At 39.8% G+C, this 54,820-nt stretch overlaps 1 protein-coding gene across 2 annotated transcripts; it reads left to right on the forward strand.

Moving 5' to 3' along the window:
- The first annotated feature begins 19,120 nt into the window (after window positions 1-19,120).
- MMP12 (matrix metallopeptidase 12) lies at window positions 19,121-39,448 on the forward strand. 2 transcript variants are annotated; one of them, XM_041772080.1, is made up of 12 exons: window positions 19,121-19,254; window positions 24,315-24,386; window positions 24,658-24,729; window positions 25,862-26,109; window positions 26,704-26,852; window positions 26,936-27,061; window positions 30,305-30,466; window positions 31,015-31,138; window positions 36,385-36,518; window positions 36,885-37,044; window positions 37,770-37,873; window positions 38,795-39,448. In XM_041772080.1, the coding sequence occupies exons 4-12, from the start codon at window positions 25,892-25,894 to the stop codon at window positions 38,893-38,895; spliced, it is 1,278 nt and encodes a 425-aa protein (XP_041628014.1). In that variant the 5' UTR covers window positions 19,121-19,254; window positions 24,315-24,386; window positions 24,658-24,729; window positions 25,862-25,891; the 3' UTR covers window positions 38,896-39,448. The 2 variants fall into 2 exon arrangements, with proteins under 2 accessions (XP_041628014.1, XP_041628013.1); XM_041772079.1 differs by lacking the exon at window positions 19,121-19,254 and having other exon boundaries at window positions 24,249-24,386.
- Window positions 39,449-54,820: the final 15,372 nt, after the last annotated feature.

Genomic DNA, 54,820 nt, shown 5'->3' on the forward strand with positions numbered 1-54,820 from the left:
CTCCCTAGGGAGAGGCTGAGAGCTGGGCATTTTCTCCGTACCCATCGCGCTGATCCAGAAGGAGGTGCTATGGTGAGTACATGTCACAATTTTGCTACTGGCTTTGATTAGGCTAATTTTGCACTCACCTGGGATGCAGGAGCCACTTACCTGGTTTCTGGATTTCTCACAAATGGAATAGGTCCATGCATTATTGAATCAGTGTGTTCAGATGGGGAAGGATCCCCATTCTGCCATCCTGCTGACATTACTAACAAATGATTTATATCCTGCTTGTGGTGGTTGCTTGTATACATTTGCCAAAACTCACCAAAATATATATCTTATTTTATGTAAGTTATACATCAGTAAAGCTGACTAAAAATAAATTCATTAAAAATTAATGTAACAAAGTTTTTTAAATCAACAGTATGGCCTAAACTGCTCCTACATATTTTTTCAGTACTCAACAGTTTATATATCTATCATTAAATTCCATTTAGAAAATAACATTGCCTGGATAAAATTTTATTGACATATGGGCTATGCTTACTTTTACTGTATTTTCTCTCTCTTCTCAAGATTGATTCCAGCCAGACTCTGTATTTTTCAGGACAGTGAGGAAGCCATCATATAGCGATGGAAATTTCTAAATAAAAAGTAAGTTGCATCCTATATAAATATCACTGCATTCTCAGTGCCTGAAAAAATGTCTGATATGTAGTAGACATTTGTTAACATTTTTTTGAATAGATGAGTAAAATTTTCTTCTTTGATAGGTCACTGTCAAAATAGTGAAGAAAACTAGGCCTTCAAGTCAGATCCTGTTTTTGAACCTTGGTTTTGCCAGCTAGTAGTTGTATGTTTTTCATCTGAGCCTCATTACTCCCACCTGTACAAGGGATAATAATAATCCAGCACACGTGAAGTGAGCTTCCCATGAGCTAAATAAATGGCAACTTTCCATCGTCTGAGTGTCATTACCCAAAATATTCTCATTGGTTCTTTTCACCCAATAATCTTGACTGATTAATGATAGTTTGTGTTAGTTCTAATCAACATTTGAGACACTTGAAATGCTAAGGAGAGTGGTTTTTTTGAAACTTTATGTTTCTCCCCCCAATCCAATTACATTACTCATTTCTGTTGTTCATGGTTAATAGAGCCTAGAAGTGCCTAACATGAACTAGACTTTATAAATGTTGACTTATTTAATCACATGTTACAGCCATTTTCATGCTCTCAAACTCTCTCCTTGGCCAACTGAGAGCTCAAGAACTACCTGAGAGTGGAATTTGGGTGGAAGGAATCTCATCTCAGCTGTTCGTACCTTAGTTTATCTGCTTTCCTCTACAGCCTGAGACTTGTAGTCCTGCAGTTCATTTTCCTCTTGCTTCTCGAGTTCTTGTATTTCTTGGAGGTAGCTTCTGGTTTCAGCCTCGGCTCTGCAGTCTTGACCTCCTCATCTTGGGACCCCTTACCCAGTCACGGGACCTTTCCCTCCCTCCACCACCCATGACCCACTGTCATAAAAGGCAAACTTCAATTGATGTTCTGCAAACCCAGGTGGTGAGTGTGCTGCTCCATACCCTGGGTTTGTGGTATTTGCTTCAAGCTGTTTGTTTGTTTGTTTGTTTTCTAAAAAATAATTTATTATGTACTTACATATAACATGTATTATGGTGTATATCTCTAATGTATATTGTAATAATTTGTTACATTTGTTATATGATTTTATTTTTATAATAGATATTGTGTCTATTATAGAAAGAAAATGTTACAGATATCACTGATATTCTCCATGTCCCATGGATCCAAAAGTTTTCTGTTTGAACTAGAAGTTGACTCATTGCTCAAGGGTAATACATACTTGATTGAAAATTACTCAAAAGTTTTTTTCTAATTTTGATTTTTTAAGTTAATTAATTGTGCTATCTTTGTTTAAAATTTTTATTTAAATTCAATTTAGGTAACATATAGTGTATCGTTAGTTTCAGGGGTAGGGTTCAGTGATTCATCAGTTGCATATAACACCCAATGGTCATTACATTATGTGCCTTCCCTCCTGCCCATCCCCCAGTAACCCTCTCCCCCACCTCCCTCCTTTCCAGTGACCCTCGGTTTGTTTCCCAGAGTTGAGTCTCATATGGTTTGTCTCCCTTTCTGTTTTTATTCTATTTTTCCTTCCCTTCCTCTATATTGATCTGTGTGTTTCTTAAATTCCACATATTACTGAAATCATATGATAACTGCCTTTCCCTGGCTAACTTATTTCCCTTAGCATAATATCCTCTAGTTCCATCCACGTCATTGCAAATGGCAAGATTTCATCCTTTCTAATGGCTGAGTAATATTCCATTGTATATGTAGACCACATCTTCTTTATCCATTCATCTGTCAATGGACATCTGGGCTCTTTCCGTAGTTTGGCTATTGTGGACATTGCTACTGTGAACATTGGGGTGCAGGTGCCTTTTCGAATCACTATGTTTGTACCTTTTGGGTAAATACCTAGTAGTACAATTGCTGGGTCATAGTATAGTTCTATTTTTAACTTTTTGAGGAAACTCCACACTGTTTTCCAGAGTGGTTGTGCCACTTTGCATCCCCATCAACAGTGTAAGGAGTTCCCTTTTTCCACATCCTTGCCAACACCTGTTATTTCCTGACTTGTTAATTTTAGCCATTTTAAGAGGTGTAAAGTGATTTCTCATTGTGATTTTGATTTGTGTTTCCCTAATTACAAGTGATGTGGAGCATGTTTTCATGTTTCTATTGACCATGTGCATGTCTCTTTGGAGAAATGTCTGTTCATGTCTTCTGCCCATTTCTTGACTGAGTTTTTTATTTTTTGGATGTTGAGTTTGATAAGTTCTTTATAAATTTTGGATACTAACCCTTTATACACATGTCATTTGCAAATATCTTTTCCCATTCCATAGGTTGCCTTGTAGTTTTGTTCATTGTTTCCTTCACTCTGCAGAAACTTTTTATCTTGATGAAGTCCCAATAGTTCATTTTTGCTTTTATTTCCTTTGCCTCAGGAGACAGATCTGGAAAAATATCACTAAAGATAATATCAGAGAATTTGCTGCTGGTACTCTCTTCTAGGATTTTTATGGTTTAAGGTCTCACATCTAGGTGTTTAATCCATTCTGAGTTTATTTTTGTGTATGGTGTAAGTGATCCAGTTTCATTTTTTTTGCATGTCACTGTCCAGTTTTCCCAACACCATTGATTGAAGAAACTGTTTTTTTATCATTGTGTTTTCTTTCCTGCTTCATCAAAAATAATTGACCATATAAATATGGTTTTATTTCTGTGTTTCTGTTCTATTCTATTGATCTATGTGTTTATTTTTATGCCAATACCATATTGTTTTGATTGCTACAACTTTGTAATATAACTTGAAATCTGGAATTGTGATGCCTTCAGTTTTGTTTTTCTTTTTCAAGATTGCTGTGGTTATCCAAGGCCTTTTGTGGCTCCAAACAAATTTTACAATAGTTTGTTCCAGCTCTGTTAAAAATTCCATTGGTGTTATGATAAGGATTGCATTAAATCTGTAGATTGCTTTGGGAAATATGTTGGGTCATTTTAATCTTAGCCATTCTGGTAGCTTGGAGTGCTGGTATTTCACCGTGATTTTATTTTATTTTTTTCATGAGAGACACAGAGAGAAAGAGAGGCAGAGACACAGGCAGAGGGAGAAGCAGGGTCCATACAGAGAGTCTGATGTAGGATTCGATCCCAGGACTCCAGGATCATGCCCTGGGCCAAAGGCAGGCACTAAACCGCTGAGCCATCCAGGGATCTTTCACTTAATTTTAATGTACCTTTCCCAATTAGTGTGTTTTCATGTGCTTATTGACTACTGGAATAGTCTCTATTTTGTGAAGTGTCCTAGTTTTTAGCCTATTTTTTAAAAAATTGAAATGTCTATCATTTTCTTATTGATCAGTAGTTTTAAAATATACTCTGTATATGAATTCTTTGATACATAAATATATGTATATTCTATATAAACATACATAGATTTATGAACAACACAGGAAATCTAAAAGCTAAGAGAAAAGATGGACAGATACCATCACACACACAAAATTTTTGAGGCTTAGAATGATGAAAGACACCAAGACAGCATATTATATATAACAGACACGATATATACACATACATGATATATATCATATATATTATATATATAATTTACTATATATAAATATACTGTGTGTGCAATTGAACCAGCCAAATCCATTATAAGAACGTTATAAGAATGTTCATACCAACTTTATTCCCAATTTCCCCAAAATGGAAATAATGAAATATCCAGAATGGATAAAAAATGGTGACATTTTCATAATATGGGATACCACACAACATAAAGAATAAATTTCAGTTGGATGCAACAACAGGAGTGAAGGAAGCCAGACACAAGATAGTACACATTATGATTCTATTTATATAAAGCTCAGGAACTGGCAAAACAAATATTTATTGATACTCATTAGATAGTAGTTACATTTGAAGTGTTCTTACCATTGGAGGGAAGGAGAACAAGGAAGCCTGGGGAGCTGGACATATTCTCTCCTGATGTGGGTGGCAGTTACACAGATAGATACATGTGTAAATGTTAACTGTGCTGTATGCTTATGATTTGCATACTTTACCACATGTTACCCATCTCTTCCATCTCACCCCACAAGGGTAAAGATTTTTGTCTATTTTGTTTACTGTTATATACCTTCAGTGTCTGGAATGTAGCTGTCACATAGCGGGTGCTCAGTATTGAATGAAAAGTGTTTGAATGAATGTGTCCTGGCACAGTTTTCGCATTGAAAGAGCACCCCCTGGTAGCTGTAGCTGTAAACCAGATTTTGGTGTTTGATATCCTTTCCTTAACACGTTGCTTGTTAATTGAATCATGCTTAGAAAGGATTAGTCTGTAGAAGGAGCCCACTTGAAGATGTATGTGCAAAGGAAAACCACAGTGGCATTGTCTGGACAGGCATCTGCACAGCTGTGTCGCGGTTCCCAGAGCTCCAGGAACAGCGCCACTTGTTTTCAGCAAACACGTCTAGACAGCTGTGAACAGCTGAATCATATGCAGTTATAGGAACCTGGAGAAACTTTGGCCTGTATTCAAAAAGAGGATTTTGACAAGAGTTTAGGAATTAATCTATAACAAGAAAGTTAAGAAGAGAGAGTTTACAAGAAAACGATGTAGGACAAAGGTAGCATTTTAATTCTATTGGGGGCATGATGGTGCATTTGGAAAGTAGTTCTGGGACAGCTGGCTATGAGAAGAAAAACACAAGCTTCCTATTCACACATGTAGAATTAAATTAGGGATCGATTAAAGACTTATGTGTAAGAAAAAAGATAAGATATAAGAAGACAGTTTATGAGAATATCTTGATTACTTTAAGAGTATGGGAGATACACTTAAGCAATACAGGAGATCTAAAAGCCTAAAGAAAAAGATGGGCAGATATTATCACTTAGGAAACTTTTCCTCAAATGTCTGGAATGTTAAAAGGCACCGTAAACTGAGTCAAAATGACAGCCTGGAGAAAATATTTGCTATGAATATAGTAGATAGAGTCATTTCCTTTATAAATATGAAAGAGCTGTTACAGATATGGAAGATGAAAGAAAGTAACTCAATAAAAATTGAAATATTAAAGCTAAAATTATAAGAAGGAAATTCACAGAAAAGTGTATATGTAAAGATACTGAGTCTCTCTAGTAGCCAGCAAAATGCAAATCAAAACAGTAATAACATGCCATTATTTTTTGATAAGATGGACAAAAATGAATTCATGTTGTCATTTCTTTGGTGCTTTAGGGTTGTTTTTGGACATTCGGTCTTTAAATGCTTTTCAAAGGGACACCTAGATGGCTCAGCGGTTAAGCTCTGCTTTCGGCTCAGGGTATGATCCTGGAGTTCAGGGATCAAGTCCCACATCGGTCTCCCTAAGGGAGCCTGCTTCTCCCTCTGCCTGTATCTCTGCCTCGCTCTCTCTCTGTGTCTCTCATGAATAAATAAAAATTCTTAAATAAATGCTTTTCAAAGGGTAAAAGGAAACTTAATATTTATTTCCCTTGGAAATTGGGGCAATCCTGGTTGAGAAGGTCAAATATACAGCATAGGTTGGAAGCATGATCAAGGAGAGGGCAGCTGCTTCTACACAGGAATGTAGGGCTGGAGCCTCACCAGCTCCTGGGGAGGGGCCAGCTTCCAAAACGGGCCCAGAACCCATGTACGTTCTCACCTCTCAACATTTTCTGGGAACAAGGCCTTAAAGGGATACTTTTCTCTACCCTTTGTCCTTCGGGCAAGGAGAGGACAACATGTCCTTTCAATGTGCTGTAGAGCACCATGTGACTGGCCCACCCAAGGAGTATCTAATCATGTAGGGGAATGTGCTGTTATTTGTTTGACTCCTTTTTCACTATTGATTGAAACTCTAGACTTAGTGAAGCCCCATGTTAATTTGTAATTTTTGCCTATTAGCAATATCAGTGATTTCTGTCCCCAATGGTTGTGGTTTTATCATCTTGTAGGACATTAACTAGCCTTTTGTAGCCTCAAATTACTCAAATGCTTGTGCACACTCAGTTTCTCAAATATTCTTTGGACTAGTTTCACCATCCTGCTCATTCTCTCATCAATTAGTTGAATAGATCCTTATACAAGTCATGTTTTTAACTTTTCGGAAACTACACTTTGATACTCTTTCTAAACATTACCGGTTTTCAAAGCCCAGCTCAATGCTCTTTTTTTTTTTTTCTAGGGATCTCTAGATGCCCCAGGCGATCTTCCTCTGCTCAGAGCGACCATAGTGGCAACACTTTCCAACCAAAGCCATAGGGTTTCTTGAAAGTGCTGGGGAGCCAAGAAAAGGAGAAAGCTGATGAGTGGGAGGGTCGTGTTACTGCTGGTTGAGCACACTGGGCCTGCTGCCCTGTTTTAGGGATTGTTTCTCTTGCACACAAGGAAGTGTGTTAGACTCTTCAGGCTGTATGGTGTTTCTCCTGATTCCTTGGCTCTGCTTGGCTGCAAGAAATCAGCCGTTGACAAGATATAGCAGAACAAATGTGAGTATGCTCCAATAAATTTTTCTTTATAAACACTGAAACTCCAATTTCTTATAATTTTCAGATGTCTTGATGTATTATTTTTCTTTCTATTTTTTGACTATTTTAAAATGAGAAAACATATCTAGCCTTAGGCTGTACCAGGGCAGCAGGTGTACCTGATGCGACCCACAGCCTGCTGGCCCCTGGTCAGCTATGGCCTTTCAGGATCCCACAATTCTTCCATAGATCATATGCAGTCTATGTTGTTATTATGTTTATTTTTGGTTGGGGCCTTATGTTCATGACCAGGTTGGAATCTTGTGAGAACAGATATCTCATACTTCTTTGGAAACCTCCTAAGGAACACGTTCATTGTTTGGAACAAAGCAAGCATGAAAATGTTGAGTAGGAGAAAGCAGTCTTTCCGGGATCAGCCTGGCCTGGGGAAAGTGTGGGTAGTGGCAGACTGTCCCGTGAGCGGCTGGGAGTTTGGGAAGAAGCAAACGGTATAATCCCTATGGGGAAGTCCTTGGAGGACACCCAGGAAATGAAGTTGGGTGCCATGTAGCACTTTGATTAAGATGGAGAGTAACCAGGAGGCAGATGCCTCTTTCCCATACAGGTTGTGAAATCACAATGGAGCCACCAGAAAAAAAGCCAACTCCTGCCTCCTTGGGTTCCTGCAATGCCTTCCTGTATCTCTAAGCCTCCGGCACTGACGCAGGAAGGCATGTGTCTTTCTCGAGGCTGCTCCCTCAACAAGGGTGCCCCTTCCCGCTGCTGTCTGACGGTCTCCAGCTCATTGCTCATTGCCAAAAAGTCTTCCTTACTTTCCATCCTCTCTCATTCCCAATGCTTACACATGCCCACGTGCTCATGCACATGCACAGGTGTGCACAGGCTCCTCCGCGGCAGGCTGGCACTCATCTTTGTATTTCTTGTGCCTCAAAAGTAGCTGGGACATCATAGGGACTCGGCAGCCTTTTCTTTTCTTTTTAAATGGGCTTTTATTTATTTTTTTAGTAAAGTATTATTTATTCTTAAATGACTTATTGCTAATTCCTAACATCACTATAGTCTTTATTGCTTATTGAGATATGGTTTACATATTATAAAATTCACCCTTTTAAAGTGTACTATCTGGTAGCTTTTAGTATATTTACAGAGTTGTGCAAGCCCCAGAATCTAATTTCAGAACATTTTCATCACCCAGAGGAAATTCAGTACCAATTAGCAGTCACTCCCCATTTCCTCTTAAACCCTCATTTACTTTGTATTTCTGCAGATTTGCCTATTCTGAACATTTTGTATAAATAGAACCATTTAATAGTTTGTCTTCTATGATTGTATTCTGTTACTTGGCATAATTTTTTCAATGCTCATCCAAGTTGTAGCATGTGTCATTACTTCATTTGGTTTTATTATTAAATGGGCTTTTAAATAGGACCTCCTTGAATGCAGCCATTTGAAGTTCTCTGAAACCTGATTCTTATCTGGTTTCATCTTTGTGGCTGTGGAGCATGAAGGGAAAAGAGGGAGAAGAAACTAGACTCAGGTCTTCACATGAATCCTCCATCCTCCCCTGTAAACTCCGGAGTGGTGGTCCCCAGAGCACCATTGCTGGACCCTACCCTAGGGTTTCTCATCGAGGCGGTCTGGGGAAGGAGCCAGAATCTTGCACATCTAGCAAATTCCAAAGTCAAGCTGCTGCCGCTGGTCTGAACCACACTTCGAGAGGCAGCATTCCAGATTTGCCCCACAACTCCCCTATACCTCTAGGAAGTTCTGGAAGCTCATCTTTTGACTTGGGAGCTTCTGGCCTTATGGTTAGCCTTCATTTTCCAATCCCAGACCTCTGATTTCCACCCCAGTCCACATCACTGCTGTCCTCTGACTAAGGCAAAAGAGGATTAAAGCAGCAAAAAGGGATCTGAGATTGTTTCAAATTGAAGTACAAAAAACTGACAAAAGCTTAGGTGTACACGAAGGAATTAGCCTTTGAAGAGAAAGTATAATTTTTGAGCTAATACAGTGATCGTCCAAGAAGAATATGGGGCCTCACCAGGGTGGAAAATCAGCTTTTCGCCCAGGAAATCACAAGATGCTGGCCACACCCACATCACCCAGATGGAGATCGTCCATCTACAGTGTTTGATACCCTGCGTGGGTCACTGGTTGGGGGGGTGGGCTGCAAAAGGAGGGAGGACCAGATCCTGGAGATAGATGTCTTTGTCATACTTTGACCAAGAAACCTGCCCTTGGTAAACTGGACTACAACTTTGCCTTTCTCTCATGCATTCTCTGTGTAGCTGCCAGAAAGACATTCTAAATAAAATTCAACCCTGTCTTGCCCCAGCTTAAATTCTTCAGATCCTCCTAGAGCCCTCAGGATTGAACTAGAACTATAGCATAATCCAGGCCCCTGCTTTCCTCCGCAGCCCCACGCACATGCACACATGCACATAGACACACACATGCATACACATGCACACCTGTACACACATTCATGGACACCTGCATGCATGATGCACATGCGCAGTGCACACATGCACACAGACGCACACACTTGTATGCACAAACAGGCACATGCATACATAACACACATGTAACACATTCATGCATATGCACACGTGTGCACACATATGCACACTCACAAACATGTACATGCACACACGTGCACACACACACACACACACCTCTGCTCCATTCTTTTGGGCTTTGCAGTTCTCTTCCCTATTCACCTTCCACACCCCCTGTTTTCTCTATATTCTCACCCCATTTAAGACTCCGTTAAGCTCTGGGAAGCCTTTCCTGACTCAGAGAGAAGGGTGTGTGTCTCTCCTGTGTGCTTCCCCTTCTCAGGCTCCAAGACTACAGAGTCACATCTTGATCTCTGTAGGGCCCCCAGGGTTAGCTGCCCCAGGACACATCTTTCTCAGTTGATTAGGATGTTCTACTGTCTCCCCAGTTACACTGTGAGCTCCCTAACAGCAAGAACTGTGTCCCTAGAACCTAAAACCGTACCTTGCACACAGTCAGTAAATACTTGAGGAATTATTGGTTGAAAGAATATTATCTTTTAAAAAACAATATACATCGGAATTTCTAATTAAAATTTTTATCTAGAAAATTTGGAAAATGTGGCAGTGTACATAGAAGGAAGTTAAAATCATTTGCAATCCTCTTATTCTGAGGTAGCCCCTTTTAGTTTATGTATTAATTTTTGAGAAAGGGGATGGTCAAAAGGAGAATGTAGGAGCTTTCCAGCAACAATGTGTCTTGCATAGAGGAATGGAATTAGAAGACCAATTAGATGAACAAACTCTAGGTACAAAGTGACAAGCATATGGACCAAATGGGATAGGAAAAAGAAGCCCCAAGATGCACATGATGACTAGGAAGTGCAGCAGCAGGACCTGGGAATTGATTCCAGGTGGCGGCAAGTGGGGAGCAGAGCAGAGGGTGACTATCTGCTGACCTAAAGGTTAATGAACTGTTAAATAAATGGAAGATGTTCAGATTGGATGAATAGTGTCCTGCTCTCATCTATTCCTTCATCAAATATTTACCAAGCACCCGTTCTGCGCCAGGCACTCGTCTGCTTGCAGGGGTGAAGGGTGGGGTGGAGGGGGTGAGGAACTGACCCACCACAGCCTCAGAACTAGAGCCCGAGCAGCCACGGCAGAGGAGCCCCCTCACCCACCCTGGTTTGAGCTGTGTCCTAACCTCCAGGCTGGCAAATTGGCAACTGTTCTGAGCAATTTCCTGAGAAGTCAGGGAGAGAACAGATGTTCTGATCACAGGATGGACTTCCTGCAGGTAGAATCAGTAGTCGATCAATATGGAACATAGTAGCATAGCTTGTTAGCGCCCATAGAACACTTTCTTTTCCTCCAACTCATGTAGTTGCTTCCTTTTTTTCCTCGTAAAACCCCTTGCTTTCACCTTGCAGTGGGACACTACTGGGTTTCTATGTGAATCCATGCTCCTCAAATTGCAGCTCTTTATTTTCAGGGGAACAGGTCAATCAGTGAACACAGCCCTGGCCCTCCTGAAGCTTTGGCTTTGGTGGTGGCATGTGGGACAGTGGAGAGAACAGGCAGATTTCAGCTGGGATAGCAATTGGGAGAGTTAAGGGGTCCTCTACAGGATTTTCTAAGAGCAGAGGTCTTCCCATAATTCTCTGAACACATGCATGTATGTTTAGGGCTGCCACACAAGTTGTAGGCCAGCGTCTTTTTGGCCAGGGAAGAAAGAAGACAGTTGCTCCAGACAGAGGTATAAAAAACCCTACTTATGCAATGGCTAGTTTTTGGTTGGTGCCAGATGTGAGCAGGCCAAATTCCTTCATGATGAAAATTGGGAATTAATCTCCCTCTGAAGAGACATTCTCTAATAAAAATTTCCATTAATAGTCAATAGCTAGAAAAACCACAGAAAACTTAAGAAACTCTTGAAGAAGAAATAAAAAACACTAAATAAATAAAATGGCCCAGTTATGGTTACACAAGTGTTCACTTTGTGAAAACACTTTGAGATCAATAATTTGAGATTTATAATTTGGATACTTTTCTGTGCATATATTATATAGCAATACAAATTTGTTATTTAAAAGCAGAAGGGCTCCAAATACAGTGTCTTCTAAAAAGACAAGAACAAAACAAACCAGGAAAATCCTTCTGTTTCTCTAACAAGGAGAATGATTGTTGCCTTTGATAGGACATTGAGTTGGCTGTGAGGAGCGCTTTCCCAGCTTCTGACGCTGGAATCAGTGAAAGTGGATATACCACATTTTGGTTCCACCTCCTTCGCTAGCTGGTTGGCCACTGGCAGATTACTCAAACTCTCTGAGCTTCATGGAACTCATCTGCAAAGTGGGCATACCATCAAAGTCTCAGAGCCATTATGTGCTTGAACAAGGTAATGTGTTAACGGCATCTGGTCCAGTGCTTGACATACAGAGCGCCCACACCAATGTTTGGTCCTTACTTTCTCCCTTTTTAACACCTTCAAGACTTTCCCAGGTCTGAGCTCCCAGTGAAGTCAAAGGGAGATGCTACTAGGACAAATAATGCTAAAGGCTGGAAAGCAGGAGAGGCACCAGGAGGAACAGGGCCAACCAGGCACTGGCATCATGAGTAACAAGGAAAATGTGAAGGGATCCCTGTCATAACTGAAATCCAGCCAGACACGGCAGCTGGAGTGCCAACGACAACAAGGAAAGCTGAAATTACAGTATTTGCTCACTGTGCAGATTATCCCCACAGAAAAATAGGAGGCGTAGGTAAAAAAACAGCAATAGGATGTATCAAAACAGTGGATTTTCCCATGGTATGAGTATAGCAGGGAATTTGGGGTCCCTTTTTGGTACTAGTTTTACAGGAATACTTGGTTGACTCATTAAAATTCAATCAATGACTATTTTCAAGTTTGTCATCTTCTGACATGGGGTTTTGGGGAATTGGGATATTCTGCTGTCAGCAGCCTGTGACGTTAACTTGCTTTTCTTAAAATGGTTTTCCCTGAATTTTCCATTCTCCTACACTTGGTGCCTGAGGTAACCTGATCAAGGTTCACCTAGCAATAGAATTTGCATAATCATTAGCTCTAAAACTTTCCTTGGTTATTCCCTTCCTTCCTTGGGGTCCCATCCTGGGCCTTCATCCTCTCTGCTCTGTGGTGGCTTCTTGACATCACATATAGCCCTGGCCTGAGGCTGCAGATTGATGAGTGACACTTGCTCATCATGCATAATGGGTTCAGTGTTCCCCCACTGATACCTCATCTCTTTGGGATGAGGAGGTTGTGGTTTCCATAAATATTCTGCCACCTTAGACTCATGCAGCTTCTATTTTCCTTTATATATTTATATATTTCCTTTATATATTTCCTTTATATATTTCTTATGGCCCAAAATGTGCCACTGAGGCATATCAATTATTTAAAATAAAAGTTACTCAAGAGACAGCCTGGGCAGGAAGGCCACTGAGACTGTCCTCTGTCCCCCTGAAAGCAAGAGAAAAACATCCAGGTGAAAGGTGCCCTACCTGTGCCAGGAGGTAAAGACATGTCCCTGTCACCACACGTGGGAAATTCAGAGCCAAGAAGGCCATGTCAACCACCCTCGTACTCTTTGCTGATGTGCTATGCCAGCCCAAAGTCTGTTCACAACTTCTTAGTATCTGAAGCTGCCAAAGCTATGTTCTCTTTGTCCTGTCAATGCCCCACAGATTTCCCGGCTCTCTGCCTCCAAAGTATAACAATTGCCTGCCTTGGTCATATCTTCAGGTCTCAATATCTTAACACGGTCTCTGTGGGCACATAGTAAACCATGGGGGTTTTTCTCCTGTTAATTTGTCTCATGTAAATTTATTTCTTTAGTCCAGCTGGAAGAGCTCGAAAGTCAGAGGAAGACTTTCCCATCCCTTCCCATCACTTCAATGTAAAGTAATGATTGATCCCATCAACCTGTGACTTAAACAGAGAGATTTGTTTTAAATATTTTATTTATTTATATGAGAGATGGAGAGATAGGGATAGGGAGCACAGGCAGAATGGAGAGGGAGAAGCAGAGTCCCTGCTGAGCAGGGAGCCTGACATAGGACTCAATCCCAGGACCTTGGGATCATGACCTGAGCCAAAGGCAGATGCTTAACCGACAGAGCCACCCAGGCACCCCAGAAGTTGTTATTTAAAATTATGTATTTCTAAAATGCAAAAGATACTCCAAAGGTGATACCATATGTATCATTGAGTGGTAAGGTTTCAGCCTTGGCCTAGAACACCTAACCTTGCCTATCCCCAGTGCCTTACAGTCTTCGGCTGTGGCCTCAATCTCTTTAAGGACACATGAGGAAGGGGAAACAGACACAGGAGAGGTGACACATGGAGTCCAATTCCCTAACCACAGCATCTCCAGCCTATTTGTTAATATTGTCACTACAGAAACAGGGGCTGGCACTCAGGAAGGCTCTCCTGGTCTCTCACCCATCAGTCTGAGCATATGATACAACTGTTCCTCCTGTCTTGTGTAGGTGGGGACAGGGGAGTGGAGGCAGCTCTTGGCTGGAGTTTGGGCCTGATTTTTGCCACTAGAACTCTGGTCAACAGGCAAGAATAAATGGTGTAGGGAATTCAGTTTGCATGCATCTGTCGGGGAGGAAAAATTTACTTTGCCCTTTCAGGTTCTTCTAATTAGAATAAGAATCAGATTGACATGAGACAGATTAATAGGAAAAAATAAAATTTAATTTCATAAGTGTGGGGAATCCCCATAGACATGAGATTCTAGAGGCAGTCAGGAGCAATGAAATGTAAATGTCATCCTGGAAAGGCAGAAGCAAGTAGGGGGCAGGGTCTTCAAAGGGGAGGAATGAAAATCACAAGAAGGCGACAAAAAGTACATGTTTAGTAACAGATGTTTGCTGGACACTCAGAAACAATGGGACAAAGAGAGGACTTTGAACAAACAGGCATTGCTGGGTTCCTCCCTGTCCATTGTAACCTGTTCATATCATAATGCAGTTCTCTCTCTTCCTGGAGCAGGCCCTCTAAATTCTTTTAGACAGTTAGGGGAAGGTCAAAGTTTCTTTCCAAGTAAGTCTTTTGGGCCCTGATTATTTTCAACTGAAAAAAATCTCCATGCCAAAGTGGCCAACCTCAGGGTGGCCTGTCATCATCCCCTACATGTCATTCAAAAATTTGGTTCTAAGGAATCATTACACACATTCACTCTATAAGAATGAGAACTGAGACAACATGAGCAATGACAAGTGGCAAATTTATGAGACTAAATGGACTTACATGTAAGTGATAAGGTTGCATGGAAGGCAGCAATCACCTGCTAGAAGTCTCCAAGCTCCCACAAGTCAGGATGTGCAGGGACATTTATCTAGTGGCCTGTAAAGTACTTTGCACTTCTACAGAGAAGGGTGTGGGTGCTCCCTTCTCCACTGCCTGCCCTCCCATTCTGTGCTGAGTCTATCATCTGTTACCAGTCACCATCACAAGGGAAGAGGTCTGGAGATTTAGGGGATGATTATGACCATGACAGGAGCATCTTTGCTGTGCATGGTTTTTCTCAATTTCAAGAATTCTTGAAATTGGGTCTAAGACCACTAAAACTATAAGCAATTTTTTAAAAATATAAACACATTTTTCAAGAGAGATTTATCACCTTCATGACATCTTCAAAGACATTCATAATCTCCAAAAAGTTCTGAGCCACCATTCCACAAGTCACTAAACGGTGGTACAGAGTAGAACATAAAATCTCTTTAATGAATCTGCAAAGATGAGGGAAAAAAGTACTATAGTAGAGTGGACTTAAGATTCCCTTCCATTGTCACAGAGGTGAAATCTGGAAACAGAGCGCATACCCATCCTTACTAGGAAAGCCTTGAAAATTTTGCTCTAGCTAAACTCTGGAATAATGAGATTTTTAAATGAGAAAAGGTTGAATCCATATTGGATGACTTGGGGGTTTTTCTATGTGGCTATCATTAGTGAGAAAAGAAGGAATCAGAGAAATATATGTAATATAATTCCATTTCATGGACGAAATCATGACAAACTTCTTTCCCCCTTACATGAGTGAGTATGTGTGTGAACTGCTTAAAAGAAAACCAGAGGCCCACAGTAGCCTCTACATTAAGGCGTCACTTAGTAAACCAAGACTTAATATCTAACTTAATTACAGTTTCACCTCCCCCAGGAATGTAACCTCTAACCAGCCAACCTGGAATGTTCTGGTCAATACTAGTAGGTAATCTGCTCAGAGACCCTTCCTGTCCCCTCAGGAGGGCAGCCTTGCCTAAAACAATGCATTCTTTGCTAATAATTTCCTTTTTCCTACTCCTCCGCCGTAAAAAAAACTTTCCTGTTCTTCAATTTGACAGAGCTCCCCTCTACATGCTAGATGGGATGCTGCCTGATTCACGAATCGTTTAATAAAACCAATTAGATCTTCAAATTAGTCGATTGAATTTTGTTTTTTAACAATACAATATGAGCAAGAAAGAAAAATGTAGAAGACTATCTAGATTTTTGTAAAAAATTTATTCATGAGAGACACAGGCAGAGGGATAAGCAGGCTCCCTGAGAGGAGCCCGATGAGGGACTCGACCCCAGGACCCCAAAAATCATTCCCTGAGCAGTGATCAGTGGTTCCCAGGACCCAGGATCACTCCCTGAGCAGGTACTGAACCACTGAGCCACCCAGGTTCCCCTATATCTAGATTGTTAATGAAGAGGAACCAGAGAGCAGGATAGGGGGAGTTATTCATTGGAGGAAGAAGACAAGAGGGGGCTGCATGTCAGACAAATGGACTAACAAACAGCAACGAGACCCCTGTGTTGAAAAAGGAAGGTGTCCATGACATAAATTGCATGCATGATAAGAACTCATTTCTGTAAAATTAGTTGAATGTGTATTTATGGATGAAGAGAGGCAGAGAGGAATAATGACCATGGTGGTCATCTGATGAATGAAATATTCACTGATACTCTGTTCTTCAACTTTTACAAAGTTGATCCCTTACTCTTTTCCCTATAGTTATTGTAGTTCAAATACATTATGACTGATATGCATTATTATATAATCAGAGAAAAAGATTAAACTTTTATTGTGATAAAGAGAAAAACATTTGCTTATTTTTATCAGGTGCCCATTCTCATTCTCGATGTATAATTCCAGTAGCCACTAAATTAATTATGTTCAGAAATAGGACATAGAAAGCCCATAAATCAAGGTCTCTGTGTCAAGCACCTTATTTGTGCAGATTCAACATGGATCTGGCATCAATGAAGGGGCTTAGAAGTTGGAAGGAAACAAACTTAGTAAATGCACGTTAGTGGTGTAAGGGAGGCAAAACTGTACCTCCACCCACCCTGGGTTTTCAGACGGAGCTCTTTAACAAAAAGACAGTTTAACGAGAGAAAGACCGTGAGCTGCATGCAGCCCACATCATGCAGAAAAACCCTAAAAAAAAAAAAAAGTAACTCAGAATGGCGGCTCAGAATTCCAGTTCATAGTCCATCTTGCACAAAAAGCAGTATGTTTGCAGAGACCTAACAAGACAAAGGAAAGCAGATTCAGGCTTCCAGGGGCAGCAAACACAGAGAAGGTAAACCATGGTGGAAATTAGTGGAGTGAGGTGTGTTCCTGGAGTCCTCCAGTCTGACTCTGGTAACAGGAGAATTTGTATCTTGCCTCTGGCAGAAAGGGGGAAGGGAGCTTTCTCTGCTTTTACTGTTTCTCAATTGTCTTCAGCTCAAAACAATTTTTGGGCCAAAGAGACATATTTGGGAGTGTTTTTTAACAATACAATATGAGCAAGGAAAACAGCTTCCTTCTGTGTATGAGAGAAAGAAGTCAGAATGAGAACAATCCGCTCAGTCCCAAGTGCAGAAGCAAGGAACACAGAGCCTGCGAGACGCTTGCGGCAGGGGAGGTGGGGGGTGGGGTGGGGGTGAGGCTTGAAGCAAAGATGCAGATGCGGGTGTCATGGGAACTGTGTTGCCACAAAACACCTGTGCAGGAGCCCTGGAAGACCAGCTGCCCCAGGACTGATTAAAAGCAGGATCAAAGTCTTTCTAAAAGCTGTCAAGAATGTGACTAGACACACAGGGAGTTCTCTGAACTTCCTCGATTTATGCCTAAAACACAGTTATTTAGATATTATTGTCACTCACTATGAGATATTTTCCATTTGTAAAATGAATTCTAAGCATGATTCATGCTTCCTTGAAGGGCTTATTAATCATCTGATGGAGTTGGTGGTAGAAAGGAGGAAGTCCCTTGCTGTCTCCACAGAGTGGATCTTTCTAGGGCCACCTTAGGCAGGAAATCCCAAGAGCTTGTTATTCATAGTGAAACTGAGATGTGAAACTTGAGTTCATGAATGTTCTTGGTTCTAAGGAAGAGCCTCTCTCCTTTATCTGTATTTGTCTGGGAATGTTAGGTAGCCATCCTGCACTGAGTATTCCACTTCCAATTTGGTAAAGCCATGCCCAGGTGGCTTCATTCGGTTCCCACTCGTGTGTGGGTGCCCGTGTGTGTTTATGTGTGTACTTCCTTCTTCTTGCTTTCCCTTCCCTAGATGTCCTACTTGTCCTCCTCTCTACGGGCCCATGTGATTCTCCAGCTGGGCCCCATACAGTTTACTTTGGTCAAGAGCCTGGCATATCCCAGTGGAAGAGCACTAGCTCAAAAATGATCTCCCTCGCAAACTAGTAGTGGTGATTGCATGTCTTCCAGTAAAGACTAGTTATGACTGCACATTTTTCTGGTGGAGAGTCTTAGGTCAATATTTTGAAGTTCTTTATGTCTTTTAGAGTGCTCTATGGCAATGAAAATGTCCATGAGATTAGTAGCTCTTTAAGGAGTCGTTAAACAATACCTGATTGAAAAATTTGTGGAAAGGCAGCTGAGAGTGAGAAAGGCTTCTGAGGAGTCTAATGTTTTTGGTTGGAAATGGCTCAGGAATTGGGATGGGCAGGCATTTCAATATTTCATAAGTATTTTGCTGATTTAAGGACAGGCATAGAAAAGAAACTGCTTGCTGCAGAAATGTGAGCACATGCCTATGCTAGGTCCAGGGAGGTCCCCTCTATATTTTTGTTTCAATTCCTTTAAAATCAAACACCTATTTATTGACTGCTTCATCATACTCCCCTTGTGTTCTCTGAGGCTGAAAAAGGGTCCATGACCATTGGTAGTTTATAAAATGTATGCACTTCCTGGAAAAGTTAGATAAAACATTGAGAAAATTATATTTAAATGTATGAATAGTAACAATGATGACGAGGAGGAGGGTAGAGCGCACCCACGATGCAGAAAGGACCATGTTAAATAGCCTGTATAGGTAACGAGTATGAACCTCAGTTCAGCTGCGCTAGATATGATGCATTTTTAAAACATTTAACCTCAAATCTGAGGTTCCATCGGGCTGGCAGAAGGTTCAACTTCAGCCACTCTTGCATTCTATGTCCTCCATTTCAGTTTGCCCAGCCTGTGAGTTCTTCTCTTCTGCTGAGTCGCTTGTGTGGCAGCCCCCTTCGGGGAGCTAGACGCACCAAGCCCAGATCCCATCGCCCTGCTGCACCACACCTGGACAGCACAGCCACGGACTGTCTCCCGGACAGTGGCTCCTGGAGCCACAGACTCCTTCAGTACTTCCAGCATTGGCTCAGGTAGAAAATATCCCTCTTTTCTCAAACTGTAGCCATTTCAGTGGATTAAGCTTCTTGGAAAGAAGGCCGAGTGAGAATAATATGATCAGCGTCATAAACGTTGAGGCAAAACCACAGAGTTGGCTCACTGCTTGAGTAGAGCTTGAAGGAAAGGAGAGAAATATAGGGAAAAAATGTCCTGGTTTAAAAACTACCTAATCTCACTCTTGAAGAGAACTATGTAGGTTCTGTCTGATCCATTGATTTGTTCTCTGAGTTGATCTAACTCACAAATATAGCTGGTCAATCCTTTGTAAGAATGTCACAGCTTCTTACTGACACAAAGTTCAACAGATTTGCCTTCTGTGGTCTAAATAGTGCCTCTGAAATCCAGTTCCCTTGGCTTTACAGACGTCTCCCAGAGGCTGTGCCTCACTCATATCAGCCTCTGGGAGATGCCATGTGGGGCCAGCAGATGTGGTGTCGTTGTCAGCTACTGACTAGCAGCAGGGGGTCTACGCTACTACAGGTCATATGTTCTCAATGGAGGCAATATCCCCCCCGCCCCCAAGTGGGTAAAATTGGTCACTGGGGGCAAAAAAAAAAATCATCTTTTTCTTTAATGTATAAAGGACAGATAACCATAGAACATATAAACAGAAACATAGTATATCTCTGGTATTAAAATTTCATGAGAGAAGGTCTAAAACCTCTGTTTATGGGGGGAAGTGATGAAAGAAATGTTGAGAGACATGCTGTAGGTGTTACAAAAGGAGAACCAACATCTAAGGTCAGGCTGTTAAGGTGCCAGGCGTAGCACCAAGCAGTTTCATGCACCATCTTATTTAATCCTCCAAACAGTTGTTTATGGATGAGGAAGCTGAACTTACATGACTTGCCCAAAGCCACACAGTTTGTAGGTAGCATAGCTGAGGTTTGAGGCCAAGACTCTTTCCAAAGCCTTGCTCTTCTCGTTAAACCAGACTGTAAAATCAAAGTCGGTGTGGACATATCTGCGTCATTATCTCCACCCTTAGGCATTCACCTTGTTGTTGGGGAGCAAGAACAAGAAAATAAACAGTTGACTAACAACACATATGTGTCTGCTACCACGTTGTGTCTGCTTTGTGATATGCGCATAGGACGTCAGCTTCCTGCTGCAGTTCACGTTTCACACTTAGTTTATTGTTTGAAGGGGAGCCACTGGCTGGCGGGAAGAAAAGGGACCACAGAAAGAAACCACAGTGACTTTTACCTTCATTGTTTTCCTCCCTCCATTTCCTCTCTGTGGGCTGCACCCCATGGGACCAATCTCACTCCTGAACTGCGCTCTCTGGTTTTCTTGCCAGTACTCGGCAACTCCCCATTTGGGGGTTGGTGAACCTGGTGATACAGCTTGAGATTGAGCCCTGGTTTGAAAGGCAACATATATCTAACCAGTTAGTCTGATGTTCTCTGCCTTATGGACAGTTGAGTAGCAGCCCCATGTAGGGTCATATTCTAGGTCATTCTGGAAGAAGATGGGGAGGGGACTCTAAGAAGTGTCTCCACCATCAACATTCGCTCTTCTCTGGGCTGTTTGTGATTCTATGCTGGGTGTATGTGGATGCACTTGTGGTTAAAAACCGTTATTTAGGTTGACTTTTCTCCTATGTGGAAAAAGTTAGCTGGTCTAACCCAACCATGGCATGACCAATATTCAAGGACAGAGGTAAAAGGAGAAGGCAGAGAATGAACTTTTATTAAAGTCTGTCATATGAAGGTAGGTGCTTTCATGCATGATGTCACTTATTTTTTACAAAACCTTAATATTATCCTCATTTTACATACAAAAAAATGAAGCATGGAAAAGTTAGTCTAAGTGCACACAACTGGCTAGGGTGACTTTTAATGTCCATGTTCTTCAGGGGTGCTCTTTAGGGTCAATTCCTGGGGAACTCTGGCAGCAAAGTCACTTAGCAGTAGGGCATTCCTCAGGCCAGGGCAGGGAGGAAGCACACAGAGGTGATTCTCCAGAGAGCAGACCAGGAGCTACCTCCCTGGGCATCCGTTTCACCTAGAGCTTCCTCCTGGCCCCCACAACAGCCAAGGGGACAGCCTGCTTTAACTGAAAAGATTGAGAGTATCACAGTGTCACTGTGTAGTGTTTGCAATAGTAAGATACCCAGAGGAAGACAGAAATCTGAAGAAAAATCAAAGTCATATGTTCCAAAATGATATGTGCTGTAGCAACAAGGCAGGGAAGAGTCAGAACACCTCCCAGATGGCTCCTTAGGCAATTCACTTCCTTCTTCTGGACTCCCCAGTCTTCATCCATAAAAGGAGAAGGTTAACTAGCTGAAATTTTCTTCCTACATGAACAGGCTATTGGTGAAAGGGTTAGTTATGGAATTTCTTTGTATATTTGGGCAACATTTCTCTTCCCTGGTCCTTGCTGATGACCATGTTCTCATTTTCCTCTAGATCCTCAGGGATGACACCCCAAATAGTTGAAGGTGATTATATCAGGGATATGCCTTAGAATGACCTGGTGTCTGCCTCAGGAAGGAAACAGTGTAATAGAGAATCATTGTGCTATAGACTTTGCTTTTTACTAAAGAAGATCTTGAAAAAAAAAAAAAAAAAGAAGAAGATCTTATCAACAAGTGGTCCCTGTTATGAGGGCCTCTGACCTCGGCCACTTTCTGCTCTCCTTCACATGGGCCACTGCCAGTGACCCCCTGATTCTAACTTCCCTCAGTGTGTCCCCTAGAAGCAGTCTGGGCCTGGATCATAATCTTGTAGCTCCTTCGGACACAGGAGAGGGGTCTGGGCACAAGGCGATCGCCCTTCTCATCCCCATTGCCAACTCTTCTAAACGTCTTCCCTGAGAGAGAGCAGTAAAGGAAGAAGGTTAGCAAGTTGCTAAACCTGTAAGGTGTGTCAAGCAGTAGGCTAAGTACTCTTCCCTAAAATTTAACATAATCCTGGTAACAACTCTTGAGGTAACTGCTATTTTTATTCCAATTTCACAAACGGAGAGATTAAGTTTTATACAGATTAATGACTGTGAAAGATTGTAAAATGAGCTAAGATTCTCAGGCTGGGTAGACTTGACCCCAGAACCTAAGCTCATAGCCCCTGCAATGTTCTATGACTGCCCAAATGGCCCTTTCCCTCATACTCAACCCCTGTGGGGCATTTGGTAAGCCAAGACCAGAGACCATTAAAATTTGGGTATAGTTTTGTTTTTGTTATTGTTTTTGTGAGGACATTTTTTCCCCTTCCTTTGTATCTTGGGCATTTTTGCCTTGTATCTTACATCCTACACTTTCTAGACTTCCTGAAATTCTTCCCCAAACCAGACCCCTTCCTGCTATGATGAGTAAGACCAATTCTTGTATGTTCTCAGGGTGGTTTAGGAACACATCCTCTGTGTAACGATCGCTCCCACAAAGAAAGTTTATTCTTGATATTCTATAGGCCCTATTCTCCAACAAAATTCATCCATGCCTATTTTCTTGAGCATCTACTAACCTCAAGGCAGTCTTAGGCACAGAAATACAGTGGTGAGCAAGGCAGACAGACTCCACTCTAATGGAGCAACATTCTGCTGGTAGAGAACCAGCCCAACCCATATTTTCTGACAAATCCCACTTTTTCCTGCTTTCTAGCCAAACCACTATGCTTCTTTTATGATTCTTGAATTAAATTCAGTATCTGACAGAATTACTACACAATACTTCTACATGATCTTCCCCTTCATGGATCCTAGAGCCATACTTGGTTGCAACCATAAGCTGCATGACACTCCTTTTGGGCCAAGAAATGAAATGAATATTTGTGAGCATGTATGGTACGTGGCTCACATTTATAATACATGTCTCGTTTCATCATCTCAAAAGCCTAAGGAGGCAAAGATCATTATCCTCATTTTCAAATGGAATATCTGAAGATCCTAGAGGTCAAGTCACAGAGCTTGAAAAGGGCAGAGCCAGAGGGAGGATGCCAACCAGCTACAATACTCCTACAAGTGCCTCCTTGATTTTCTGGAATGCCAGCCTCAGGGAAAGGCTGGGAGCAGCTGGCAGTTCCCAGGGGGTTGGGGGAGAGGTGGGTCACAGCAGTGACTGAATCCTAACCCACCACCGGTGGCCCCTCTATGAGATGACCCGCACAGATTTGAGAGACAGCCCCCCCAGCTCCCACGTCTACCTGTGTGATTTATGCTGGATTTTCAGATGTTTTTGTCTCTAAACATTCTCTGTGACTGACAAGCAGATCCTGTGTGAACAGAGCAACCAGACCAAGGGAAAGGAAGCTGAGCAGACAGGGAGGTAGATTTCAGAGGCAAACCTTTCCTATCTTTCACAGTTGAAGTGTTGACATTAGGATGCCAACTCCAGCCTATTAGGGAGGTATGGGACGTGGCCTCTGGAATCTCGACCCACGTACACAGTTGGGATCGGGCATAAGTTAGCAGAGGATCTAAACTTGCACAACACATAAAGCAGACATCAAAGCATCAGGATGTTATAGACTTTTCTATGTTAAACTTCAAGTCTCTATATATCACAGTTCGCTAGGGAGCTAGAGTCAGCTTGGAGAGGATTCTTCTACTTTATTTTATTCATTTGACATTTTTAATTTTGTTTCTTGAAAAAGCTTATTTCACCTACAGTAAATATAAGGAAATTATTATAGTAAAAATTCAGATACTGAATTTTCTAAACATACATTTTAAGTTACTGTTACATTTTCAGTGTGTAGTGTTTCTCACCTAATGTGTTATTCTACAGGGCTTATTTATTTTGAAGGATATAATAAAATCCTCTGAGTTGTTGAATGATGAGTTTGGTGCTTATTGACCCATTGTGGTCCTAGAAAAAGATCTGTGCTTGTGTTTGCGTGTTTTTGAGATAAATCAAGGGATGATATCAACTGTGAGTCACTCGAAGGATTTCATATTCACAGAACATGGCCTAAGGACTATATAAGTAAGGACATTTGAGGAACTTTGTACTGAGAAGGAACTGGGTAGGTTGAGTTGAGCCATTCGCAACTTTAGAATGAAGTTTCTTCTGTTGGTACTGATCCTGCAGGTCACTGCTTCGGGTACCATTCCTCTGACCAACTCTGCAAGCTCTAAAGAAAATGATGTGGCATCCAGTCAAGTAAGTATTGACACTAGAGTATTTACCCAGCTTGATTTTTGTCTTTAAAATTTATTGCATTGACCAGTTTTATCTTGAAAAGTACTAGCTGAAAACTAGTTTAGGAGACTACTTGCTTCTAGCCCTGTAGAAAGGGCTAGAAAAGTGCACAGCTACTTTGCCAAAGAGAATGTAAGAAAGTGATATTGTTTCTTTGCCAAAGAGAATGTAAGAAAGTGATATTGTTTTTGAAGGAGTGTTATAAAAGTCTCCAATTGAAACTGTCCTACAGGTCACTGCTTCCAGACCTGTTCCACTGACTAACTCTATCAACTCTGAAGAAAATAATGAGACATACGCTCAGGTAAGTATTGACACTTAGAGTATTTACCCAGCCTGATTTTGTCTATAAAATTTGTTGCATTGACTAGTTTTATCTTGAAAAGTACCAGTTGAAAACTGGTTTAGGAAGCTATTTGCTCTGAACACTGTATTTTTCTTTGCCAAAGATGAATGTAGGAAAGGCATTGGTTTTTGAAACCATGTTATAAAATTGGTGGATGAACTTGTCCCTTTTACTAAAAAGCTTTGGCTGAGGAGAGTTAGTTCAAAATAATTGGAGTTCTACTTCTGTTCAATATTTTACAATAATCATTTAATGCTATTTAATAATCTGAGGTTTGAGCAATGGCTTGGTTATGTAACCACTTCAGCCTACCATGATGATTCAAGAATACTTTTTACTTTCAGACATCCCAGATATTTCTTCATGAACATGTTTTAAAAATTGGATATTTTCCATTTGTTTCTTTTCCCTAATTATATAAGTTTGGACAATCTCCCCATTCTCTAAAACTCTTTCAACTTTGCATTTGCCAGGGTTGTCCGTTGTGCTAAGCATTGGATTCTTTTTTTTTTTTTAAGATTTTATTTATTTATTCATTCATGAGAGACAGAGAGAGACAGAGAGACAGAGAGACAGAGAGAGAGGCAGAGACACAGGCAGAGGGAGAAGCAGGCTCCATGCAGAGAGCCCAACATGGGACTCAATTCTGGGTCTCCAGGATCACACCCTGGGCTGAAGGCAGCCCTAAACCACTGAGCCACCCAGGCTGCCCAAGCATTGGATTCTTAAGCAGGAAAATTTTATCCCAACTTAAATTGATAATTTATGTATCCTGACAATAAAGGTTTTGCTGTTTACTTGATGCCATGATATGCTAGATACTGAAATATATTTTAACAGATAGAGACAAGGTCAAAGGGGTAGAGACATAAACGTGTTTCCAGTGGGCTTCCAGTAATCAGTATTGGTAATAGTTTGGGGCTCACCTTAACGGCAAAGAGAATTAAGATTTTTTTTCTCCATATAATTAATTTTCTGATACATGGTTCAGAAGCACCAATGTGAGTTGGTGTCAATGTGAGTTGAGTCAAACATACAGAGCTCCATCAGAAACCCCTCCATGTACTACAACTAAATATATTTTTTTCAGAGGTACCTGGAAAAATTTTACGGTTTTGTGATGGACAGAATTCCAAAGACACAAATGGGAGTTAATGGGAACTTAATGAAGGATAAAATCCAGGAGATGCAGCAGTTCTTAGGGCTAAAAGTAACTGGGAAACTGGATGCATCTACTCTGGATATGATGCACATGCCTCGATGTGGACTGCCTGATGTTCATCACTTCTCGAGGATGCAAGGGAGACCAGTATGGAAGAAACATTTAATTACCTACAGGTAACATTGTAGCTGTGCACTTTTCTACCTTCCCATAGGTCTGACGCCCAGAAACCTGAATCACTCAGAGAGAGCCCCAAGTCTGGAAGCAGATAAGAAGCCTCCCTCAGTTGTTAGCATTTCCCCTGTGTTGATATTCATTCTTTCTAGAAGGGGGGATTGTTCACTCAAGGAAGAGTTGTTTGGCTTGTCAGCCCAGAGCAGAGTAGAAAGGCTGCAAATAAAAAGAGAATGAAATTAAATCTATAATAAATAAGAGACACGAGAACATTTTATAGGATGGTCAAAATGGATAAATGCAGAGGTCTGGGAGCAGAGGCAAAAGGCATAAGCTTCTATGAATGTAAATCCTTCACAAAGAAAACCCATACATTGTAAATGAGAAGAGATCCAATTAGAGTCCTTTTCAGGAGGAAGCTGCCTAAGGATACACAATTCTGTAGCTAGTGATGCAGGTTTTTATTATCTAGACTATCGATCTATGAAATGAATCCTCTTCCACCAATGCAGGCAATGTGATATGAAGTATCACAATAAAAGAATTAACACATGGCTTTAATATATTGTTCTCTCTTCGTTGTTTTGCTGGTAAAGAATAAATAACTACACTCCTGACATGCACCCTGAAGATGTTGACTCTGTCATCCAGAAAGCTTTTCAAGTATGGAGTAATGTGACCCCCCTGAAATTCAGCAAGGTTAATTCAGGAGAGGCTGATATTATGATATTTTTTGCATCTGGAGGTAAATAACATAGACTTATTTCATCTGTATTGTTGGCATGACCTATAGCATGTGAAGGACTGATTTTCCTTCCTTTTACAAAGCTCATGGAGACTTCAACCCTTTTGATGGCAGAGGTGGCATCATAGCCCATGCTTTTGGACCTGGACCTGGGATCGGGGGAGACACGCATTTTGATGAGTCTGAAATCTGGACTAAAACCTACAGAGGTAAGAAAAGAAACCATTAAAAAACCCTAAAACCAAAACCAAACAAAAAGCAAAGAAAAAAACAAAATCACTACACATGAAAAACCCTTTACAGATTCTAAATTACATCCCACTTTTGAAAGGATGTATTCTGAAAATGATTAGAGGGTAGAAAGACTCATTCTGATTAAAATGTGTCACTAAATAAAATGTAACACTTTGTCTCAATTTCACCCTCTATAGGTTATCTAGGTTATCTTAGAGCTAGGTTATCTTAAAGATCAGTTTTAAGAATCCTGAGGATGAGCTAGTTCATTAGTGTGAACTCAAGAACCCTAAAAGCCATAGTTTAGAAAGGTAAAAACTATAATTTAGTCAGTTTTTGCCAAGTGGTCCATAAACTCATGCAAACACAGATACTAAGGATGGGTATGCCAGCAATGCTAGGGTAGGGGTTGTCTGCATGATCCATTATAAACTGACACTTTCTTAGATTTATAGTGACACAGAATGATGAAGTTATAGTGCAGAAAATTTAGAAATCCTTGTAGCAAAACACAAGATTATATGGTCATATGGTCTCTTGAGGTTCCGAGGTCAGAACAACAGAATGTCCAGGGGATCATCTGACAATGCCTTGTGTGTATTCACAGAGGAGGCTATAATTCACTATCCCTCTCAGACAGTGGGGGGAGAGAAATAACTAGTCTCCCCTGTTTGAAGGAATCACTATCCATTGGAAAATTCAAACCCTCATATCACAAGCCTTACTAATATTTCCAGGGGAAATTCTAGATTATGACTAGCTCATGTAGAAAGTAAATGGAAAGTCTTCAAGATGGGCTCTACTCAGCACCCCCTTCTCTGTATATTGCATACCTCAGATGGCAGTGTTTTCATAGACCAGAAAGGCTATTTGTTTTAGTCTGACACATGGCCTAAGGCTTATTAAATTCTTGATTGAGAAGAGGAGTTTTGCATCATCAAAAGACAAGCTATACAGAATTAGGTCCACATTGAGCTGCAAAGCCTTAGCTGGTCATGTGTTAATTTCATCCAAGGTTATTTTGGGTGTATAGTCTTTTCATCTGACATGGTAGACTTGGGTTGGTTAGCCTCACAGAATGTTTTAGCATTCTAAAGGACTTTAGAAAAATAATTTATTTATTTTTTTTTAAATTTTATTTATGATAGTCACAGAGAGAGAGAGAGAGAGAGAGAGAGAGAGAGAGAGAGAGAGAGGCAGAGACACAGGCAGAGGGAGAAGCAGGCTCCATGCACCGGGAGCCCGATGTGGGATTCGATCCCGGGTCTCCAGGATCGCGCCCTGGGCCAAAGACAGGCGCCAAACCGCTGCGCCACCCAGGGATCCCTAGAAAAATAATTTAATACAGATATTTATGGAGAGAGGAAATTAAGAGCAAAAAAAGGTTAGCAGCTAGCTCTTGGAGAAGCTGGGACAGAATGAGCATTTCCTAGCTCTCTTATTTTAACTTAGTGTGTAGTTTCCACCTGTCTGTGTTGCCTTATTTTCACTTGGTGCAATTCTGTGCTTTCAAAAAGCTAAATTACTTATTAAAATTATAACTTAAAGTGCTGACTGTCCGCCCACTTTTGACCCGGTAAATTAAATGAACAGTTCTTTCAGTGGTTGCTGAGTTTCTATCACAACATCAGATAGGGGTGCTGTTTGGTTACAAAGACAAAGAGGACACTTCCAGTGTCCCCATGGAAGAGCACACAATCTAGTGGGAAATAGATCACACACAGAAACCCATGATTCTGAGATAAAGCATTATGGGAATTGAAAGTAGGAGAAATTCAGATTTAGGTCAAATTGTAATAGGTTTTTCCTACTTTCCCCAGTTTTAGGCAGAGTGCAGAGAGTGAGCCTTTGCTTCTTTCTCATTCTCTGAGAGAAGTGAAAGCATCTGTGAGTTAGCTGCTGAGCTCCTGGGTTAGAAGAAATGCTCAGAGGATCTGTGTTCCTAAAGCACACCCAACCCCCACCCCAGGAGAAGTGTTCTCTCATTGTTCACACCTGGTGCTGGAGAGTAGCTCAGGACCACCCCCCACAGCTGAGTGGGGTGTGACCCTGGGAAAGTCAGCTTTTCTGAGCTTTGGTTTTGCCATAGGAAAAGACAAAAATGAAGGTGTTGGACTAAAACATAGGTAAATAAAATAGCAGTCAGGAGCTATTCAAATCTTCTCAAAACTGAGAAATTTGATATGTACCCCTTTCTGTTACCTACAAAGGTACATTCTCTAGAACATACAGAAAAAAAATGAACAGGTGTGACTGTAATTGGAGATATAAATATGTCTGCAACATAAGCATAGACTTTGATTTCATTTTGAATCATGTACAGTAAAAGAATGAGCTTTTGAGCCAAATTTAGATTTGAACCTTGGTTCAAGCACTTAGTTTGGTCCATTAATCTTGCTGATACTGTGTCCTCATTTGTAAAGGGAGAGCGCAGTAGCTTCCTTTCAAGTCACATATGGAACAGACGTGGTGTGACACAGACCTGGAACTTAATATGGCCTTATATCTGGGTTTAGTAAAGGATGGTTGGTAAAAACTTTTCCATGTCCACTGAAGCCCAATCAAGAGTAAAAGCAGAAAAAAAAAGAGTAAAAGAAGAAAGGAGCAGAAATGATGTGGAACAATGAGAACAATTAAACAGAGCTACAGGGATCCCTGGGTGGCGCAGCGGTTTAGCGCCTGCCTTTGGCCCAGGGCGCGATCCTGGAGACCCGGGATCGAATCCCACATCAGGCTCCCGGTGCATGGAGCCTGCTTCTCCCTCTGCCTGTGTCTCTGCCTCTCTCTCTCTCTGTGACTATCATAAATAAATAAAAAAAAAATAAATAAATAAATAAACAGAGCTACAAATTATTCTGGAAATGTCCACAACAGAATATGTGTCAGGTATCTGCTGGTGCTGAGATCCTTTTTGTCCACAGTAGGACATTTGACAACATTTGGAGAGATTTTTGGTTGTCAAAACTGGAGGGGTTTGCTACTTGAATTTAAGTGGTGAGCCCAGAGATTTCTAAACACCTGGAGAGCCCTAACCACAAGGAATTATTTGGCCTATAATGTAGGCAATGCCGACATTGAAAGGCGTGGGTCAGAGGGAAAGGAGATAAGTATTCCCAAATGGGTTCCTTTTCACTGTATCAGATTTCAGTTATATAATTGTTCTCTGGATGCAGACATATTTCACTGCTCTTTTCCCCTTCTGGTTGGTTTCTTCTTAGGCACAAACTTGTTCCTGGTTGCTGTCCACGAGCTTGGTCATTCCTTGGGTCTTGGCCATTCCAGTGATCCAAAAGCCATCATGTTCCCTACTTACAGTTATGTTAACCCCAACACCTTTCACCTCTCTGCTGATGATATACACGGCATTCAATCTTTCTATGGTGAGTTGAATTTCTTTACTGTTTTGCCTTACAAAGATACTCTTATGAAGAGTCTCATAGTAACTATATTTGAATAAAACCGTAACATCTGTCTTTTGTCTTGAGCCTCATGAAAACCCTATGAGGGAGGTAGCACATATATTACCTTCATTTTACAGAAAAGCACAGGAGACCCAGTATGCTAATCCCATGACAGGGGCAGAATCTGAGACTTCCGGTCTCAGATTTGGTCTTTCTGTCCAGTACACCGTTGTCTTTGAAGAAGGCATGCAGAGAAATAATCTGCCTGGAATAGGAAAACTAGAGTGATCAGATTTTTCTCCTCCATGACGTGACATTGAGACCGTGAGGGGGAAAGATCTTTATTGTATGCTTCCTGTGAGTCTGATAGGAAGCATAAATTGCTTTTTATGCATTTTTCATCTAGAAAACTGAATGTTTTATTATTTATTTATTTTTTAACGGAATGTTTGAAAAAGAATGGTTCTTCCCTGTAGCAGCTAATATGCATATTTTTTCCCCTCATGCTTCTTGAAATGTATTTTCAGGAGGTCCAGAAAAAACCCAACTCTCATCAAATACAGATGGTACAGAATCAGCCAACTGTGACTCCAATTTGAGTTTTGATGCTGTTACTACAGTAGGAAACAAAATATTTTTCTTTAAAGACAGGTAAAATCATCTTCATATCTAACCAATATTAAAGGCTCTGTCCTAGGATTTTTAGAATGTTTTGTCAGAGATTGGTGGGAGATGATGGAAAATGAAGTAAATGAAAATTAAGGAGAGACTGGGACTCACTTCTATAGGAAGTAGATGGCCTGAAGGTTTTGAAGGGTGAGGGTGGTGTGATTATATTTGTGTTTGATAAGAAGGCTGATAGGTTAAAAAAAATGGATTTGCAAAAAGAATCTGGGGTGAGGAAAGACCAGGCAGGAAGTAAAGCCAGACTACTTTAATCACAGGTAAAAATGGTTGTCTAGGACTACAGGTGAGACAGTACCTATTTAAAAGTCTTGATGGTTCTTGATTATAGAGAAAGGAATTCCAGAATAACTTAGAGCACAGATTGAAGGAGATATTGGAGGGTTGGGGCATGGAGAAGATTAGTATTTGGTATATGTGACAAATATTCTCCATTTTTTAGATTGAAGAATAATTAACATGCAATATTGTTTCAGGTGTACAGCACAGTAATTTGATATTTATATATATTATGAAGGAGTCACCAAAATAAGTCCAGTTCCATCTGTCACCATACAGAGTTGTTACAACATTACTGACTATATTCTCTGTGCTGTATATTACATGCCTGTGTCTTACTACACAACTGAAGTTTGTACTTAATCCTTTTCACTTATTTTGTCTATCCTCCCATCTTCTTCTTGCTGATAACCATCAGTTTGTTCTCTATGAGTCTGTTCTGTTGTTTGTTCATTTGTTTTTTGGGTTTTGTTTTTTTTAGATTTCGCATTTAAGTGAAATCATATGAAATTTCTTTCTCTGACTTATTGCACTTAGCGTAATATGCTCTAGGTCCATCCATGTTGTCACTATGGCAAGATTCCATTCTTTATTACCACATCTTCTTTATCTATTCATCTGTTGATGGACATTTACATTGTAACCGTATGTTGGGTATTGTAAATAATGCTCCAATGAGCATAAGGGTACATATGTCTTTCCCAGCTAGTGTTTTGTTTGCTTTGGATGGGTACCTAGAAGTGGAATTGCTGGATCATATGGTATTTCTATAATTGACTTCTTGAGGAACCTCCATATGGTTTTTCACAAGTGGCTGCACCAATTTGCATTCCCACCAACAGTGCACAAGGGTTTCCTTCTTTCCACATCCTCACCAACCACTTGCTATTTCTTTCTTTTTTTTTTTTTATCCTAGCCATTCCAACAGGTGTCAGGTGATCTCTTCTTATGGTTTTGATATGCATTCCCTGATCGTTAGTGATACTGAGCATTTTTCATGCATCTATTGGCTGTATGTCTTCTCTGGAAAAATATCTATGCAGGTTGTCTGCCTATTTTTTGTCAGATTGTTTGATTTTTTTAAATATTGAGTTGTATGAGTTCCTTATATATTTTGGATGTGAATCTTTTATTAGATATATCTCTTGCAAATATCTTCTTCTATTAGATTGTTTGCCTTTTCATTTTGTTCATGGTTTCCTTTGCTGTACAGAGCTTTATAGTTTGATGTAGTCCCTCCCACTTGTTTATTTTTGCTTTTGTTGTCCTTGTCTGAGGGGATGGATAAGAAAGAAAGAAGAAAGAAGAAAGAAAGAAAGAAAGAAAGAAAGAAAGAAAGAAAGAAAGAAAGAAAGAAAGAAAAAGAAAAGAAAAGAAAAGAAAATTTTCAGTGTTCTACATCATTTCTACTCCTTTCTGCTTTTACTCTTGATTGGGCTTCAGTGGATATGGAAAAGTTTTTACCAACCATCCTTTACTAAACCCAAATATAAGGCCATATTTAGTTCCAGGTCTTCTGAGTCACGGGGACTGTTTCATACCACATCTGTTTCTTCCTTCCTTTCTTTCTTTCTTTCTTTCTTTCTTTCTTTCTTTCTTTCTTTTTTTTAAGAAAGAGACATTTAATGCTGTTCTTAAAAAAAAAAAATTCAGGCTTACATTTAGATCTGCCCTCTCGATTGTGACCAAGGCTACGCTGCTCATATTTGCTGGGATGCATGTGCCTCCCCCATGGAACGGCAATGATGGGGGCCCCAGAAACAGAGCTTGGGGTCCCCGAGGCTTCGCTGGGTCATCAGAGTAGGGGAATATGATCCAGTCCTGAAGTCCCCCAGTTTAGCCAACTTTTGGATGAGGCAAGACAGAAGTGGAAGCAGGGCTGAGCTCTGCTGGTCAGGGCAGCTCCTGCCTTGGTCTGTAGGGAGATGGCTGGGGCCAACAGCTTAGGATAGGGGAGGTGCCTGTGACCCTCCTGAGGGGTAGTCCCAGCAACCAGGGGTCTGGGAACATTTGCTCATCAAAGCTTTTGTATTTGACTTTTAGCAGAGCAGAAGCTAGAAGACTCCTGTGGTCCCCTTTGTGGTGCAACGTGTATGCTATGTGCACAGCTGGTGGTGGCAGCCTAATCTCTGAAGCCAGTGTCAGAGAGCTCACTGCCTATATTTTCTTCTAGAAATGTAATGGTTTCAGGTTTCTACATTTTAATCTTTAATTCATTTTGAGTTTATTCTTGTGTATGGTGTAAGAAAGTGGTCCAATTGGATTCTTCTGCATGTAGCTCTCCAGTTTCCCCAATACCATTTATTGAAGAGATGTCTTTTCCCTGTTCTCAGATCCTTTGTCATAAATTAGCTGACCATTTAAGTTTGAGTTTATTTCTGGGCTTTTTATTCTTTTCTGTTGATCTATGTGACTGTTGTTCTGCTAATACCATACTGTTTTGATTAATTTAGCTGTGTAGTAAAGTTTGAAATCTGGGAGCATATTACCTCCAGCTTTGTTCTTTCTCAAGATTGCTTTGGAATCTTTCCTGGGCCATACAAATTTTAGGATTCTTTGTTCCAGTTCTGTAAAAAAAAAAAAAAAAAAAAAAAATCCTATTGGTATTTTGATAGGGATTACACTGAATCTGAAAATTGATTTGGATAGTATGGATATTCTAACAATGTTGCTTCTTGCAGTCCATGAGCATGTATATTTCCATTTGTTTGTGTCTTCTTCAGTTTTCTTTCATCAGCGCCTTATAGTTTTCAAAGTCCAGGTTGTCCACCTCCTTGGTAAAATTCATTTCTAGGTATTTTATTTTTCTGATGCAATTATAAATGGGATTGTTTTATTAATTTCTTCAGATAGTTTGATATTAATGTATAGAAATACAACAGATTTGTATATTGATTTTATATCCTGCATCTTTACTTAGTTCACTAGTTTTTTGGTGGAGTCTTTAGGGTTTTCTAATTATAGTACCATTTCATCGGCAAATAGCAACAGTTTTGCTTTTCCCTTTCCAATTTGGATGCCTTTTATTCTTTTCTCATCTGATTACTGTGACTAGGACTTCTGACAGTAGATTCCATAAAAGTGGCAAGGGTAGACTTCCTTGTCTTGCTCCTGATCTTAAAGGAAAAGCCTTCAGCTTTTCACCATTGAGTATGAAGTAAGTGGTGGGTTTGCCATACCTGGTCTTCATTATGTTGAAGTTTGGTCCCTCTATAATAATTTTAATGAGAGGTGTTTTTTTTTTTTATCATGAATGGATGATAAATTTTGTCAAATTCTTGTTCCATGTCTATTAAAATAATCATAATTTTTATCCTTCATTTTGTTAATGTGGTATACTGCAATGATTTGTGGATATTGAACCACCCTTGCATCCCTAGAATAAAATCCCCCTTGATAGTGGTATATGAGCCTTTTAATGTATCATTGAATTTGGTTTGCCAATATTTTGTTGAGAATTTCTGCATCCATGTCCATCAGGGATATTGACTTATAATTTCTTTTGTGGTGTCTTTGTCTGGTTTTGGTATCAGGATAATGCTGGCCTTATAGAATGAGTTTGGGAACATTTCTTCTTCTTCTTCTTCTTCTTCTTCTTCTTCTTCTTCTTCTGAAATAATTTGAGAAGAGTAAAGATTAAGTCTTTTTTATTCGGTAGAATTCACCTGTGAAACTGACTGGTCTTAGATTTTTATTTGCTGGGAGTTTTTGATTACTGATTCAATTTCATTTCTAATAATGGGTCTGTTCAAATTTTCTATTTCTTCATGATTCAGTCTTAGAAGATTGCATGATTTGGGGAATTTATATCCACTTGTTTTGGTTGTCCAATTTATTCACATGTAATTGTAGTCATAGTCTTCTATGATCCTTTGTATTTCTGTGAAATCAATTGTAACTTCTTTTGTATTTATGAATTTATTTATTTGAGTCCTCTCTCTTTTTTCTTGATGAATCTGGATAAAGGCTTACCAATCTTGTTTATCTTTTGAAATAACAAACTCTTAGCTTCACCAATCTTGAAAATATTTTTTTAGTCTTTTTTTTTTTCAAATTATTTCCACTCCAATCTTTATTATTTCCTTCTTTTAACTTCGACCTTTGTTCTTTTTCTAGTTTCCTCAGCTGTAAGTTTATTTATTTGAGGGGCTCCTGGATGGCTCAGTTGGGTGTCTCCCTTCAGTTTGGGTCATGATTCTGGAATCCTGGGTTTGAGCCCCATGTTGGGCTCCCTGCTCAGTAGGGAGACTACATCTCTATTCCCTCTGCCACTCCCCCTACTCTTGCATTCACTCACTCTCTCTCTGTGTGTGTCAAATAGATAGATAAAATCTTTTAAAAAAGATTATGTATTTGAGATTTATCTTATTTTTTGAGGTAGGCCTATGTCACTATGAACTTCCCTCTTAGAACTTTTTTATAGTAGCCCCAAGATTTTAGAATGTTGTGTTTTCATTTTCATATGTCTTAAGTTATTTTTATTTCTTTTTTGATTTCTTCATTTCTTCATTGATTGTTTAGCAGCACATTATTCAGTCTCCATGCTTATGGGTTTTTTTCCAGTTTTCTTCTTGTCATTGATCTTTAGTCTCATTATTCTTCATTTTTGAGATTCAAAAACTGAGACATTTGAGATAAATAAATTCTTTTATAAACTGGTGAAGGAATTGTAGGTATAGTTTAGAACCCAGATCTCTTGATTTCAAGTGTCAGGGTATTTCCATATGGTGGCTTGCCTATTAAAATCAGTGTTATTACCAAAGAATCTATTAAGATCTATTCCTTGTGGTGCTCCTATCGAGACATCCATGGAGCAAGATGTGAAGACATTGGATAAAAACATTAAGCCATTTCACAGTCTTTCCCAGTGAACGAACATTGGTGGTTCTTGAGTCTATAGTGATTTTTAACATGTGTTAAATGTTTTTCATCAGATTCTTGTGGTGGAGGCATCCAGAGAGTACAAAGAACAGTGTTACTTTAATTTCTTCTTTGTGGCCAACCTTACCATCTGGCATTCAAGCTGCTTATGAAATTGGAGCCAGAAATCAAGTTTTTCTTTTTAAAGGTAACTCTAATGTTTAGTTTGCTACTGAGTCAAGTTTATGGAAGAGAATAAATGAAGGAAATACTACTAATTTTTATAAACATAGAGAAAAGCCCTCCAGATTTAATTAATGGAAAGTCTGAACTATGAGCTAAAAAAATAGCTTAAATACCTAGGTAATGTGTAAAGATTTCAGGAAAAGTTTGTCCAATATAAGATCATGATATTATGAAAAAATACAGAACCATTGAACATAAACCATGTTCAAGAACAAGGAGCAATATGTTTTGGAACTATGGGTACAGAATTATGTTGTTTGTAGTGAGTCAGTATTTCTATTATTCTTTTTGTATGATTCCAGTGCATGCTTTCTCTTTCTCTTCACAGATGATAAGTACTGGTTAATTAGCAATATGAGACCACAGCCACACTATCCGAAGAACATACATTCTTTGGGCTTTCCTGACTCTGTGAAAAAAATTGATGCAGCTGTTTTTAACCCACTTCTCTATAAGACCTACTTCTTTGTAGATAATCAATTTTGGAGGTGAGCTTTAATGATTGGTATGGTGACTCCTAAAATTCATGAAACAAGCAGGGAATGGGGTTTTCAGTAGGTAGGTTTTCTATGCAAATTCCCAAGGATCCCTGACCTTCCTAGGAGAGGTATCAAGGGAGCATAGATCTGGACTATTACTGTCATCCTACTTCTCTTCCCTAAATTTTGGGATTCTGATATGAGATAACACATAATGTGTTTTTTAAAGGAACACTTTAAGTAAAATGTCACGTCATTAATCACAGTAGAAGTACATTGGAAAACAGTGGCTTAGACATATGAGACCCAGGATTGATACAGTCTGAGGAGTGTACTCTTCAGATACTTTTTAGAACCACTTGACCCAAGGAGACAAAATGAGGAAACCATCTTCTGAGTGGCAGCAAATCCTGTAAGGTCTTCACCTATAGGAAATTTGACAGTTGGGCTCTACAAGGCAGGACCAGGCACGGGTGGAGGCATTGTACAGCAATGGGGAAAGTTCCTGACCAGAACTCAGGACACCTAGAGTCTGAGTCCTGTAGGGACATGGAATAAATCACTAGACTGTTTAGGTCCTTGGTTTTCTTCTCAGTGCAACTGAAGTTGGCTTTTCAGGAAAAGCCTTTCAAGAGAGAATAGGTAGGTCTTGTGGTTTGTGTCATAAAATATAAAACTCCTCATCATGAAATACAGTTTTTGATGGAGGTCCTACTGATTATTTCTTTGCTCAGGTACGATGAGAAGACACAATTCATGGACCCTGGTTATCCCAAATTGATTACCAAATACTTCCCAGGAATTAGACCTACAATTGATGCAGTCTACTATTATAACAGTAAGTAGATCAGGAAGCCATGGAGATACTGGAAATCCCTTTTTAAAACACTGAAGATTATAAAGCCTTCAAAGTCAGAGAATGGGGACCCAAATAAGTACAGAACAGGACCCAGCAGTTCTCCATAGGGCCGCTGAGGGAAAATTCATAGTCTGCTAGGGTTAGAATAGGTGGGCTCAAAGAATGAGTTGTGTACACAGTTTATTTCTAGGGTGGTCTAGCTGGTGGGAGCATATGATTCCATGCATCTTGAGTCTCTAGAATGTCTGACCATGTCAAGCTGCACAGCATCTGTGAGAGAGCATATGACAAGACTCAGGCAAGCTGGCCTCACATACTTTTTTATGCCTTACATTTTGTACCTTCCTTGTAGCCCCTCCCACACTGCATGGGCTCATGTGGACTAGGGCTAAGGGTGAGATAAGAAAAACTTGAGAATGTTGGCATTTATGTTGAGAATATCTTTAGGCAAGGTCATCTGAAGCAAACTGTTGGTTGGACCAAGGCATTTTGTTTTTATTCCCATTGCCATGGGAATAGCAAGGGAATTGCTTCTTACTTCTCCATCAAGGCCTCTATGTGCCCCACCTGGCTCCAATTTCTTCCCTCACACTTTGAGTTCTCCACCTTGAGTGTGACTTTTCAAAAATGGTCACATCTTAATAGTCAGCTTTTAAGACCAATCTTCTCAATTAAATTAATGAAGATATTTAGTGGTGAAATGTTGGGCAGTAAATAGATATCCTGAGGCAGCATACTGAGTGCAGGGGCCTAACGTTTTTATTCTCAAATGTCTAATATAGATCATCTTTAAAATTTGGTCTAATATAGGTAATCTACAAAAGCACAGATCTGTGTTTTTTTTTTTTTTTAAGAAATGCAAGTGAAGAATTAAACTATTCAATATGTTTTTATTTTTAGGACACTACTATTTCTTCCAAGGACCTGACATATTTGAATATGATGTCATATCCCATCGTATCACCAAAAGGCTGAAACAAAATATCATGTCACGTTGTTAGGAATGGTATAATTAGTGATGTTGGTCAATTCACTTCAGTTTAATTATTGCATACTTGCTATGTGCCCAGTATACATGAACAGTGACATGTGTCATGAAATAAGGTAAAATCCATAGGCCATAGATAAATTATCACATATATACTTTGGAGAGTACATTGGAGAATATATATATATATATATATATATATATATATATATATATATTCCTATACTGTCACTATACGATATGTAAGGTTTTTTAATTTTGAAAATCATCATTGTCAATTTTTACTTGATTCAACTATTAGGCTTGAAAACAGACACTTTTTCAAGGGGCAACAGAATATTTTGGTCCTTAAACATCTCAAAACTGAGAAATTATTATTATTTCTTTGCCTTAACTACCATTAAGAAATGATTAGTTTCTGCGGCCATCAAATCTTTCAGCAAGTATATAATTTCAATTCTTTTGAAATACAAACATAATATACCAGAAAATGACAATTAATGTAACATATAAGTAAATTATATAATTATGGTCATAATGTTATTTTATTCTGTTATCAGTGTTGATTTTTCTAAATCTTATATAAAGTACATTTTTTTCCTTTGCTCAAATAAAAATTTTGAAAGGAAATATTTGGTTCCTGAGAATTTTTTCCTGAATAACAATGTCCATTTCAAAAATAGTTCTGAACCTACTCCTAAGTAAAACAAGCCTCTACATAAGTGTACCAAGAGGTGAATGGGAATAAGGCAAGTGGGAAGAAGTTGTATTTACTTGGCTACTCATTGAACACCACCTAAATCCCTAGTCTTGAGTCAAGAAAGTATTCTCCAGACCATATGTGCCCCAGAGGAGCATGCCCAGCCTATGATTATGAGCCTGGAGAGGAGGAGAACTGTAATGGAAACTTCCCGTTCCCATGTAATTTCCACTGCAGCTTGGGCCTCACAATGTGAGCCACATAATTAATTGCTGTGTGACCTTGATGAGACATTAAATCCCTAACGTTAGGAAAAAGCAGTAGTGGTGGCCACCTCATTGATTTATTGAGAAAAAAATGATACATGATGAGCACATCATGCTGGTAGCTTGGACTGCCTTTACCAGGTTTCTTCTCTGCCTTGACTCACGTTTTCCCTATTTTCTGGATTGTACATACATGTGTCAAAGCTCCAATTATGATGATATGGGTGGCTCTGTGGGTTGAGCCATGGACCCTTGGTTTTGGCTCAGGTCATGATCTCAGAATCAGGTGTTCAGGCTCTGTGTCAGTAGGGAATCTGCATCAGATTCTCCCTCTCCATCTGCCCCTCCCTGTGCTCACACGCTCTCTCTCTCTCTCTCTCTCTCTCCCCCGCCTCCCTCTCATGCATCCTCTTGAATAAATTCTAAAAAATCTTTTTAAAAAAGATGATATGGGTTTCTGGAATGCTTGTAGTTTTCAATTTATTTGCAGAAATTCCTGACTGACATTAATCATTTTTGATTAATAGAATGAACTGAGTTCAGAAAGTATGAGGATCAGGAAGATTCTAGATGGGAATGGAGTTTTCTGTCCTTCATAGCTTAGAACCATTCCCAAGTATGTGCTTCTTCAGTTTAATAGTCCTGGCTTTGTCTTTGCCAGGTGTAGGGTCAAGTTGTTCTGAGAAGAAATGTTATTTCCCCACAGGACACTGCATGCTGGACATTCTTCAAAAGAAGAAAGTTCCCCACAGGATTAGCATCAAAAGAAAACAGTGGTATCTGGGTTGAATTGTCTTTGGCCTTCAGTTATTTGGAGGAAAGCTGTTTCTCCTAAATGATGACTGCATTAGAATAAAAGCCAAGAAAGAGTATGCCCTTCTCATTCTCATCAGTGCTAGTGAGAAATGTCTCCAAAGATTTACAAGGGAATCCTTTGTCCCTCTATCTCCATTTGTGTTCTATCTTTACATTTTGTTTAACAAATCCTTACAGCATTAACCATGTGCCAGGCACTGTTCTAAGTGATAAGTGCACACACACAGAGCCCACTTAAGTTTCATTGCAAGCATGAGGCAATGCTACCCTCATTTTTCAGATGAGAAAACCAAGGCAGTGAGAGGTAAAGTTTTGCCCAAGGTCACATAGCTCTGGAGCTGCAATTCAAAGCCAGTCAGTTTGACTCTAGAATCTGTTCTTAACCACCACAAAATTCTGCCTCTCAAAATCATAAAGTGGAAAAAAAATCAAAATAGACCCTTCTGGCACTCTGCTCTGTACTACTTTGTACTTTCACTTGACCTTTCAGTGGAAAGGTCCTTAATCTGTCACATGGATTCCTTGTACATCCAGTCCAGGGAATATTGCTTTGCCTTGGAAAATGTAATAGTGCTCTCTTGCTAATGTCAGGAAAAAAATATCCAGTACTTGGAAGTTACAAGTGTCTTTCCAATAGAGTGCTGGACATTTGTCTAGCAGATCTTCTGGAGAATAGTTGATTTTACGAGAATGAGCACCTTTGATTTTGCATCAACCAGGCTATTTTATAAATCCAGAAGGACAGAAATAGTATAAAAATGGCACTAATGCCTTGTTTCTTTTGACAACAATGCAAATAAATGTTACCTATTAGAAATATAATTGATTTCTGCCTGGTAGAAGAGACAACCCCAAACATTATATTTTATTGCCCTATAAGATATTAATGCATTTATGTCATTAGAAAACTCATTTTAGCATTTATTATTGAATATATATTTTTCAGATCTTTCTTTAGGCCAATTCCCTCATTAGTTAGTGAATTGGATAATATCTTTAATGTGCTCATTCTATATTTACATAAAAGTCACTTTAAACTTTTTTGAAAATTATACTTTATGAGTCAACCAACAAAGGAGAGCAGAATGCTGTGCATTTTTTGGTAGAGAAGACTACATGCTAGTCCAGCAACTTCTCAGGCCAGACAGAACTCAAATCTAGTCCTCCTAATCCTGTCACCTCCTACATTCTAACAGTGTAGAGAAGGACACTGCCCTTGCACAAAAGAAAGGAAAAAAATATGCCACTCTGGGTGACATAAAGTTTCCCAGTTTCCCTTTATTTTTGCCTTTGTTCATTCATTGAAACATATTTATTGAGAATATGCTGAATTCTAGAACTTGTGATAAGCATGAGGGACCCAAAGAGGACTGAGATAATTTTTGCCTTCAAAGGCACAAAATATAGTAAAAACATGAAAAAGACAGACATGTAAACAATAAAATCACTGCATAATTAAGTGGGTAGATTAACTGAAGTATGTACTAGATGGAAGTGTCAGTCAGTCTCTGCCAAAGAATTCAGGGACCACAGAATACTGTAGAAAACAGTATTAGTGATGTGTTTTTAAAGCACGAGAGAAATCTGTCAGGCAGAAAATGTTAAACTAAAGGGATTGAAGACAGAAGAAGCCTTTTCAAAAACCCACAAAACACAAAGAACAGCTTTTAAAAAATGGAGCATACAATACGAAGGAAGGAATGGCAAGAATAAGACACCAGATCATGAAGTTTCTGTCATGAGTTTGATGTTGGTCTCAAAAATAATATGATTTCATTGGTGGGACTTAAGATAGATAGAAATGACTAAATTGCTTAGTAGAAGATGTTTTTGGTGGAATTTTGGATGTCGATGAGAAGGAACTAAGGCTAATCCAAAACAGAACAATTACTATATTATTGCATTAGTCCATGCAATAAACATTGAAAATCTAAAAATGTATCCTAGGTATAGGTAGGACAGAAGTAACATTCAAGTGGGGGATATTATAATAGCTAGAAGTGAGAGTAAATAAAGTTCAGTGACTGCTTTGCACATGGGTTATGACTGAAAAGAAATAATAGAAGTTGATTTTTAAGGATCTTGTTTAAGAAATTATCGTAAGGGAATAGGCAAGGCAAAGCAGGTCATGGAGGAGGTAGTGGTGCAGTTGATGGAACAGAGATAATTGAGTCCATTGAGTCTGGGAGCCTTAGGACATTCACGTGGGGATGTCCAGTAGGTAACAGAATGGGATCAAGGCCCAGTAAAAAGAAATGAAAATCCTGTATTCCATAGTGTGTAGGTGGAGGGTAACAACACAGTGGTTAATGGGATATCCCAGGAGGAGCAGAAGTAACAGTCTTTACAGTATGTATCATCCCTCAGAGTGACCTTCTAGCATTACTATTAGAATATCAAAATATTCTAAGGTTGTACTATACTGAAAAAAAAAAAAGAATCATACTTACTTATGCAAGAAAAACTTCCAGTTCATAGGGATTAAAATCCAAGGCTTTGTCTTTTCTATGTGTTAATAAATAAATAGAACTTGTAAGGATCACTTTTGTTTCTGGCCATATTGGAGTAGTGAGTACTGAATTCTCCTTCCTGCTGTGATTAATTTTTTAAAAAGATTTTATTTATTTATTCATGAGAGACACAGAGAGAGAGAGAGAGGCAGAGACACAGGCAGAGGGAGAAACAGGCTCCATGCAGGGAGCCCGATGCAGGACCCGGTCCCGGGACTCCAGGATCAGGCCCTGGGCCAAGGGCAGGCACTAAACTGCTGAGTCACCCAGGGATCCCTTCAAGCGATTAATGAAAAGATTGGGCAAAATGTATAAAGCAGCTGATTCCATTCACTGGGAGCCAGGAAATATAGTCCAGAAGAGAAGAGAAGCAAATGATGTAGGCCCCCAAATTTTCCTTGCTTTTCTATCTTCAGGTAGTTTCTAGAACACAGCACATGGGAAGAGATTCCCAACAGAACACAGTGGACTCACTGAGTTGAGGAAACAGACATTGAAGTTCAGGGAGATGGAAATGGCTGCAACTGGCAGAACAGAGCGTGGAAGAGGGGAACACTATAACCCTATACAGAGAAAACATTCCAGAAATGGGGAGAGTCGTTCCCTTGTGTCTGTCAATGAATAAAAAGCTGCATATGTACCACCAGGGAGCTATTGACTGAACAATCCCCAGAGGTTACACAGGACTGGGAGGGGCTTCAGTCCCATCCAGCCAGTGGCGAGATAGTGGACATTTGTGGCAATCAGTAAAGCTACCACAATAGGAGGGCTAAAAGAGCCCTAGAGTAAAGGCTACACTGAACTCAGTCTAAAAATGCTTAAAATCAAACTTCAAAACGTCATAGTGATTTGTAAATTACTTAACTGCCTGCTACAACTAAAAATTAAACACTTTTAAAAGAAAAATTAAAAATATAAATATCTAACAAAGATCATCCACAGTGTCTATTATCCAATAAAAACTTACGACCTATGAAATGAAGTTTGAAAATATGACCCATAATACAGAAAACCGTCAATAAAAACATATGCAAGAAGGATAGAGATAATGAAATTAACAGAAAAAAGATGTTAAAAACAGTTATAAAGATGTTTCAGGGTTCCATGGAAAACATGGACATTATATGGACAGAAATGAAAGATATGAAAAATGAGTAAATGGAACCAGAGCCGGGAAATGCAAATTTCCGTTGGATTCATTTTCAGATCGGACTAGTCATTTGTTAGTTTCTTGTCGCTGGTTCATGTCTATGGTTTCATCATTTGTTTCCTTATACCTTAAATTTTTTTGTTATTCTATAGCCTTGATTTAATCATTTAAATTTCCAAAGACCTTGTTGGTCGAAATGTGTTATTTGCTGTTTCTATTGACTTTCATTCCTAGAATTTGTTCCCTTGTATTGTGACCTAATATTAGGTGAATTCATGGCATCCATTTTTAAAAATCTTAATTTGCCACAATCTAGAGGGTCTAAAAAAGGACATGCTTTTTTTCCCCTTTAAAGATACTGGTTATTGCTTCTATTAGGAAGCATCTGAAACTACCTGGGTCTCTTTCTAGGATTTGTGGCAGTTGCTTTTAGATGCAGAACCTCTCTCTTATAAATTACTCAAGATTTAGTACCCTCAGGGTCCTTCTAACAAAGCATTTGACCTTGGAGAATTCCCTTTTTTTTCCCACAATTTTTCTTGGCCAGCTGCTCATTCATCCTTAATCTAGCTTCAGCTCATGGTGTGTGTGTGCATGTATGTAGGGTGAATGGGAAAGCCCTAGAAATTTCAGATATCTCCTACAAGCCCAGGAAAGCCCTGAAAAGTAAGTCTCATTAAATTTGAATCTGTTTTCCATGAAAAGGCCCTTAGGAATAAATCGTCTGTATACTGCAGGAAGTAAAAGAGTAGCTTGTCTCTCAACCCATTGCAAGTATCTTGGAAAGCAGAGTTGTCGACAGTGACTCACTGTACAAAGTCCATGATATTGATAAGTTAGGAAATCTGTACTGTGATTCATTGTCTGATCTAAATCAAGTTAGTTGACCTCTAGAGTCTCAGGGAAAACAGTATATGTCTGTGAGGTTTTTCCAAGGATTAATGTAGGTGAAGCTCCTAGAACTTCCTAGTTATTCACCTGAAGCTTGTCTCTTCCCATCTTGACTTCCTTCTGACCCAGAATTCCCCAGTCTTGTTTCTGTCCTCCCTCACAGGTATATTCACACCCCCAACAACCTCTCTGACTTTTATGGGAAGTAGAGAGCCCATGGTCTCCCTCCTCCATTGTCTCCATATTTCCTTCCTTCCCCATCACTTAAGATCATTCAAAGTTAGAGTCACCTCATTTTTTGCCATCACTTTAGTTATCCAATGATTATGAATAATATTTATTATATGCCTAGAAGTTCATATATACTTTCTGTTATATATATATCAAGCTTGTAGGGTAGATTTTTATAGCCATTTTAAGAACAAAAATGAAAGGGCAGTTTTTTTCGATGTTACAGAGCTGGTAAGTGCCAGACTAAGACTTGAACTGAGGGCCATTTAACCCCAAACTCAAGCTCTTTTTACTATGCCACTTTTCTTCTTTTGGCCGATAATCTTTTAATTAACAAAGAACATGATCTGATACTGTTTGGCCCCATGACTAATGGCAAGATAAAATAATCAGTAAATTACCATCAAAACCAAAAATCCTAGTCCTTTTCTGTACTTTTTAGGAGCAGTCGAGTTAGCAAGAAAATATCTTAAGGGAAATGAGAATATAAGTGAGGTCTGAAGAGACATTTTTGCACTTAAGCCCTAAATTCATGACTTAGAACAGCATGTTCCCATTCCATAGCTGAATAACCTATGACTTTGAAAAGAAACAAGGATTGTGAAATATGTTTTGGACACAAAGGTATCAAAGTGAGTATTTATGCTGAGAACCTGAGAATTGGGTTTTTTGACAAGCACTCGGAAATTCACAGCCAGCAAGATTTTGTGAACTTTTTCAGGAATTGGAACACTAACTAACCTTGGTGAATGAGGAGGCTTTGTGTATTTCTGATCTTAGTGACGCATAGTGACTGCTCCCAGATATGTGTCCTAACTGGGTCACATCTGGGCAGCATAAGTGAAGAACACGGGCAGGAAAGCCTGGATTTGAAAAGGGGACATGGAAGTCAGGGGTCGTATATTGATGAGAGGTGCCCCCCAAACTGAAAACTGATTATCAGACAGGCCTGTGTTAAGAGACACATAGAGGGTCCAGTTTTTAAAAATGTGAAAGCTTATAAGATCACATTTGTGGAGACAGTTAAGTCCAGGCTAAGAGGGAATATGAACAGACGAGATATAGGGATTAGAATCAGTCTGTAGACTTGTATTTTAGTGTGTTTGAGTTTTCACTGGACAACATTTGCATCATCTTTCCTACTTAGTTTGTTCATGGACTTGAGCAAATATTTTACACTGTCCTGAGCTTCAGTTTTTGCACCTGTGAAGTGAGGATACTGATCTTCACCTGATGGCGCAGGTGTAAAGACCAGACGTACTACCCATAACATGTAGGACACATAGTAGATGATTCATATATAGTTTCTTTCTTTCTTGAAGAATGAGTCTGAATATACATCTGTTTGACCATATTACACACTGCAAGAAGACTCAGACATTAATTACCTAAAAGTATATAAAGTAATGAAAGTTCAGAACCCTGATTCCATTTTTCTCACAGTATACTTTTAGTGGGGAATAAGCTGGAGCACCACCATGAGGTTGGGTGGGTTCATCCTGCCTTGGTCTTTACCCAGTGCTCATTTTAGCTTTGACCACAATATAAGACTTCATTTTGTCATTCTTACATAATGTGACCCCTCCACACGTGTCAGCTTTACAATCGTGACTCAAAAGAAGATGATATGTCCCAGAGCTGTGGCAAAGCAGTGCCTAGGACAATTACCACAGATCTGTCAGGGCAATGAACATTACTGGTTTTAGGTATTTGAGAAAAATGTGAAGAAACCTAACTCCCAGAATAAAACACTTATGAATTCCAGAGTTTAAGCAAAGAAAATATGGATAGCAAAAGAAGAGGCCATTCAGCCAAGGGCTTTCATCTATCACAGAGGTGCATAAGCTATGGGGTAGAAACAAGTTTTCCAATTAGAGTCTGAATATACAAATCTATTATACAGATTCTATATAACAGAACATTGACCCACAATCTGCGGCAATCTGCCCAGGAAACCAATTCCTTTATCTATAATAAACAACTCAGAAAGTTAGCCTGCTACAAGTCAGACTTGCAGGAACCCAGATCGTGATCTCTAGTAACAACCCAGGACGCTGAACAATAACTTCTGTGAAAATCAGTCCAAAACGTCCAGGACTTGACTGACAACTTGTAGCTTCCCTAATATTTGTCCCTATTTTCAAATCTACACCACTCAGAAAAAGCCAAATATGCACCCCAAACAAATAGCACAGATGCCTGGCTTCCAGTTCACCCCTGTACAGCTTCCTCATGCCAAAAGCCCCCAGGCAGGATACCCACGAAGCCCTACCTTTTTCCAGAATAGTTTCCCATTCCTCTCCCTGCTATTGCATCTCTGCTGAAACACAAGTGATGGTGGCTGACTCCCTTGTTATAGCAAGCTGTGAATAAACAATGATTCCTTGTTCCCCTTTGGTTGGTCTTCATTTATTTCCACACCAGGCAAAGATCTGCCAAGTCATAAAAAGAAAAACCCGTCTTTAACCCCAGACCAGGTGGTTTCTATTTTTCTCAAGGCCATGTCATGCCTTTTTCACCCTGCCTATTCTTTTTCTAACTGGACCATCTCTTTCCTTTCTCAGTTCTTTTTACTTATATCTGTAGTCCTTCAGGTTTTCCTTATATTTCAATAAGATGATTATTATAGCCCCTAAACCTATCAACTTCACTTTCTTCATATTGTAATCCACGCCAATCCCTGCTACCAGATAAATCCCATAGAAGCAGAGTTCTGATGTTGTCACTTATCTGAACAAGAACAGTAACTGGGAAAATTTTCATTCTAATTAGACAAGTGATCTTGGTCAAAATCCCAGCAAGTTATTGTATAGATATTGACAATTTCATTCTAAAGTTTATATGGAGAAAGGTCCAGAATATCAAGCACAATATTGAAGGAGAAAAACAAAAAAACAAAGTGGGAGGCTGATACTATCTGACTTCAAAACTTACCAAAGCCACAGTGATCAAGTCAGTGTGGTATAAGAGAAAAAACAAACAGATCAAGGGAACAGGAGAAAGATCCCAGAAATAGACCCATGTCAGTATGTCAACTGATCTTTGAGAAAGGAAGAAAGGCAGTGCAGTGGAGCCTGAAGCATGTGCAACTCCACACACAAAAAGTCAATCTAGGCACAGATCTTAAGCCTTCACCAAAATGAACTCAGAATGGATTGTAGGCTTAAATATGAAACATAAAACTCCAGAGAGAAAGCACAAGAGAAAACCCAAATGACTTTGGGTGTGGCAGACCTTTTAGATGCAACAATCAAAGACACAATCCATGAGACAGAGTTGATACACTAGATTTCATTAAAACAAAACATTTCTGGGATCCCTGGGTGGCTGAGCGGTTTAGCACCTGCCTTTGGCCCAGGGTGTGATCCTGGAGTCCTGGGATCAATTCCTGCATTAGGCTCCCTGCTTTGAGCCTGTTCCTCCCTCTGCCTGTGTCTCTGCCTCTCTCTGTGTGTGTCTGTCATGAATAAATAAATAAAATCTTAAAAAAAAACCCTAAACATTTCTGCTCAGTGACAGACAGTGTCGAGAAACAAGAAGACAAACCACAGACCGGGAAAAATTTTTGCAAAAGACACATCTGATAAAGGACTGTTATCCAAAATATATAAAGAACTCTTAAAACTCAACAATAACAATACAAAAACAATCATCCCAATTTAAAAATGGGCCAAAGACCTTAACAGACACCTTAACAGAGAAGATGCACAGGTAGCAAGTAAGCACACAAAAAGATGCTCCATGTCACATGTCATGAGGGAAGTGCAGATTACAATTAACAATGAGATGCCAAAATCCAGAACACTGCCAACATCAAATGCAGGAGAACATGTGGAGCAACAGGGGCTCTCATGCACTGCTGGTGGGAATGCAAAATGGTACAAGTGGGAAAACAGTTTGGAAGTTTCTAACAAAACTAAGCATACTCTTACCGTATGATCCAACAATCACGATCTTTGTTATTTATTCAAAAGTGTTGAAAACATATGTCCACACAAAAACCCACACATAGATGCTTTATTCATAACTTCTAAGACTTGGAAGCAACTTAGATGTCTTCCAGTAGGTGAAAAGATAAATAAAGGGTGGTAACATCCAGAATATTATTCCTCACTAAAAAGGAATGATCTAACGGTGCCTGGATGGCTCAATCAGTTAGTTGTCCAACTCTTGGTTTTGGCTCAAGTCAAAATCTCATGGGTCATAGGATCCAGCCTGGCATCAGGGTCTGTGCTGAGTGAGGAGCCTGCTTGAGATTCTCTCCCTCTTCCAGCCCCCAACTCATGCTCTTTTTCTCTCTCTCAAATAAAAAAATAAATCTCATTTTTAAAAAAGACTGAGCTATGGGGCACCTGAGTCGCTCAGTGGTTGAGCATCTGCCTTTGGTTCAGAGAATGATCCTGGAGTCTCAGGATCAAGTCCGATATCGGACCCCCTGCATGGAGCCTGCTTCTCCCTCTGCCTGTGTCTCTGCCTCTCTCTCTGTGTCTCTCATAAATAAATAAATAAAACCTTTAAAAAATAATAATAAACTCTTTTTTAAAAAGTTAATGTTAGAAAATGCAGTGATCCTGCTCCTAAAACCATAGTGTTTCATGGATAGGACCTCTCAAAGGGCAACTGCTCAGATATGTTTTAATTTATACTCCTAAATAGATAGAAATTTGAAACTTATCTGTCTCTATATTTATATCTAACTCTATGATAAACATTTCTTTAAAAAATAAAGAAGACGACCCTGGCTAGTAGTCACTGAAGCAACCTTTCCCAGACTTGCACATAAAATGAAAAGAAACAAAAAAGCTGTGACATTGAAAACAAAGTTGGCTGTTTTATAATGAATTGTTCTGTGGCTTAGAGGGGCAGTAAAGTTGCATTGGAAAAAAAAGATTTTTTAAAAAATGTTTTATTTATTTATTCATGAGAGACAGAGACACAGGCAGAGGGAGAAGAGAAGCAGGCTCCCTGCGGGGAGCCCGATGTGAGACTCAATCCCTGGACTCCACAATCATGACCTGAGCTGAAGCCAGACTCACAACCACTGAGCCAGCCAGGCATCCCTGGAGAAAAAGATTTGATGACTCATCTCTATCTTATGAACTGAAGCCCAGGGACTCTGATAATCAGAAAGAACTAGGAAGATATTTTGCTCCTCATATACCTGCTCAGGCACCAGAACATGCACTTCCTATCACTTTCTTCCCACCAGACAACATTGAAGCCATGTCTCTACTGGATGTGTGTTGAGTTGGAAAGAGAGGGGAAAAACATGACCCACTTCATGCCTGTCCAAGGTATTTCCCATAGGAGAGGTTAACAAAAGATGTGCTCAGACATGGTGGAACCACCCCTGGAAAAAAATTACATAAAGGCATACAATTGCCAACTGACTCCAAATGAACATTTCCAGAATACACAGGTCAGGCTCTAGGAAGTGTAACAGAGCTGTCTTTCCAGTTTTCTTGACAAAGTCTGTTTTCGGCAGAAAGTTGGCTTGCAGGTGGACTCAGCCGTCGGGGGCCGTGCTTGCCCCTTGCGGCTGCTCCCACCTGTCCTACTACCACTGTGATCCTCGCATTGGAAAACATGTTTCTCAAGTAACACTTTTTATAATTAGATGGAGCATGCTGCCTGTTAGAGTACCACTAGGAACTTTAATTCGTGTTATTCTGTTTGCACAATTGGAATACTTCTGCCAAGAATATTACAAAACACCCTCCTTCTTTCCATAATATCGGAGTTGCCCAGAGCCACACAAAGCCGGTTGCTACCACCAAGGAATGTCAGTGATGGGTTTCGACATTTTTATCACTCATGTTGAGTGATCTGAGTCATTATGCTTTCATAAATGAAAAGAAACCTGACCATCCACGTGCTTGTATTATCTGTTCCTAATTTCCTTTTCTTTTTCAATTTACCTTCCAACTAAAATGTTTGGATGTTTCTGCAGCAAATAGTCATGAAGATTAGTGTATGAGGTCAAATTTCTTTCTTTTTTTTTTTTAAGATTTTATGTATTTATTTGAGAGAGAGAGAGAGAGAGAGCACGAGCAAGGGGAGGGACAGAGGAGGAGGGAGAAGCAGACACTGCTGAGCAGGGAGCCTGATGCCAGCAGGAGCCCAGGACCCCTGAGATCATGACCTGAGCTGTAGGCAGATGCTTAACTGGCTGAGCCACCCAAGTGCCCTGGAGTCAAATTCTAACTATGAAAAACATATATTAAACCTGTAAGAAACATATTTTTCCTATAATTCAAATAAGATCCTATAATTCAAATTAAAAGTACTTATTAGCATTTCTCCCTGGCTGGAGAGTTTCAGAATTGTGGAAAAAACAGATACAATTTTATAAATCTCACCTAATCACCATGATATAAAAAAATGAAAAATTAGAAGGAAGCACAGTGAAGTGTTAATCATGTTTTTCTCCTTGTGGCATGACTGCTTGTGATCTCCTTTCTACTTTCCACATTTTTCTGTATTCTGTATTTTATTATAATAAAAATATGAAATTTTATTGAAATATATAAAACTTTATTTAAAAGATCTGTATGAAATATGACTTTCCATCACAAACAGTATAAACATTTTAGCCAGAGACTAATGGGTTTTCACAAAAAAGCTCCAACCTGTTTGCCCATAGCCTCGTTTTTCATTTTTTTGTCACTACCTTTCAGGCACTTTTTATTTAAAATAATAATAATAATAATTCTACTATTTTCCAAAGAGATGTTCAGCTTTCTTGACTCTGCATAGGTATTCATTCTGTTCCCGGCGTTTCCTCTGCGTCCACTGCCCTGTGGCTTTTCCTGCAGCAGACGCCTTCCTTCTGCACAGGGCCTGTTCCAACTGCTCTTATACTCCCGAGAAGTGCTTCTGCAGGAACCACCTGCTCTGCTGGATCATGTCCTTCCTTTCTTCCTTCCTTCATCTCTGCATTTTGTCCTCCCCTCCTTCCTTCTTATCTTTAAATTGCTCATTTGGTCACGTTTTCTCAAAGCTTCTCTGTTACTTGTGATCTCCAAATGTGCACTCTCAGTTGGGGGTTCTGAGGCATTTAAGATGGAGACTCAGACGTGTCATAAATGAACATATCTCTGAAAAAATGATTCAGCTGGCAGTAACGAGCATCATGTATTTTTTTTTTAAGATTTTATTTATTTAATTGAGAAAGAGAGTGAGAGGGAGAGCACGAGCAGGGGGAGGGAGAGGGAGAAGCAGGTTCATGTATTATCTTGTCTGATCAGTCCTGGAGAAGAGTGATGAATGGAGACAAATGCGAGAAGTTATCAGGGAGGATGTGACTGGGACTGTCTGCCAGTTTTTGAGTCCAACTCTGAATCAGATTGAATTTAAGTTTGCTGCCAGTCCTCTGAGCTCTGCAGGTCAGCTTTTGCAGCAAGCCCTTATCTGATGTACGTTTTTAGCCGTAAAACAAATAATCATTCTGTGGAACAGTCATTTTCATTTCTGTGCTGCAAAAGCCCACCTTTTTTTCTAGTGTTCACAGACCCCCTCTACACTTAGTGGATTTATTCTTGTTCTCATTCTCTTCCTTTTTTCTTCCACTCTGTTGCTCTGTGATCTACCTATTCCTCATTAATGCATTGCCTTTTAAAATTTAATCTACCAGATGCAAATCAACTCTCACACATTGTCAGAAACCCCTAGATGCTGCACGGGTTTAATATTTACAGACATAGGAATGAAGAATAAGAGTATACAAGTCTTCAATTTATTCTTTATTAGATTTCAAAGACAATAAAACAAAAAAAATTTAGTCAATAGGGTACTTGGTAAATATGACACATAAGATCTGGGGATTTAGAAATATCTGCATGATTCATGAGGTTTTTTTTACTATTCATTCATCTCTTTGACTCTTCCTTTGAACCTTTCATTCATAATAAATATATTATTAATTTTTTAAGCAATCTTAGGGTGTCTGTTTTATCCTGGGCACCCAGTTCACCATTAGGGGTGCAGAGGGAAATGAGAATTTACAGTGATGGAAGGTGGCATGGTTTACACCATCCCACTCTAGCCCAGCATGGACAGTCTACAAGAGAGGTGAGTCCAAGGTACCACTGAAAAACAGATAGTGAACTCTTTCTGAGGCTTGAGACTTCTGGAGAAGTCTCTGAAATCATTTTACCAGATGACACTGTCTGAACAGACTAATGCATCCATTTCAGGAGCAACAACATGGCCCACTTTGCTGACTGTGTTTAGACAACTGGAAAAATAAACATGGTATCTGTTAGGTTTCCCTCTAAACTTGAAATATGTTTTACAAGTTATGATCCTAGAGAAAATTTACACAAAAACAACCTTAATCCAGAAGGAATGGAGAGGTGTGGCTGCTAGGGTTCTTCTGTTTAGAGGGTAACAACTTCTGCCTCACTCTATGGAGCCTTCCCCAGACTCAGCCCCCTTAGCTATCCAGACATCAGTGTGGATGAGCACTTCCCCGATTTCAATCAAGGCAAGATCCACATTCTTTCCCCTAAAGGAACGAATGTCTTTAGGTAGAATCTAGTCTAAAAACAGATGCTTACACTTGATGCTCAACCCCTGGCAAGTAGCCAGCAGATAACTGGACGCTGCCAGGTACAGGGGTCTTACTACTTCTCTGACACATGTTGGAGGAGACCTTTCCAGAGTTCATTCAGAAACATACAAAAATACAACAACAAAAGGAAAATGCACAAGAAATGCAAAGGCAATGAGCAAAACTTGCATTTGTTAACTGTTCATTTTTATTAACCATTTCACTGAGTTTCTCATTCCTGGGTGTTCTGCTCCTCAGCAAAGAAATAAGCAAAGAAAGAAAAACCTGAGTGTGGTGGCAAATAAAAAATGTTCACTTGGTGGACATTTAATAATTGCAAGCTTTGCTCTTTCCAATTTGCATTTCTTTCTCTTTTTCTGGTTAAGGGAGGCCAGGCAAGCGAGGGAGGGGCGGGTGGCAGGCGGCAAGAGGATGCTAAAACATTCAACCAACTCCCTTCCCCTGGGGATGTCTCCAGTCTTCCCCACAAGCATTTGTTCCTCAGTTGGGGTGTGGGGGTGGGGAGCGACGTTCTGCTGGGCAAGAGACAGGAGGGAAAGGGGAGGAAGGGGACGAGAAGGGAGTAAAAGGAAAGAGAGAAGAGAAAACAGATAAGCACTCTGGGAGATAATTCAGGGTGGGTTTTTTTTTAAGTTCAAAGTAGGGGTGCCTGGGGGGCTCAGTTGGTGAAGTGTCTGCCTTCAGCTCAGGTCATGATCCTGGGGTCCTGGGATGAAGCCCACATTGGGCTCCCTGCTCAGCGGGGAGTCTGCTTCTCCCTCTCCCTCTGCCGCTCCGCCTGCTTACTCTCTTTCTCTCTCTC

This window comes from Vulpes lagopus, chromosome 10 (assembly GCF_018345385.1).
Source record: "Vulpes lagopus strain Blue_001 chromosome 10, ASM1834538v1, whole genome shotgun sequence".
Taxonomy (NCBI): Eukaryota; Metazoa; Chordata; class Mammalia; order Carnivora; family Canidae; genus Vulpes; species Vulpes lagopus.

Coding starts and splice junctions, on each gene's coding strand:
- MMP12 (XM_041772079.1), top strand. CDS start 24,282: ATGAAGTTTCTTCTGTTGGTACTGATCCTGCAGGTCACTGCTTCGGGT. Junction 27,062..30,304: donor CTGGACTAAAACCTACAGAG/GTAAGAAAAGAA, acceptor GTTTCTTCTTAG/GCACAAACTTGTTCCTGGTT. Junction 37,874..38,794: donor TGCAGTCTACTATTATAACA/GTAAGTAGATCA, acceptor TTTTATTTTTAG/GACACTACTATTTCTTCCAA.